At 42.8% G+C, this 72,089-nt stretch overlaps 2 protein-coding genes across 2 annotated transcripts in view; one reads left to right on the top strand and one right to left on the bottom strand.

The window, feature by feature from the left end:
• Window positions 1–3,116, top strand: part of LOC139583179 (uncharacterized) — an 11,395-nt gene extending 8,279 nt beyond the window's left edge. Inside the window, exons 19-21 of the mRNA XM_071414007.1 lie at window positions 2,595–2,736; window positions 2,835–2,931; window positions 3,001–3,116. Of these exons, the coding sequence (XP_071270108.1) occupies window positions 2,595–2,736; window positions 2,835–2,915 (223 nt within the window). The 3' untranslated portion in view covers window positions 2,916–2,931; window positions 3,001–3,116. The remainder of the gene's footprint in view (window positions 1–2,594; window positions 2,737–2,834; window positions 2,932–3,000) is intronic.
• Window positions 3,117–29,270: 26,154 nt separating this feature from the next.
• LOC139583178 (lysosomal-associated transmembrane protein 4A-like) lies at window positions 29,271–61,533 on the bottom strand. Its single transcript, XM_071414005.1, has 7 exons — window positions 61,298–61,533; window positions 46,144–46,282; window positions 39,712–39,788; window positions 37,455–37,577; window positions 35,892–35,987; window positions 35,458–35,556; window positions 29,271–30,916 (listed from the first exon to the last, which is right to left on the bottom strand). The coding sequence occupies exons 1-7, from the start codon at window positions 61,424–61,426 to the stop codon at window positions 30,842–30,844; spliced, it is 738 nt and encodes a 245-aa protein (XP_071270106.1). The 5' UTR covers window positions 61,427–61,533; the 3' UTR covers window positions 29,271–30,841.
• Window positions 61,534–72,089: the final 10,556 nt, after the last annotated feature.

The following is a 72,089-nucleotide window of genomic DNA, read 5'->3' as shown; positions in this document are numbered from 1 at the left end:
GTTGTGTGCCTTGGTTTGAGGTCAGCGTGGGTTAACTGTCCACATTTTGGAACGGTGAGTGCATTCTGACATCCCGCGCATAAAATAAACTACCGCTGGGGCGACTGAAGATATTTGGAAGTCGCGTGTGGAAAGGTTAAGACACTATGTTGGCGTTACCTACACCTTTTTACTCAATGTTATCATTTTGGTTTGCTACAGTTCAGTGTTGTGCCGAACTGCTGGTCAGTCGAATGGAAATTGAGAGCGGCTGGCAAGCTTGGCTTGCCTTTCCGATTGGTTTCATACAACTGCTCTTAACACTGACTGAATACTTGTTGCATTCAGGCACAAGTGACCTCTTGTGTTTAAAACGGTTATGCGCTTAACATAATGGATGGTTCACACGCCTGTGCAGCATGGAAGTTGATGTTTGAAACTGAATAGGATCAGTTGACAGGATCCCTAGAAGTTGATGCCACTTTCAATGGAATTTCCTGTCCTAGAGGAATGCGCTAATTGGGAGTTGCTAAACATGAACAAATACCACGGTCAAGTGTAGCAGCATCTTGCTAACCTTATTTAGCTAGCTAATGTGAATATTTAAAAAAATGTCAGACACAGCTGGGTTTGTCATAAGCATTGATTTGGGTGAGGACTTTGACACAGATGGACACCGCTGGCCTAATTTTTATCTTATCTCAAGAATTTAAATTGGGTAACCTATTGAAAGATTACTTATTTTTCCTACATTGTAATGGACACTGCAAACTTTGGTAGATGGGCTACAATGACTTTGCCTGTGATTATGCACGCTGCAAATGACACTTTAATTTGCGGGTGCCTTTTCAGTGTCTGGATACATGTTACACCAAGCAGTGTAGTGAAGCAACTTGATTGGTCAAAACCATTTATTTGGGGGATCGGGTTTGCCAAATGCTATCAAATCACGCAATTTTACAATTTTTATGAAATGGTCGCAAAACCCCAAATTCGGCACCCCCTATTTTAATTTGCTCCATGTGGACACAAGGCTCATCTGTCACGGGAGTAACTTTGCAGCGGTTTATTAAATCAAATGTCATCCTGGTGGGGGTGGTAGCAGTTTGAAAAAACAGGCTGAAAATGTTTTGTAGGTCATAGGAAAAGACACCACATTCACATGGCTGTGCACGAAATGGGCAGTTCAGATTTGTCACTTCAGCTGCAACTATATCATACTTGGCTTAAATCGTTGTGCTAAATCCTGAGAAAGCTCTGGCCGTCTGTCAGCTCTAGTGGATTTGTACCGGTGTGGGCGTTTGTCTCTTAATGTAACGTCTTCAGATTTCACAAATCCCTTTTTGCTAATATCTGTCAGTTAAACAGTAAATGATAAACCTCCCAAAGATGCAAATGACAAAAGTAGGCCTAAACTGTCAATGCGTAGGTTACTTTGTATAGTAGAGCTGCTCCCTTCACAGAAGTCCTCCACGTGTCAATCTGATGCCATGGGTGTAGAATTTATTTTGTGTGACCAATTTTTCCGACAGCGGAAGAATTGCTCTGGCGCATTGCATGAAATTCTTAATTAAAATGAAGTACTAATTTTGAAAATATGATACCGACTGTCTATTCGGCAACTTTGGTTAAACCACGGTCAATTGATCAATATTCAGGTCGCCTGTAGTCTGACCATTCTGGATCATTTAGAATTTGAAGAACCACCGTCTCACCACATGAGAATGCATTCATGTCAATGCAATTGAATATACCTGTTGGACATACGACGTAGACATTTGACATCCGTCATTTAACTAGCTATAAAAGCCATTGCAGTAGACAAAGTAATATTGTTGATGAGAAATGCTATGGCATTGCTAGTATGACCCTCCCTTGACGGTTTTTAAAAAATGTACTAAATCAGATTTTTCCAGGTCTGATGGGCCAAAAGATCAGAAATTAAAACCAACAAACCACTGTAGTGACGTGACCTTGAATTATCTGAGGACTGTTTAATTGTTACCCGACTCTAAATGAATCGTGTTAGGATTTGGGGTGGTTTTAAAGATGCCGTCTCCCGACTTAAACTCTAGACGGTAGAAATCTATTACATTGCATCCTTTTATGCACTCTGGCCGCCGGGGACAGTTCTGTCAGTCTGACACGCTCTCTGATGTCACTCGTGGCATGGCTACTTACTATGCACATTTTCTAGGGGACGTACTCTAACACGTTCAAAAGTGAATACTGGAACAATATTTCTAACCTAAGACTGGTCAGAGATAGAAAATGAATGTCATATTGCTTTTTAAAAAGGAAATACTGGAACTATATAAAAGTGCTCACACTACAGGTAGGAAGTCTCGAGCCTTTACATTGTATATTAAATGTTGGGGGTTTTCAAGACCGAGGTATAAGAGTTTTGGTGGGAAAAGCCTGTTAACAAAGACATTCCTTTAGTTCATACTGGAGGGGGAGAAGGAACCCACTTCTCCTGTCATTTACAACATGGTGTGAATTGATCTGATCCTCACAGGACAGTCATGACACCACCATAAGACTTCGTACACAAGGCGGTTGGGGTTTACAGTGTTTTCTTGTTCCTAACTTAGTCCCTCTCTCTACACTGGCAGTTGTGAGAACCCGGAGGATCCCTACCGTGTAGTCTTCCACCCGGTGGTAGCTGACGCCAGGGTCCACTTCCCCCCTCACGTCAAACGCTTTGAGGTCTATATGTTTTCCTTCGTCGAGGATGCGGTTGAGCCGAGTGGCCAGGTAACAAAGTTCACCCAACAATCTTTATAGGTTAATTTTGTGAGTGGCAATCCTCCCTTTTATAAATGTATCTGACACATCAAATCTTTGATTCCTAGGTCTTTGTCCATTGTGATGTGATCATCTGTGATGCTAGTAGTCCCTCTGGCGGCCCCTGTAGTGGACAATGTGTGGATTAGGACAACTCGAAAAGAGGTAGGTCTTGTTTTATGCTTTTCAGACCCTGTCAGACCATAACTGAACTAATAGGTTCTCTCTCAACAGGTCAACGACATGTCAAAGACCTCTTTGAGGAGCGTCATTTGTCTGTTTCTTCTGGATACATTCTTTGGGTGTAATGTCTTATTCTAACATGTCAAATAAAGTGTTCTATATAACAATTACGTTTGCTTTACTTGCGTGGCAACAATCCTAACCGTTGGAGCTACCTTAATTGTATCTGATTTGCGCATGTACTTTAGTGGATGTAGTAGGCTTGTCATCTGACGTGTGTCAATCAATCCTTTTGTAAGCATGGAACTCTGAACCATCCACCGGAGATGAGTTGCGCACCAATTTCCCGTCTAGGACGAACAATGGGTGTCAAAACAAAAGCTTTCCAATGTCCAGTAGGAAGAACTGACTCAATATTATAGCAGGTGGTGGTTTGTGAGGCCAGCAGGGCTGTGGTTGGATGCAGGCCCCAGGGAGCGCAGCAGTGTTGGTAATTTTCAACAAATTACAACTTTCCTTGATACCTCTCACTAGCTTGGTTTCCATCCAAATATAGACCTTTCTTTAATGATATGCATGTACATCTCAAATGTGGAGAGCTTGACTTCATCACTACTTGTTTTTTGTAAGAAGTGTTGACAAGCTGAATGTATTTAAAACTACTAGCGCACAGCTCGGACACCCATGCATACCCCACAAGACATGCCACCAGAGGTCTCTTCACAATCGCCAAGTCCGGACTACGGAAGGTACAGAGCCATGAATACGTTGCAATCTATTCCGCATCAGGATCAGATTTAACCTTTCTAGCCAAGGGATTCCGCTAGCAGAACACCCACAACATTCCGCTGAAAAGGCAGCGCGCAAAATTCAAATTTTTTAGAAATATGTGACTTTCACAAATTAACAAATCCAATACAGCAAATGAAAAACATCTTGTTAATCTACACATCGTGTCTGATTTTAAATGTTTTACAGTAAACACAACATATTTGTTAGATCACCACCAAATCCAAGAAATACACAGCCATTTTTCCCAGCCAAAGATGGTCACAAAAGCAGAAATAGAGATCAAATTAATCACTAACCTTTGATAATCTTAATCAGATGACACTCATAGGACATCATGTTACACCATACATTTATGTTTTGTTCGATAATGTGCGTATTTATATCCACAAATCTCGGTTTACATTGGCGCAATGTTCAGAAATGCCTCCAAAATATCCGGAGTAATTAGAGCCACGTCAAATAACAGAAATACTCAACTTTGATGAAAGATACATGTTTTACATATAATTAAAGATACACTTGTTCTTAATGCAACTGCTGTGTCAGATATTTTTTTACTTTACGGAAAAAACCATACCATGCAATAATCTGAGACTGCGCTCAGAAATACACAACATTTCTCCGCCATGGAGCCAACAGATACGAAATTACATCAATATTCCCTTTGATCAGAATGCAGTGCCAGGAATCCTAGTTCCACAATAAATCGTTTTGTTCGATAATGTCCAATGAGCTACTTTTGCTAGCACGTTTAGTTCACATGTCCAAACGCTGGCGCCGGTCCAGGGGAACTCGGACAAACTTCATTAAGTTATATTCCAGGTCGAATAAACTGGTCAAATTAAGTAGAGAATAAATCTTCATGATATCATATATCCAATAACTTTCCAACCGGAGCATTCGTTTTTGTCTACGGCGTAATGGAACACATGGCCATATCATGACTAGCGCGCGTGACCATGAACTAGCATTGCCAGACCACTGACTCAAATAGCTGCCATCCGGCCCCACATCACACTAGAGGCTTCATTCCACGTTCTACTGACTGTTGACATATAGTGGAAGGCGTAGGAAGTGCGAACAGATCCATATCTTACTGGGATGTGAATAGAAAAATCAACCAGCCCCAGAATTTCCACTTCCTGTTTGGAAGTTTGCCTGCCATATGAGTTCTGTTATACTCACAGACATAATTCAAACCGTTTTAGAAACTTCAGAGTGTTTCTATCCAATAGTAATAATAATATGCATATATTAGCATCTGGGACAGAGTAGGAGGCAGTTCACTATGGGCACGCAATTCATCCAAAGTGAAAATGCTGCCCCCTATCCCTAAAAAGTTAAAGAAACACCTTACGGAACAGCGGGGACTGAAGTGGTTCCTCCTTTAAAAGTTGGGAGCTTGCACCGCGGGACGACTTCATTGCTCCAGACCACCACAAGGGGGAGTTGGCGCACTGTGGTGGATGAATCAGAATTAGTTGGTCATTTATGAACATCTTGGCCATGTTCTGTTATAATCTCCACCCGGCACAGCCAGAAGAGGACTGGCCACCCCTCATAGCCTGGTTCCTCTCGGTTTCTTCCTAGGTTTTTGGCCTTTCTAGGGAGTTTGTCCTAGCCACCGTGCTTCTACACCTGCATTTCTTGCTGTTTGGGGTTTTAGGCTGGGTTTCTGTACAGCACTTTGAGATATCAGCTGATGTACGAAGGGCTATATAAATAAATGTGATTTGAACATAGATAAATAAGATGTTTTATTTACATAAAATGCTTATGTGAGATAGTTGTCATTAGAATGTGTCCCTTTGGACTATACTGTTGGCAGTTGCACTTTTCCCTTCTCAGCTAAGGCTCAGTCACTTGGGGCCCAGAGAGGGGAGGGGTCAGAATGGAACATTGTCTTCATATGTGAAGCAAGCAATGCAAGTGTAGAAGCACGGTGGCTAGGAATAACTCCCTAGGAAGAAACCTAGAGAGGAACCAGGCTATGAGGGGTGGCCAGTCCTCTTCTGGCTGTGCCGGGTGGAGATTATAACAGAACATGGGCAAAATGTTCATAAATGACCAGCATGGTCAAATAATAATAATCACAGTAGTTGTCGAGGGTGCAGCAAGTCAGCACCTCAGGAGTAAATGTCATTTGGCTTTTCATAGCCCATCATTAAGAATATCTCTACCGCTCCTGCAGTCTCTAGAGAGTTGAAAACAGCAGGTCTGGGACAGGTAGCACGTCCGGTGAACAGGTCAGGGTTCCATAGCCGCAGGCAGAACAGTTGAAACTGGAGCAGCAGCACGGCCAGGTGGACTGTCATCATGCCAGGTAGTCCTGAGGCATGGTCCTAGGGCTCAGGTCCTCCGAGAAAGAGAGCATACTTAAATTCACACAGGACACCGGATAAGACAGGAGAAGTACTTCAGATATAACAAACTGACCCTAGCCCCACGACACAAATTACTGCAGCATAAATACTGGAGACTGAGACAGGAGGGGTCAGGAGACACTGTGGCCCCATCCGATGATACCCCCGGACAGGGCCAAACAGGAAGGATATAACCCAATCCACTTTGCCAAAGCACAGCCCCCACACCACTAGAGGGATATCTTCAACCACCAACTTACCATCCTGAGACAAGGCCGAGTATAGCCCACAAAGATTTCCGCCACGGCACAACCCAAGGGGGGGCGCCAACCCAGACAGGAAGATCACGTCAGTGACTCAACCCACTCAAGTGACGCACCTCTCCTAGGGACGGCATGAAAGAGCACCAGTAAGCCAGTGACTCAGCCCCTGTAATAGGGTTAGAGGCAGAGAATCCCAGTGGAGAGAGGGGAACCGGCCAGGCAGAGACAGCAAGTGCGGTTCGTTGCTCCAGAGCCTTTCCGTTCACCTTCACACTCCTGGGCCAGACTACACTCAATCATATGACCCACTGAAGAGATGAGTCTTCAGTAAAGACTTAAAGGTTGAGACCGAGTCTGCGTCTCTCACATGGGTAGGCAGACCATTCCATAAAAATGGAGCTCTATAGGAGAAAGCCCTGCCTCCAGCTGTTTGCTTAGAAATTCTAGGGACAATTAGGAGGCCTGCGTCTTGTGACCGTAGGAAGGTATGTACAGCAGGACCAAATCGCAAAGATAGGTAGGAGCAAGCCCATGTAATGCTTTGTAGGTTAGCAGTAAAACCTTGAAATCAGCCCTTGCCTTAACAGGAAGCCAGTGTAGGGAGCCTAGCACTGGAGTAATATGATCAAATTTTTTGGTTCTAGTCAGGATTCTAGCAGCCGTATTGAGCACTAACTGAAGTTTATTTAGTGCTTAATCCGGAAAGTAGAGCATTGCAGTAGTCTAACCTAGAAGTAACAAAAGCATGGATTAATTTTTCTGCATCATTTTTGGACAGACAGTTTCTGATTTTTGCAATGTTACGTAGATGGAAAAAAGCTGTCCTTGAAACAGTCTTGATATGTTCGTCAAAAGAGAGATCAGGGTCCAGAGTAACGCCGAGGTCCTTCACAGTTTTATTTGAGACGACTTTACAACCATCAAGATTAATTGTCAGATTCAACAGAAGCTCTTTGTTTCTTGGGACCTAGAACAAGCATCTCTGTTTTGTCCGAGTTTAAAAGTAGAACGTTTGCAGCCATCCACTTCCTTATGTCTGAAACACAGGCTTCTAGCGAGGGCAATTTTGGGGCTTCACCATGTTTCATTGAAATGTACAGCTGTGTGTCATCCGCAGAGCAGTGAAAGTTAACATTATGTTTTCGAATGACATCCCCAAGAGGTAAAATATATAGTGAAAACAATAGTGGTCCCAAAACGGAACCGTGAGGAACACCGAAATGTACAGTTGATTTGTCAGAGGACAAACCATTCACAGAGACAAACTGATATCTTTTCGACAGATAAGATCTAAACCAGGCCAGAACTTGTCCGTGTAGACCAATTTGGGTTTCCAATATCTCCAAAAGAATGTGGTGATCGATGGTATCAAAGGCAGCACTAAGGTCTAGGAGCATGCAGAGCCTCGGTCTGACGTCATTAAAAGGTCATTTACCACCTTCACAAGTGCAGTCACAGTGCTATGATGGGGTCTAAAACCAGACTGAAGCATTTCGTATACATTGTTTGTCTTCAGAAAGGCAGTGAATTGCTGCGCAACAGCTTTTTCGAACATTTTTGAGAGGAATGCAAGATTGGATATAGGCTGATAGTTTTTTACATTTTCTGGGTCAAGGTTTGGCTTTTTCAAGAGAGGCTTTATTACTGCCACTTTTAGTGAGTTTGGTACGCATCCGGTGGATAGAGAGCCGTTTATTATGTTCAACATAGGAGGGCCGAGCAAAGGAAGCAGCTCTTTCAGTAGTTTAGTTGGAATAGGGTCCAGTATGCCATGATTATTTTCATCATTATGTCAAGAGATATAGTACTAAAACACTTAAGTGTCTCTTGATCCTAGGTCCTGGCAGAGTTGTGCAGACTCGGGACAGCTGAGCTTTGGAGGAATACGCAGATTTAAAGACGCGAGCCACCCTTGCCTTGTGGCGCTCAACGAAGATGGCTGACGTCTTAACGAGTCAAGCAAATGTACAATGAGAGAAATGTGTTAATGTAGAGACAAACGCATTGACTGCACAATTGTGTAAGCTTGCCTTGCAATGCAGCTGAAGTAACATAGCTAGCTAACTATTTACTTGCTTATTGTGTCGGGTTAAAAATAACTATGTAGCCGATCTGGGTATGGACCCAAAAACGTAAAGTTCTGAACTAATATTCATACCAATCTATGAACCTCAAGTCTGAATGGCATTAATGAAGCATAAGGTAGAATATAACTTTAATGTGCCAAGGATGCAAGTCCTATATACACATGTACTGTAGTTACCACCACATTGTAGCCTGTACATTGAATATATTCACCGATCATGTACTCTTCCTTGGCAAATAAAGGTGCGGTTCAGGTATGACTGTATTTTTCAGTCATATCAAACGCCATTATTTAAATGATGCGGTGTCTGCATGTATTACAAGTATACACTTCAACAGTGTTTACTGCTCCTGGGATATCAATGATTACACATTGTAACTATACAATAGACTAAACATGATTGATCTGTAATTCATAGAGAGAAAAACCTATGCACATTTAACTCCATTAATCTGAGGACGGACACAGGATAGTAGTATTTCAACCAGTGGAGAATGTGAAACGCTTTATTGAAAGAAGTGCATTTTAATTGTAAAATTATAAATACAAGTTCAATCTTGGGCGGGCAGGTGGACTAGTAACCGGAAGGTTGCAAGATCGAATCCCCGAGCCGACAAGGTAAAAAATATGTCCTTCTGCCCCTGAACAAGGCAGTTCCTAGGCCGTCATTCTTATCTGACTTGCCTAGTTAAAAAAAAAAAAAAAAAAAGTAGGCAAATCTGTACGTCAATGCACATATGGTGTGCATTAGAAGACGAGGTGGGGAGAGAGGTAAGAACAGCGGCAGATAGCATATGATTCATGAATGACAGTGCTACCCTAATATTCTCTCAGTTCATCACAATTGCGCTGTCGGGACTGGATTCCTCTCACATCAAAACATACCTGCAGACGAGAGAGCTTGATTAATAACCTCTACTTAATCACCCTCCCGGATCCGGGATCATCCTCATCAGAAAAGCTGACTAGCATAGCCTAGCCTAGCGCCACAGGGATATTCATATAATATAATTTCATGAAATCACAAGTCCAATACAGCAAATGAAAGATAAACATCTTGTGAATCCAGCCAACATTTCCGATCTTTAAAATGTTTTACAGCGAAAACACAATATATATTTATGTTAGCTCACCACAATAGCCAAACACACAACGCCATTTTTTCACCGCAAACATAGCTTTCACAAAACCCACAAATAGAGATAAAATTAATCACTAACCTTTGAACAACTTCATCAGATGACAGTCTTATAACATCATGTTATACAATACATTTATGTTTTGTTCGAAAATGTGCATATTTATAGGTATAAATCGTAGTTTTACATTGCAGCCATCTTCACAAATAGCACCAAAACAGCCAGAATAATTACAGAGAGCAACGTGAAATACATAAATACTCATCATAAAACATTTATGAAAAATACATGTTGTACAGCAAATGAAACCCAATTTACCTACCTCATCCCCATACTGTTTTCATTTATTTACTTTTCTGCTCTTTTGCACACCAGTATCTCTATTTGCACATGATCATCTGATGATTTATCACCCCAGTGTTAATCTGCTAAATTGTAATTATTTGCTCCTATGGCCTATTTATTGCCTACCTCCTCATGCCTTTTGCACACATTGTATATAGATTCTCTTTTTTTTCTTTTTTTTGTCCTACTATGTTATTGACTTGTTTATTGTTTACTCCATGTGTAACTCTGTGTTGTTGTCTGTTCACACTGCTATGCTTTATCTTGGCCAGGTCGCAGTTGCAAATGAGAACTTGTTCCTGGTTTTACATTGTGAATACCGCGCCAAAATGCACCAAATTGTCCGGAGAAATTTTGGACAGTCACGTAATCTAACCAAAAAACTCATAAACTTTGCTAAAAAATACATGTTGTACAGCAAATGAAAGATACACTGGTTCTTAATGCAACCGCTGTGTTAGATTTTAAAAATAACTTTAGTACAAAGTACAGTATGCAATAATCTGAGACAGCGCCCAGCCATTCTCCGCCATGTTGGAGCCAACATATTCCACAAAAATACGAAATAACATCATAAATATTCTCTTACCTTTGATGATCTTCCATCAGAATGTAGTGCAAGGAGTCCTAGTTCCACAATAAATCGTTGTTTTGTTTTAGAATGTCCATTTCTTCTGTCGAATTAGCAACTTTGGCTAGCATTGTGGAGCGCACATGTCCATCAACTCTTGGCGCATGGAACGAAAAATTCCAAAAGTCACAATAAACGTTGAATAAACTGGTCAAACTCAGTTGAAAATCCATCTTTATGTTTTTCTCATATGTATCCAATAACGTCCAAGACGGAGCATTTCGTTGTGTCTATCTAAGGCATTGCAGAAAACAATACAGTGCTCTCTGGTGCGCAGGAAAAAACTGCCAAAATGGTGGACCTGTCACTCCAAAAGCTCTCATTCGGTCTCACATCAAGCTAGACACCCCATTCAACATTCTACTGCCTGTTGACATCTAGTGGAAGGCGTATGAAGTGCATACAGATCCATAAATAAAAGGCAATTGAATAGGCAAGGCCTTACACAGAGACCCATTTTCAGAATATTCACTTCCTGTTTGGAAGTTTGCTGCCAAATGAGTTCTGTTTTACTCACAGATATAATTCAAACAGTTTTAGAAATTTCAGAGTGTTTGCTATCCAAATCTACTAATACTATGCATATTCTAGCTTTTATGGCTTTGTAGCAGGCAGTTTACTCTGGGCATGTTTATCATTGGGACGTGAAAATACTGCCCCCTACCCCAAAGAAGTTAACAGAATTTGACTGGCAGAGCGGGTGTTGTATGTGGAAGATGAAGGCTGCAGTAGATATCTCAGATAGGGGGGAGGGAGGCCTAAGAGGGTTTTATAAATGAGCATCCACCAGTGGGTCTTGTGACGTGTATACAGAGATGACCAGTTTACAGGGGAGTATAGAGTGCAGTGATGTGTCCTATAAGGAGCATTGGTGGCACATTTGATGGCCACATGGTAAAGAACATCTAGCCGCTCAAGAGCACCCTTACCTGCCGATCTATAAATGATGTCTCCGTAATCGAGCATGGGTAGGATGGTCATCTGAATCAGGGTTAGTTTGGCAGCTGAGGTGAAAGAGGAGCAATTACAATAGAGGAAACCAAGTCTAGATTTAACTTTAGCCTGCAGCTTTGATATGTGCTGAGAGAAGGACCATGTACCGTCTAGCCATACTCCCAAGTACTTGTAAGAGGTGACTACCTCAAGCTCTAAACCCTCAGAGGTAGTAATCACACCTGTGGGGACAGGGGCATTCTTCTTACCAAACCATGTGACCTTTGTTTTGGAGGTGTTCAGAACAAGGTTAAAGGTAGAGAAAGCTTGTTGGACACTGAGAAAGCTTTGTTGTAGAGTGTTTAACTTTTTAGGGATAGGGGGCAGCATTTTCACTTTGGATGAATAGCATGCCCAGAGTGAACTGCCTCCTACTCTGTCCCAGATGCTGATATATGCATATTATTATTACTATTGGATATAAAACACTCTGAAGTTTGTAAAACTGTTTGAATGATGTCTGTGAGTATAACAGAAGGCGAAAACCTGAGAAAAATCCAACCAGGAAGTGGTTGGTCGTTTGGTCTGAGGTTGGTCGATTTTCAACTCATCGCCTATTGAATTCCCAGTGGGATATGGATCTGTTTGCACTTCCTACGGCTTCCACTAGATGTCAACAATCTGTAGAACCTTGAATGAAGCTTCTACTGTGATGTGGAGCTGAATAAGAGGGGAATGAGTCAGTGGTCTGGCAGAGAGCCAGATCCTGGTCATGCGCATTCCACATGATATCGACTTGCGTTCCATTACTTCTATAGACACAAAGGAATTCTCCGGTTGGAACGTTATTGAATATTTATGATAACAACATCCTAAAGATTGATTCTATACTTAGTTTGACAAGTTTATTCGACCTGTAATATAACCTTTTGAAGTTTTCGTCTGACGTTCGCCTGGACCTGCATGAGCGTTTGGATATGTGTACTAAACGTGCTAACAAAAGTAGCTACTTGGACATAAATAATGGACATTGTCAAACAAAACAACAATTTATTGTGGAACTAGGATTCCTGGGAGTGCATTCTGTTGAAGATCATCAAAGGTAAGGGAATATTTATAATGTAATTTCGTATTTCTGTTGACTCCAACATGGCGGAGAAATTTTGTTTCTATCTGAGCGCCGTCTCAGATTATTGCATGGTTTGCTTTTTCCGTAAAGTTTTTTGAAATCTGACACAGTGGTTTTTGGAGGCATTTCTGAACATGGCGCCAATGTAAACTGATAGTTTTGGATATAAATATGCACATTATCGAACAAAACATACATGTATTGTGTAACATGATGTCGTGTCTTTGACTATGCCAGATTAATTGCTATGACATGCTATTCTATAAAATAATTTCTCCGTAATTAATATTACCTGATTGAACTAATCATGTAAATGTTAATTAACTAGAGAGGGACACCACAAAATAATATTTATAGAGCTGTTATCTTTCGAATAAACTCTTAAAGATTTAGTAAGATTTTACATCCATAACAGTCACATTAATCGTCATTTTATTCAGTCTCATCTGAAAGTTGTAAATCCTTGATTATCTGCAAGAATCCTGGCTAACAAGTTGAATCAGCAATACAAAATTGGGTTTAATTATTTATTTACTAAATACCTAACTAATCACACAGAATCACACATATACAATTAAATCATAACTTGATCACAAATTACGTCATACAGAAAAATGTCCCTAGCGGGCGGAATAGATATGACAGCTTGTTACACAAAGGGAAGGGGCTGAGTCTTAGTGAAAGAGCGGGAGACTGGAACATAGGCGAGCTGTGCTATCGTAAATACAGTATCTTATGCATTCTAAATTACCGCCCATTTGAAAAGGAAAATGCAATAAATATTTACTCTGAGCTGCGCTTCAGTAGGTTGGTGGTAGATGGAAGACCGTATTGCCAACCCGAGTCCTCTGTCCTTTGGAGAATGTCTCTGGTAGTCACGGGATACGTTGGAGTAACGTTGTGTGTAGTAGACGGGATACTCGGACTGTCCTTCCTAACCTGCGTTTAGCTGTTGCTAACTCAACGGCTAGGAGATATCACTTCTGTAGTGAATACGAGTTCAAAGTTCATACCATTCACAATCAAAGTCCATGCTGATGTTGGCTTAGTTCTGTAGTTATTATCTGAACCATTCTGACACCGGATCGTCATCCTGGTGTCCCCGGAACAGAAAGTTATATTCTTGTCAATGGCTTTTATAGTGGAGGGAGAGGGGTGTGTCTGAAAAGTTTACAACCCATGCCTCTTCACAGGGGCGGGCCACTGTGAGCAGAGGAAAACTTATGAAAGCCCAGATCTCTTATTTGGAAGCTAAAATTACATTTCACCTCTTCACAAACAATGTCATATTCAAACATTTGAATTAAACAACAATTCCATGTGAATCCGATACCTCTGACGTTTAGACTTTTCACAGTAGAGTTTATGTCATTCTATCATTGATGAGAATGTGTCAGAGGGCAACCGAACTGACATAATATACCTTAAGTACCACCGCATATGTTCAGTTGGTCGGATTACCAGAATATAGTTCATTTCCCCCCACTTTCTGATGTCCCCAGAATCTCTATGTTAACCAAGGGATTTTCTTATGTCACATCAGTAGGGGAGAGAAAAAGGGGGAAAGAGGTATTTATGACTGTCATAAACCTACCCCCACTGCCAACGTCATGACAGTCCCCTCATGTTGGGTTCAATCTTGCGATTAACCTGCATGTTGCAAACCAACATAAAAATGACCGTGAGTTGTCCTGGTTGTGGACCATCGTTGTGGTCCCCATCTGGTGGTCGACCCGGGTAGGATTTCTGCGAATGAAGAAGTCTGCTCCATGGCTGGACAGCAGATGTCCAGTTGGTGATCGCTGTTGCAGTCCTCCCTCTGGTGTGGTCGACCCGGGTAGGGTGTCTGCAAATGAAGAAGTCTGCTCCATGGCTGGACAGCAGATGTCCAGTTGGTGATCGCTGTTGCAGTCCCCCCTCTGGTGTGGTCGACCCGGGTAGGGTGTCTGCAAATGAAGAAGTCTGCTCCATGGCTGGGCAGCGGAGGTCCGGATTGGGATCGCCGTTCCGGACACGTAGTCTGGTCGTCCAGACTGGAAGATCTGGGCAGTAACTTAGGCAGATGTTAACAACGCACACACACTCATGAAATATATCATTACATTTCCTCCCAAATGAGCGGCGTTGTGGCACTACTGATGGTTGTATGGGGAAGTTGTTTATGGCTCTATCACTTTCTACATGCCGAAGAAAATGAAACAAAATGAAATGAAAGCATAAACAAAACAAGATATAGTTATGCCACCTTAACCATCTAATTGGACTGTATTCTATCTACGTCCATGGTCTTGGCAAAATGACCCTATCATGGCATTGTCTAATGTCATATCTAGGGCTCTTCTAATTTGCGGGGTGTTGGTTAGGGTACTATCCTAAGTTGATAACTATATGATACGTCTACAGCTGTAAGGCACTAGTTTTGGGCAGTCTACAGGGATGACCTATGGACTTCTGAGAAGAAAACTGGTGAGTGCTGTAGCTGTAGAGTTAAAGGCCTCAAAATAAATGTTTAACTTTACTAAGGCTGGTATTTTGCTCGGACCCTTAAGTGATCCTAGCATAAATCCTAATTGGATGTTCCGTTGTACATGTGCGTTTATGCTTACGCAAGCACACATGTCAAGGGAAGGAAACCAAGTATCCTGGCAGATTACAACTTGTTCAGAATGAGTCTGACGTAGTCAGGTAATTTTCAGGTCAATGCCTGGAGGTCAGTCAGAATTGGTGTCGAGGGAGTCTGTAGTGGTTTTACTACCAGTCACTGTCTTCCACTATTGTAGTGGCAGTAGGTATGAAGAAATATTCTTCATAGCTATGTTATCCACGGAGGAGCTAACCTCATGACGGAAGTACTGTAAGTATTAGACCAGTCGTACATGGTGTGATCGTGGTTCCTGACTTCTAATAACTTTTCTCCTGAACGGAGGGTTCTATTTATTAGTGGCGTGTGTAACCATTGGAAGAGTGCAATGGAGATTCCCTTCCCCGCGTTGCACCTTGAGTGACTCCTATGTTGCTATTATCAATAGCAATTTAACTTGTGAGGTTACTAATCCTCCTACTGAGTGTTGTTCGGCTGACTGTGGTATTGGTACTGGTACTCAAGGGGTCCAGTCGTCCTACCGATTTATTCTGAAATGTTATCCTACAGGAATACATGATTAGAGCATTTTACTAGTTGTCTTGTAGTGACTACTACACATGGCAAGGAATGATTATTGTTGCCATTTGTTTTGGAGGTGGACAAGACCACTGGACTTCCTTTACGACCAGTGTGGTACACCTCAGTAATATCTTAGATGTGTTCTAAGATAATCCCCGTCTAGGGGCCTGTCTGCTCCTCACTGTTCTCAAAGGGGAGTTTACAACTAGATTTGGTTTATGCTCTGGCGGCCTCGTACGGTGTTGTCCGTAGTCTCGACCCCCCCACCGGCCTCGATAAGGCTCATCATGGGTCTGGGCTACTATTCCCCCCCTTTGTGTCTCGGGACCCCCCCACCAGCATGTGGTGTTGGTATCCGAGGCGCAAACGAAAGGTTCGGACCCTATGTACGAGTTGTCAGTGGCCGCGTTATTATGAGAATGGCTGCAACCTTTCAACCAAATCTCCTGGTGTTTGTGCTTCAACACCCTCAGTGGCTGTCGAGGTCTGTCAGTCACCACCACGACCGCGTGTGGCAACCTCTTCAGTACCTGCGAACTGAGACGAGGATATCGGTCTGTGATATCGCAAAGTGTTTCACCAGTGGGAGTCATCGGGTCAGTTGCTGGACTGACACCATTAGTGTCATTGTAAGGGTTGACAGTCCCCCACAAAGCGGAAGGTGTGTCATCGGAATCAGAGTATACTCTGCGCATCAATGTTTTTCTTGCTGAGACGGCCGCAGTGCTTGCGGAAGTGTCCGAAGGGCAAGAGAAGTTCATCTCAACTACCGTATTGCATGACTGCAAGGAGGAGGGAAGTAGCTCATTCACAGAGACAGCTGGCTCAAACATGAAAAGAATTGTCAATCAGATTGGCTGATGGAATGTGTTGAGATATCGTAATATCTCCTTGGATCGGATTCTGCACCAAGTGTTTTTTAAATGTCTTTTTCCCAAGGGGTGCTTTCGACAGATACCCCTCGTGACTGACTGCGTTGCAGCTAGCGTTAGGGAAAGACAGTGTGGTCGGTGGAGAAGGCACGGTAGCCTGTGACCATACCTGGTTGGTTTTCCAATCCATTAATGGAAGTAACCGATCCATCAAGTCTGCTCCAAGTAGCAGGGGTACAGTTTCGAGGCTAGTGACATACACAGGGTGGACGAGCGATATGTCCTTGAAGTGTAGTTTCAGCATGACTCTCAATGTGAGAGGCGAGGTAGTCAGAGTGACCCCTCGAAGTGTAGTGTCGCATCGTTCCACTTTTAACCAACGTTTAGTTGGCTTCAAAGCCCTTTTTAGATCATCAAACAATGTTTGAGAGATGAGTGATATTGTCGCACCCGAATCAATTAGCGCATGATAAGTTAAGCAGTCCTCCAGGACTGTTTCCAGGTATGGTCGTTTCGATTCGTGTTTAGTGGACATATTCCCCACAAAGTGGAGTGGTCTTTCGCAACAACGTGATGTGTCAATTCTGTTCAAGGTGGAAGCAGATTGACTTTTACGATTTTGAGTGGGCTTGGCTTTAACGAAGCGTTTGACCTTTTTCTTCGCAACCTTTGTATCAGAGTTTATAGACAAAGCCCGTGGGCTTGTTTCTTGGTCAATCGGGCCCTGGATAGGGTCTCGAGTGAAAGCAGGAGGGATTTGAATTTTAACGTTCTTGCTATGGGTGTTAATTCCTGCGGACCTGGAGTCCGGTAATTCCCTGTCTAGTCCTTGTGACTTATCTTTTACCCTTTTCTCAAATGTTTCTCGCTTTAGTTCTTCCCGTAGTGGAACTTCTGGAGAACATTGGTCTACGTTTTGATCATCCTTCAACCCTTTGTTACCCTTGTGCTCTGACACTTTGCGTGGGTTGGGTGCAGGAACGTAGTGAACAGGTCGATTGTAGCGGTAGTCGTTTTGATGGCGACGTGCTTTACAGTTATTTTGACCGCGGAGGTTATTGGAATCATGGTTTCGTGGTAGAAACTGTTGTTGTGCGTCATCTCTTAACGCTCCAATACCTGATAATGCACCCTCTGACTGGAGTGAGTGCTCCTGGTCAAACTTCAAAACCGAGTGGTCAGGGCTCTTGGCATTGCGAGCTTTTGATGCCTCAAAAGCTGTGCTTGCAAGCTCTCTGAGTTGTAAGATAGGCAAGCCAATGTGGGCTGCAGGGCCCAAGTAGGTAATGAAGGTGGGATACATGTTCGACAGGAACATTTGTTTAAATGGTAACATTTGTGGCTCGTGTGGCTCAGTTGGTAGAGCATGGCGCTTGCAACGCCAGGGTTGTGGGTTCATTCCCCACGGGGGGACCAGGATGAATATGTATGAACTTTCCAATTTGTAAGTCGCTCTGGATAAGAGCGTCTGCTAAAATGACTTAAATGTAAATGTAAAATGTAACAGGTCTTCCATACCTGTTTCAGTGAGTAGGCCAAAGTAAGCTGAACGAAGCCTATGATAGTAAGCTTGTGGGTGTTCATTCCGAGCTTGTTTGACCGTGTTAGCCAGTGAGCTATCGTGTTTGCGAGTTGCAGAACCACTGAATTCTAATTTCAAAGCTGTGGCAAGTTTAGCGTAGTCATTTAGCACGTGTTGCTCTTGTAGGCGAATGAACCTTGTCACGTGTCTATTCGACGTTCGCTTCAACAGGTAAACCCTGTCAGAACCCGTAGCGTTCGGATAGCCATCCAACGCGTCCTCTATGTCAGCTAGGAACGTCTCAGTATCGTTTGGCTGACCTGGAACGGGGTCAAAGGTGGGGAAATACTTGACGAGTTTGTCAAGGTATTCCGCGTCAAGCGGGCGGAGAGGGTGGGCTTTATCCTGTGGGGAAAGTGGGGCCAAAAGGCCAAGAGGAGAAGCCAAGCTTTGGCTTTGTTGGCCAAGAGGCGCCATATTACTCAGTGCCGAATGGCCAAGCGGAGAAGACTGGGGGACACCTGACGGAGGCAATGTCTGAAACCTATTGTCTTCACACCTTTGAGTACCGGGCTCCGGTTGCTTGGATGGATAGTCACGCTGTAGAGCGTGACCCTTCTGGACTTCCTCCAGATGGTACCTAAGGGTGGTATTCTGCTGCATTGCAGAGTCCACTTGAGCGCTTAGAGTACTGATTTTGGACACGTGAGTGTCGCACTTGCTCCTTTCGGTCTCAAACTTATCTGTCATGGTTTGCAAATAGAGGTCTTGAGTACGGAGCGAGAGATTCAGTGATGAGATTTCTTCCGCTTGCTTAGAAATCAAGATTTCCATCTTCATCACCCGAGTTCTCTCATCATTCATTTGGTCAGCGACTTCAATGAGTTCTGCTGATTTGTCATCCAACTTCGTCATTGTGTTCATCAACTGATCGTCTTTGGTCTGCAGAATTTTGAGTAGAGCCGTGTTACTCTGAGTAACGTTCAACAAAACTGCCTGCAGGTTATCAAATTGCGCGCTCCTATTTGTAGACAACTCAACAGATTTATCTAGTTTGGAGTGGACTACCTCGTATTTAGTTTTGGCTAAATCGAGTTGTTCCTGGAGACGACGATTTTGTTGAAGAGTTTGTGCTCGTTCATCGTCATAAGTATTTGCAATTACTTTCAATTGTTCAGATTTCAAACGCAGTTCCTCGACTAGCAGAATGTTTTCATTTCCTGCTTTTGTCAATAGTTGCTCAGTTCTCTCCACCTGTACCCTAATGCTAGCCATGACTGGCACGTGCTTCAGCTGTGCACGGTGGTATTGGACCGATGCCACATTTTTATGGCGATACATCAGTGCAAAAGTGGGGAGAACCGTCACAAAGCCTGTGTTTGATGGTTGATTTTGGAGAGCGTTCGCAATTTCGGCTGTTTTTTCGCTAATGGCATAATTAGGGTTGGTATCGCTGCTGAGGTCAGAGATCAATCCTTTTATGGGTGGAGGTTCACTACTTAGCAGAGGAGTGGTGACCACCTCCTTTGATAGCTTGCACATTATTAGAAAAGTTTAGAGGAAAAATTGTCCCTAAATTTATTCAAAGTTTGGGTTTGGAATTAATTGGAAGCTGCAAAGACAAGTTTAATCTATTTATAGATGTTGACGAACTACCAGTACTGTACCAGTAATGTGGAAGTTGGACGTGAATGAATTTTCAAAAGCAAATTGAATTAATGAATCAATGCCAATGATTAATCCTACCTGTGTAGGCTATCTGGGTATTAAACTTTAATTAACATGAGATGTGGCTTCATCTAGGTTAATATGATAAGTTTAAAAGTGTCTCATTTGATTGGAAGAACATTAAATTATGTTCAACAATTTAACTTATTAAATTGAATGAGACGATAATCCATAAAATCTCTGTTGATTGGATATCATAAGTGTAAACAGTAGACCAAATGTTGGGCACATTCAACACTGTGGCACTTCTCCCTAAGGCCGAAACCACATGGGATTCCCGCTGGGGCGGGGCTTCTGTCAATACTGGATTACTGAATGGGTTTTAAAAAACCCAAATTTTACTGATTGATCAATTTAATGATAAATCAAACCTGTATAGGCAAATTGTGAATTAAACTTTAATTTACCTGAGAAGTGCTTAATCTAGGTTAGTTTGGAAAAAGTTTGCAATGTCTTATTTAGAGAACTCAACAATTTGGATATTATTTAAAATATCTATTTCAGAATGTAAATGGCCAGATTTACACTTATTAGTTCAATTGGATAAGACATTGATATTCGTCTGGATATCATAAGTAATGACTTGAGTGTGACCTGAATAATTCTTCATGAACGAATATACTGGGCACACTTCAGCGGCCAATGATTTAACACGCTGAAATCAAACGGAACTACCCGGTGCGGGACTTCCGTTCCGCGAGGCGGAGGAATTTCAGCGTGGCACCAGAAAAAAAAAAATGCTATTTTCCCTTGTTAGCTTTAGCACCTCGTGCCAGCTAACCCTCCTTTGTGCCTGAAAATGTAGCACGTAGGATTCCCTTGGCAGGGAAATGGTTTTACTTATAACGTATTATGTTCAAACCCTTTTCGGCGTTTTTTGACGATGTTTTAACCGGAACACGCGGTAAACACGACATGCACCGTGGTCTCCTCGCGTTGAATCACGAGAGAGAGAGAGAGATAATATTATCGCTGGTCGAGCTATATCTCCTGAATTTCAATCGGCTGGCTCTTTGTCCTCGCTCGAGAAATTAATAATGACCTGCCCTACCAGCGTATGAAACGCGCCAGGCAGAAATAGCCCTGCGTTTGGCCAAACGCACTATTTCTCAGATTTCTATAATTAGCTTTCTCAGCCTCATACAATAAATGTATTCGCTTACGTTATCCACTGACTACGTCAGAGAACAGCGCGGGGTGGGGAATCTCCGCGCACACACACCCAACAATGCTTGTCTATCACTCAAAAAATGTGTATAATAAACTGTAATCTGCTTTTCAATTTTATACAGGCTGAATCAAAATGAAAGCCTCATTCTATCTTAGATTCCACACAACGGGGCATCAATATGTTTAATTAACCCAAACGTGCGGCCTAGTTCCATAATCGTTCAAATCCTTTCCGGATCATCGAACAATGGTAAATTCTTAGATTACGGAGTATACTCTTGGTTAACAAGTTGAATCAGCAATACAAAATTGGGTTTAATTATTTATTTACTAAATACCTAACTAATCACACAGAATCACACATATACAATTAAATCATAACTTGATCACAAATTACGTCATACAGAAAAACGTCCCTAGCGGGCGGAATAGATATGACAGCTTGTTACACAAAGGGAAGGGGCTGAGTCTTAGTGAAAGATCGGGAGACTGGAACATAGGCGAGCTGTGCTATCGTAAATACAGTATCTTATGCATTCTAAATTACCGCCCATTTGAAAAGGAAAATGCAATAAATATTTACTCTGAGCTGCGCTTCAGTAGGTTGGTGGTAGATGGAAGACCGTATCGCCAACCCGAGTCCTCTGTCCTTTGGAGAATGTCTCTGGTAGTCACGGGATACGTTGGAGTAACGTTGTGTGTAGTAGACGGGATACTCGGACTGTCCTTCCTAACCTGCGTTTAGCTGTTGCTAACTCAACGGCTAGGAGATATCACTTCTGTAGTGAATACGAGTTCAAAGTTCATACCATTCACAATCAAAGTCCATGCTGATGTTGGCTTAGTTCTGTAGTTATTATCTGAACCATTCTGACACCGGATCGTCATCCTGGTGTCCCCGGAACAGAAAGTTATATTCTTGTCAATGGCTTTTATAGTGGAGGGAGAGGGGTGTGTCTGAAAAGTTTACAACCCATGCCTCTTCACAGGGGCGGGCCACTGTGAGCAGAGGAAAACTTATGAAAGCCCAGATCTCTTATTTGGAAGCTAAAGTTACATTTCACCTCTTCACAAACAATGTCATATTCAAACATTTGAATTAACACAAAATCCGGGGAGGGGCCAGCTGAGTATAAGACTATCATCTGCATATAAATGGATGAGAAAGCTTCCTACTGCCTGAGCTATGTAATCAAATCAAACCAAATCAAATTTTATTTGTCACATACACATGGTTAGCAGATGTTAATGCGAGTGTAGCGAAATGCTTGTGCTTCTAGTTCCGACAATGCAGTAATAACCAACAAGTAATCTAACCTAACAATTCCACAACTACTACCTTATACACACAAGTGTAAAGGGATAAAGAATATGTACATAAAGATATATGAATGAGTGATGGTACAGAACGGCATAGGCAAGATGCAGTAGATGGTATAGAGTACAGTATATACATATGAGATGAGTAATGTAGGGTATGTAAACATAAAGTGGCATAGTTTAAAGTGGCTAGTGATACATGTATTACATAAAGATGGCAAGATGCAGTAGATGATATAGAGTACAGTATATACATATACATATGAGATATGAGAGTAATGTATGGTATGTAAACATTATATTAAGTGGCATTGTTTAAAGTGGCTAGTGGTACATTTTTACATAATTTCCATCAATTCCCATTATTAAAGTGGCTGGAGTTGAGTCAGTATGTTGGCAGCGGCCGCTAAATGTTAGTGGTGGCTGTTTAACAGTCTGATGGCCTTGAGATAGAAGCTGTTTTTCAGTCTCTCGGTCCCTGCTTTGATGCACCTGTACTGACCTCGCCTTCTGGATGATAGCGGGGTGAACAGGCAGTGGCTTGGGTGGTTGTTGTCCTTGATGATCTTTATGGCCTTCCTGTGACATCGGGTGGTGTAGGTGTCCTGGAGTGCAGGTAGTTTGCCCCCGGTGATGCGTTGTGCAGACCTCACTACCCTCTGGAGAGCCTTACGGTTGTGGGCGGAGCAGTTGCCGTACCAGGCGGTGATACAGCCCGACAGGATGCTCTCGATTGTGCATCTGTAGAAGTTTGTGAGTGCTTTTGGTGACAAGCCGAATTTCTTCAGCCTCCTGAGGTTGAAGAGGCGCTGCTGCGCCTTCTTCACAACGCTGTCTGTGTGGGTGGACCAATTCAGTTTGTCCGTGATGTGTACACCGAGGAACTTAAAACTTTCCACCTTCTCCACTACTGACCCGTCGATGTGGATAGGGGGGTGCTCCCTCTGCTGTTTCCTGAAGTCCACAATCATCTCCTTTGTTTTGTTGACGTTGAGTGTGAGGTTATTTTCCTGACACCACACTCCGAGGGCCCTCACCTCCTCCCTGTAGGCCGTCTCGTCGTTGTTGGTAATCAAGCCTACCACTGTAGTGTCATCCGCAAACTTGATGATTGAGTTGGAGACGTGCATGGCCACGCAGTCGTGGGTGAACAGGGAGTACAGGAGAGGGCTCAGAACGCACCCTTGTGGGGCCCCAGTGTTGAGGATCAGTGGGGTGGAGATGTTGTTACCTACCCTCACCACCTGGGGGCGGCCCGTCAGGAAGTCCAGGACCCAGTTGCACAGAGCTGGGTCGAGACCCAGGGTCTCGAGCTTGATGACGAGTTTGGAGGGTACTATGGTGTTAAATGCTGAGCTGTAGTCGATGAACAGCATTCTCACATAGGTATTCCTCTTGTCCAGATGGGTTAGGGCAGTGTGCAGTGTGGTTGCGATTGCGTCATCTGTGGACCTATTGGGTCGGTAAGCAAATTGGAATGGGTCTAGGGTGTCCGGTAGGGTGGAGGTGATGTGGTCCTTGACTAGTCTCTCAAAGCACTTCATGATGACGGAAGTGAGTGCTACGGGGCGGTAGTCGTTTAGCTCAGTTACCTTAGCTTTCTTGGGAACAGGAACAATGGTGGCCCTCTTGAAGCATGTGGGAACAGCAGACTGGGATAAGGATTGATTGAATATGTCCGTAAACACACCAGCCAGCTGGTCTGCGCATGCTCTGAGGACGCGGCTGGGAATGCCGTCTGGGCCTGCAGCCTTGCGAGGGTTAACACGTTTAAATGTTTTACTCACCTCGGCTGCAGTGAAGGAGAGCCCGCAGGTTTTGGTAGCGGGCCATGTCAGTGGCACTGTATTGTCCTCAAAGCGAGCAAAAAAGTTATTTAGCCTGTCTGGGAGCAAGACATCCTGGTCCGCGACGGGGCTGGTTTTCTTTTTGTAATCCGTGATTGACTGTAGACCCTGCCACATACCTCTTGTGTCTGAGCTGTTGAATTGCGACTCTATTTTGTCTCTGTACTGGGACTTAGCTTGTTTGATTGCCTTGCGGAGAGAATAGCTTCACTGTTTGTATTCGGTCATGTTTCCGGTCACCTTGCTCTGGTTAAAAGCAGTGGTTCGCGCTTTCAGTTTCACGCGAATGCTGCCGTCAATCCACGGTTTCTGGTTTGGGAATGTTTTAATCGTTGCTGTGGGTACGACATCGTCAATGCACTTTCTAATGAACTCGCTCACCGAATCAGCATATTCGTCAATGTTGTTGTTGGACGCAATGCGGAACATATTCCAATCCGCGTGATCGAAGCAGTCTTGAAGCGTGGAATCAGATTGGTCGGACCAGCGTTGAACAGACCTGAGCGCGGGAGCTTGTTGTTTTAGTTTCTGTTTGTAGGCTGGAAGCAACAAAATGGAGTCGTGGTCAGCTTTTCCGAAAGGAGGGCGGGGGAGGGCCTTATATGCGTCGCGGAAGTTAGTATAACAATGATCCAAGGTTTTACCAGCCCTGGTAGCACAATCGATATGCTGATAGAATTTAGGGAGTTTTGTTTTCAGATTAGCCTTGTTAAAATCCCCAGCTACGATGAATGCAGCCTCAGGGTGTGTGGTTTCCAGTTTACAAAGAGTCAGATAAAGTTCGTTCATGGCCATCGATGTGTCTGCTTGGGGGGGAATATATACGGCTGTGATTATAATCGAAGAGAATTCCCTTGGTAGATAATGCGGTCGACATTTGATTGTGAGGAGTTCTAGATCAGGTGAACAGAATGACTTGAGTTCCTGTATGTTGTTATGATCACACCACGTCTCGTTAATCATAAGGCATACACCCCCGTCCCTCTTCTTACCAGAAAGATGTATGTTTCTGTCGGCGCGATGCGTGAAGAAACCAGCTGGCTGCACCGACTCCGTTAGCGTCTCTTGAGTTAGCCATGTTTCCGTGAAGCAGAGAACGTTACAATCTCTGATGTCTCTCTGGAATGTTACCCGTGCTCGGATTTCATCAACCTTATTGTCAAGAGACTGGACATTGGCGAGTAGTATGCTAGGGAGTGGAGCGCGATGTGCCCGTCTCCGAAGCCTGACCAGGAGACCGCTACGTTTGCCCCTTTTACGGCGTCGCATAGGGTCGCCGGCTGGGATCAGATCCATTGTATTGGGTGGAAGGCAAAACACTGGATCCGTTTCGGGAAAGTAATATTCCTGGTTGGAACGATGGGGAGTTGACGTTAATCTTATATTCAGTAGTTCCTCCCGACTGTATGTAATGAAACCTAAGATTATCTGGGGTACCAGGGAGATTGGGGTAAATTGAAAAGAGCGTGGGGCCTAAGCGTGGGCCTAAGATCGAGCCTTGGGGTTCTCCCTTGGTGAGAGGCAGTGGAGACAGCAGATGTTCTGACTTTTTACACTGCACTATTTGAGGTAGTTAGCAAACCAGGTCAAAGACCCCTCAGAAACCCCAATACTCCATAGCTGGCCCACAAGAATGGAATGGTCTACCGTATCAAAAGCTTTGGCCAAGTCAATAAAAATAGCAGCACAACATTGCTTAGAATCAAGGGCAATGGTGACATCATTGAGGACCTTTAAGATTCCAGTGACACAACCATAACCTGAGCGGAAACCAGATTGCATACCAGAGAGAATACTATAGACATCAAGAAAGCTAGTCAGTTGATAAATGACAAGTTTTTCCAACACTTTTGATAAACAAGGCAAAATAGGCCTATAACAGTTAGGATCAGCTTGATCTCTCCCTTTAAATAAAGGATGAACCATGGCTGCCTTCCAAGCAATGGGAACCTCCCCAGAAAAGAGAGACAGGTTAAAAAGGTCGGAGATAGGCTTGGCGAAAGAAGAAAAGGTCTAAACCATCAGGTTTCAGGAACTCCTTTAGCACCTCAGACTCAGTGACTCCCTCTAGGGAGAAACTTTGTAGCGGGGAAGGGGAAAAAATGGAGGATTATCGGGAATAGTCACATTAGAAGGGGTGGGAGATGAGGAAACGTTGGACGGGCAATGCTGAGTCAAAGAGGAATCCTGACTTAATGAAGTGGTGATTAAAGAGCTCAGCCATGTGCTTTTTGTCAGTAACAACCACATCATCAACATTAAGGGACATGGGTAGCTGTGAGGAGGAGGGTTAATTCTCCAGGTCTTTAACCATTTTCCAGAACTTCTTGGAGTTTGACCCACAGAGAGAGAACTGCTCATTAAAGTAACTAACTTTGGCCTCCCGGGTGGCCCAGTGGTCTAGGGCACTGCATCGAAGTGCTAGCTGTGCCACCAGAGACTCTGGGTCTGAGCCCAGGCTCTGTCGCAGCTGGCCGCGACCGGGAGGTCCATGGGGCGACGCACAATTGGCCTAGCGTGGTTAGGGAGGGTTTGGCCAGTAGGGATATCCTTGTCTCATTGCGCACTAGCAACTCCTGTGGCGGGCTGGGCGCAGTGCACGCTAACCAGGTCGCCAGGTGCACGGTGTTTCCTCCGACACATTGGTGCGGCTGGCTTCCGGGTTGTGTGTTAAGAAGCAGTGCGGCTTGGTTGGGTTGTGTTTCGGAGGACGCATGGCTTTTGACCTTTGTCTCTCCCGAGCCCGTACGGGAGTTGTAGCAATGAGACAAGATAGTAACTACTAACAATTGGATGCTATGAAATTGGGGAGAAAAGGGGGTAAAATATAAAAAATAAAATAACTAACTTTGGCTTTCCGGATAGCCCGAGTACACTTTTTCTCATTTGCTTGAATGAGAGCCATTCAGCCTGTGCACTATGCGTATGCCGAGCCTTTGCCAAATGCAATTCTTGAGGTGGAGCAACTCTGTAAGATCACGGTCGAACCAGGGGCTGAACCCGTTTTTAATTCTCTTTTTCTTTATGTTAACAATACCACTGAAAATATCAAAAAAGAAGGTCCAAGCGTCTTCGACAGAGGGGATCAAGCTGATTCTATACCATTTTACAGAATAACTCAAACTGCAGTTATACTGCAAAATTACTGCAGTAAAAAAAAAGTTATTTTGGACACAGTATTTGCAGCATACTGCAGTTATACTACACTCTGACTATAATCTTTTTTCAGAAGGGATGTGGTAGCTAACTATCTTGTTAATTGTTTACAAATTCTTGAATGTGCTAAAAAGCTAAACAGCTACCTAGCTAAACTCAGCAAAAAAAGAAACGTCCCTTTTTCAGGACCCTGTCTTTCAAAGATAATTCGTAAAAATCCAAATAACTTCACAGATCTTCATTGTAAAGGGTTTAAACACTGTTTTCCATGCTTGTTCAATGAACCATAAACAATTAATGAACTAACAGCTTACAGACGGTAGGCAATTAAGGTCAAAGTTATGAAAACTTAGAACACTAAAAAGGCTTTTCTACCGACTCTGAAATACACCAAAAGAAAGATGCCCAGGGTCCCTGCTCATCTGTGTGAATGTGCCTTAGGTATGTTGCAAGGAGGCATGAGGACTGCAGATGTGGCCAGGGCAAAAAATTGCAATGTCTGTACTGTGAAACGCCTAAGACAGCGCTACAGGGAGACAGGACGGACAGCTGATCGTCCTCGCAGTGGCAGACCACGTGTAACACCTGCACAGGATCGGTACATCTGAACATCACACCTGAGGGACAGGTACAGGATGGCAACAACAACTGCCCGAGTTACACCAGGAATGCACAATCCCTCCATCAGTGCTCAGATTGTCCACAATAGGCTGAGAGAGGCTGGACTGAGGGCTTGTAGGCCTGTTGTAAGGTAGGTCCTCACCAGGGTTTTGTCTCACCAGGGGTGGTGGTTGGAATCGATGATTCCGTCGTTTATCATCGACGGAATGAGCGTTACACCAAGGTCTGTACTCTGGAGCGGGATCAATTTGCGTTACAGGGAAGACATCCTCCTCCCTCATGTGGTACCCTTCCTGCAGGCTCATCCTGACATGACCCTCCAGCATGACAACACCACCAGTCATACCTCTCATTCTGTGCGTGATTTCCTGCAAGACAGGAATGTCAATGTTCTGCCATGGCCAGTGAAGAGCCCGGATCTCAATCCCATTGTGTCTTGGTGGAAGATGTGTCCCTTCATTCAGGGACTCATTCAATTTCTGTTAGTCACATGTCTGTGGAACTTGTTCAGTTTATGTCTCAGTGGTTGAATCTTATGTTCAAACAAATATTTACACGTTAAGTTTGCTGAAAATAAGCGCAGTTGACAGTGAGAGGACGTTTCTTTTTTTGCTGAGTTTAGTTAGTTGACTGCTGTTGCTAGCCAAAAAGGACTTGTTTTGAAAGTTGGATCATCTTATCCTTTAAGGCTTTAAATGTGTTCTTAAACTATGATTTTGAACATTCAAAGCAACTGCGAAACATCCATGCAGGCATTGTCACCTTACCTTGCCAAATTACTTCTAAGTGATAGAACGAAGAGCGCGACAACCAATCAGCATACACCATTGCACCCACACCTGTCGTTACTATGACAACTAGTGTAGCCATGTCAGCAAATAACTGTCTGAACACACACAAAACGGATTTGGAAAACAAAACAGTTTTGAGCATTAATGCCTGCAGTGTAAGCTTTAGAGCACTGAGCTTGCAATTCAATTAGCATTATAATTTTCATAATTTACTGACATGAGATGGCGCCAGATCTATTATTCAGGACAGAGAAGCTGCCTCCAAATAGATTTTAATAATGAATGTAATACTGTAGGCCGGTCTCACAAAACACTCCCGCGGCATCCACTACTACCGTATGCTTCTTAGAAATCCACTTCAGATTGAGTACAGAACCAAATAAATCCAACAAAAAGTAAAGTTTCTTTGCTCATATCAGGTAAAAATAATAGACACACTGCTCAGTCAGGTGATGAATACAAATGTTTTAAAATTTTTATTGAATGTGTTTTTCACAAGGATCAAAACACAATGTAAAGAAAAAGGCAGAAAGAGTAGCATGCATCCACCACTGGCCATTTATTCCCTCCACTTTCCTGATAAGGCATCGCTCTCAAACAAGACAATCCATTCCAAAACCAACATTTATCAGATGTTTCCAGACCTCCAAAGTGGACTTTTGTTGAGATAAAATAAGACTTATCTTCACAGACAACTTTTGAGGTCTGAAATCATCTGATAAACTTTGGTTTTGGAGTGTACTTTCCCTTTAACCAGCAGCATCAGGTCATTTAACTGCAACACAATTCACTAGCTTTTCTAAGCTAACAACGCAGGGTCACACAGAAGGCGGCGGATAATGGACATGGCACACACAGGTGGCGGATTAACAAATGGACATCCAAGGCTAAATAAATAAAGGGATGAAGAGCTACAGATGTCCCCCGTCAAACTCTTTGGACGAAATAATCTAGATTTTAAGCAACAAAAAAAACAGATTCAACAATAAGAGATCATGAGTGGATTGTCTTAAGAATGTTTATTTTTTTTAGAGTCACACAATATCAAATCTATAAGGAAAGGATGGTGTTTAAAGATGAACTGAACTGGTGATAGGCATTCAAGCGATGGTAATTTCACAATAACTTTTTTTTTTACTAAGACATCAAAAAGACGGGAGGGAGGAAAGAAAAGATCGGAAAGCTTTCATCGCTTTATACATTTCACGTCATCCGATGGCAGACTACTTGATCTGCCCCTCCACTCTCCTTTCACTTATCTACAATATTATGGGGTCTGGTTTTGAATGTTACAGGGCCTTTAGAAGTTCCAATGCAGCTGTTTTTATCTAAATATGAAATCATTTCTGGGTAACAATTAAGCACCTTACAGTGATTGTTTTTGACAATTTTAATTGAAAACAAATTGCTTCTTAGCAAAGAGCAATTTTGCTCGGACTGTTGGTGTGGTCTGAGTGGAGAACTGAAAATGTGCCTCTATTGGCAAAGTTTGGGACTCTTTCCTTAGTGGTCTACTAACTTATTTACTACATGGTGAAGTCACCATGGAAGGCCAAAACTCCATCCCACCAAAACAGGCAAACATTTTAGGCACGCTTTTCAAACAGCTCTTACACTAAAAGGGACAAATATTACACCATTTAACCACTTGCCCCCAAAACACACAAATATTAGACTATAATTTGTGCCTTCCTGTATTATAATCATGCTAAAAATGTTATTCTACTGAGCCTTTTATACTTTGTTAGTATTCTCATCTTTTATTGTTTCTTATTATTGTTGCATTGTCGAGAAGGAACCTGTAAGTAAGCATTCCGTGTATCGCATACATACAACCAATACAACTTGAAGGACATTATCATTTTCACAGTATTATTCCAACCTCAGTGTAGAAATGTATATAAAAACAGGGAAATCACGTTTTTGACTGCACTGGGCCTTTAAAGAGTATCCCTCGCTAGAAATGCACTGCTGGGTTAAAAATGGCGAGCTGTGGGAGGCCACACACACGAGGGGGGTCTTCAGGCAGGCATGTAGGGGGGAGGGGGCTCTTTCACTGGCATCTTCATTGCCATCTCGTAGGTGGGCAGGATGTACTGAGGAGAGAGAGAACGTTAATCATTACATTCATCTCATTAAACAATAAAGCAATGTATAAATATAGCCAACTTCGCAGTGTGAAAGGACCAGAGATGGATATTAATCATATTTGCGACATTAATAATAACATTGATAATGCTATAATCTGTCTCTTAAACAATCTGGGAAGGAGACTGGGTGTACTGTATCAGTAACGCGTATATATTATGACGTTTTAAGTGTTTTCCACTAGCGCCAGCTGTTGAGAATACAGACTAATTTACAGTCAGCTACTTTTTCCACTTAAATTAACTAGGCTACTTTTCAACTCTAGAAAGACTGCAGAGCCCTCTTCCGCTAGAATGAACAAAATGCACTTTCTAGCGATCTATTGATATAGTACAGGCGCCTGGTCAGTCACAAAGTGAGCGATGACAGAGAAACACGGTTGGTTTGGCAGTCATCTGTCCTGCCTCTTGGTAACTTTGGGTGTGTGATGTGTACGCTGTGGTTCCAGTCAAATTTCTTTACACGGAGGGAGAGAATGAATTCGCACATCCCATATAATGTGGTAAAGATAAATCCCATGAATTTATTTTATTTTGCATGCAGGTTCCGACATTGATGGACCACTGACCCGGGGCCAGTAAAAATGTGTGTGTGGCCAGAGGAGCTCGTCAGTCACTGGCCTGACAGAGACAGTAACTTTTCGCATTCCAGTTCAACATTAACCTGCTCGGTCGCAGTCTACCATTGAAGACTACACATGTAAATGTCATGCTATTTGTATTTGAGAAATATGATTGGCCATTCATTCAAGCACCACCACGCTCCCACGAGTCACAACATCTCAAGCAGTAGCATTTGTCTTGGCAAGCCTACTGTAGCCATGTCGATTGCTCTTTTGGAACATTTGTCTTACAGGGACAGTGGCCTATTTTAAAATCTTCACAAAATGACAATTTAGAAACAAAAATGAATGCAATTAATAGAATGCAGTTCTAAAGAATGGACTTGCATTGCTAAATTACATTTCACAGATGTTTAATACATATCATAATAACCAAATGTAGCCTATTAATAGCTGAATATAGAGAGAAAGCATGCCAACCTATAGGCCTATAGGCATGTCCACAATGCATTTAAGAACTACACCATGTTCGGGCCAGTAGATCACCACTCCGGGCCAGTGAGAAGTGAATGTTGCACCCCGGCTAGTTTCATATGCAGCCACGGAGTGGTGGCGCATAGGCCAATTACTGTGCTTAGATTGACAAACAGCAAGCTTGACTAGTCTTTAAAAGGTGTCGAACTGACTCAATAAAGTTAATCTCATACAGTACCAGTCAAAAGTTGACACCTACTCATTCAAGGGTTTTTCTTTTCTACATTGTAGAATAAGTGATGAAATAACACATATGGAATCATGCACTAACCCAAAAAAGTGTTATACAAATCAAAATATATTTTATATTCTTCAAAGTAGCCACCCATTACCTTGATGACAGCTTTGCATTCTCTCGACCAGCTTCATGAGGTAGTCACCTGGAATGCATTTCAATTAACAGGTGTGCCTTGTTAAAAATAATTTTGTGGAATTTCTTTCCATCTTAATGCGTTTGAGCCAACAAGGTAGCGGTGGTATACAGAAGATAGCCCTATTTGGTAAAATACCAAGTCCATATTATGGCAAGAACAGCTCAAATAAGCAAAGAGAAACGACAGTCCATCATTACTTTAAGACGTGAAGGTAAGTCAATCAGGAAAATGTCAAGAACTTTGAAAGTTTGAAAGTGCAGTCGCAAAAACGATAAAGCGCTATGATCAAACTGGCTCTCATGAGGACTGCCACAGGAAAGGAAGACCCAGATTTACCGCTGCTGCAGAGCATAAATTCATTAGTTACAAGCCTCAGAAAATGCAGCCCAAATAAATGCTTTAGAGTTCAAGTAACAGACACATCAACTGTGAAATCAGGCCTTCATGGTCAAATTACTGCAAAGAAACCACTTAAGGTCACCAATAAGAAGAAGAGGCTTGCTTGGGCAAGAAACACAAGCAATGGACATGGAAATCTGTCCTTTGGTCTCATGAGTCAAAGTTGAGAATTTTGGTTCCAACTGCCGTGTCTTTGTGAGACGCAGAGTAGGTGAACGGATGATCTCTGCAAGTGTGGTTCCCACCACGAAGCATGGAGGAAGTGTGATGGTGCTTTTCAGGTGACACTGTCTGTGATTAGAATTCAAGGCACACTTAACCAGCAATACGCCATCCCATCTGGTTTGCACTTAGTGGGACTATCATTTGTTTTTCAACAGGACAATGACCCTTAGGCTTTGTAAGGGCTATTTGACCAAGAAGTAGATTGATGAGTGCTGCATCAGATGACCTGGCCTCCACAATCACCCGACCTCAACCCAATTGAGATGGTTTGGAATGAGTTGGACCACAGTGAAGGAAAAGCAGCCAACAAGTGCTCAGCATATGTGGGAAATCCTTCAAGACTGTTGGAAAAGTATTCCAGGTGAAGCTGGTTGAGAGAATGCCAAAGCTGCCAAAGAGAATGTGCAAAGCTGTCATCAAGGCAAAGTATGGCAACTTTGAAGATTTAAAAAAATATATATATATATATATTATTAACACTTTAGTTACTGTGTTATTTCATAATTTTTATGTCTTCATTATTCTTCTACAATGTAGAAAAAGGTTAAAAAAAACTTGAATGAGTAGGCGTGTCCAAACTTTTGACTGGTACTGTATATCCTTAATAAATCATACAATGTAGTTATACACTGAGTCCACAAACATTAAGAAGACCTTCCTAATATTGAGTTGCACCCCCTTTTGTTCTCAGAACCGCCTCAATTCGTTAGGCATTGACTCTACAAGGTGCTGAATGGCCCATGTTGACTCCAATGTTTCCCACAGCTGTGCCAAGTTGGCCAAATGTCCTTTGGGTGGTGGACCATTCTTGATACACACAGGAAACTGTTAAGTTTTTAAAAACCCAGCAGCGTTGCAGTTCTTGACAAACTGGTGCGACCGGCACCTAACATACCCCGTTCAAAAGGCAATTAAAACTTATGTCTGCCCCTTTCACCCTCTGAATGGCGCACACACACAATCCATATCAAAATTGTCTCAAGGCTTAAAAATCCTTCTGTAACCTGTCTCCTCCCCTTCATCTACACTAATTGAAGTGGAATTAACAGGTGACATCAATAAGGGATCATAGCTTTCACCTGGTCAGTCGATGTCATGGAAAGATTGCCTAATGTTTCGTACACAGTGTACGTCCATAGTATCACATCGGGACAAGTAAAGATCTTGTCGGTATTTTTGATATGAAGTCCATTAGGACTTGCCAGACCGTGACGTTAAAGTGAGTGACTCGTCAGTAGCCTACCAAATTCCATCGGTAAGAGAGCTGTTCATTTGGCTCCCTAATTTGCATACCGGTAGGCCTTTTTGCGATTACGATGGTGAATCCTCTTCACTGCAGAAACAATAGGTAGGCTCTCTCCACTAGCCTAACTCTGGTCCAAAATATGATCAAATAAAACAGATTGAAGAAAAATAATGATACTTATGATATTTCAAAGATATTGATTTAATCAAAGTATTGACAATGGAGTAGTCAGCTGCTGCTGCTTTCTGTGTAGCAAAGCCAATGTTTGACACCTGCTTCATTCTTCAATCATACCTGTATGGCAGATGTATTTTCTCATCTCTCTTAAAAAAGGAAGCTTGAAGCGTGTGGAAGTCAGCAGACTCTTATAGGATTCTTTAAAGGTCCAGTGCAGTCAAAATTAAAATGTTTCCCGTGTTTTATATCATATTGTACACCAGCTGATAAAACTAACACTAATTAGTGTGAAAATACAACATAGCATTAGAATGTACCAGAGGCCAGCAAAATAGAGTTTGTTCTGCAAAAATGTCTTAAACCGGGGGAGCCTGGCTTGCTACTTTTTGAATTATTGGGCTGGCAACTTGTGCTTGTGGAAAACAGTTATTTTTATTTGGCAGTTTTTCCATTCGGTTGATCGAGCACATATTTTTTCTCGAGGCAAGTCGAAGTTCGGTAGACAAAGTCCACGCCCCTTCGTCTGTGAATGGTCAACAGTACTACTCCTAGTGGAAGATGGAACGGGATTCTTCAATTAAGTGTTTGTTGTCATTCAATGAGAGACTGCTAGTTTTCATGCAAATCTTGTCACTTGAAATACTGCTCCAAACATCTTAGTTAGACCTCCTCTGAAAAATCGTCAACAGATTTCTTGATTTATCTTAGATTAATTCAGACTATTTTGATGAAGTATTTCAGGCTGTTGTTGTTGATCAAGAGGGATAACCAACAGTAATACTGGCATAATATTTTACAATTTTTAAAGTGAAGGTCTTTAGGGAGTATTCGAGCACAGACGTTTGCTTCACCTAGTCAAAGTTCTGCTAGGAGCAAACCGAACCTGTTTGCAGACTGCTTAAAGATGTGAAATGTATGCTTCAGATGTGATTACCGGTAATCCGAGTAGGGGCTTTTCAGGCACAAACATACCTGGGGAGGCGCCGTAAAGGCAGGGTAGACGGCGATCTCCAGGACGTTCCTGTTGTTGATGTACTTGTAGCAATTCCACACGCAGTTGATCAGGTAAGCCTGAGGGGAAAGTGGTCAAAATGTTTAGTCCTTCTACCTAATCCAGGGATGCTCAATCCTGGTCCTAGAGAGCCACAATGTGTGCAGGCTTTTGTTATAGCCCAGCTCAAAACACCCCTGATTCAGCATCTGAAGGCCTATAACCCATCTACTAAAGACCTGTCAGTCAAGGTCTATCATCAGTCTACTAAAGTACTTTCATGGATTGGTAAATCAGATCAAATCTCACATGAACACTAATAAGTGCAGTAAACCAAATAAATGGCATATTCTTGGGAATCTGGTTGGGGGGGGGGGTGGAGTGCAGCATTCAATCACAGCTATTTCCCAGAGACCTTCATGATGATGAGAAAGGTGAAGAAGACGAGGACGAAGAGCAGCAGGCAGCTGGAGTCCATGGAGAGCAGGTTGTCCTTGTAGGGGAAGTCTGGCTGAGAGGCGAGGGGAGAGACATTCAGCACATACAGAAGCTAAACAAAACCCCATAAAGACAGACAGGCCAGGTGACAACGATAGTGAGAACACATTTAAACCCTCTAGGGCAGTATATTACAGAGCGAGGTCAATGAGTTAGCCAGCTAACTTTCCCAAGTACTCAGAAATTACTTTAGTTCTCTCTGAATATAAACTCTAACTTTGAACCAGCAACCCATATTAATGTTTTTCTTTAATTAACTGCTTTCATAGAGTGGTGAGGAGCAGTCTACAATGCCAGGAAGCTCACTCAACATAAATTTTTGGTATATTTAGGGTTCACGCAAACAGTTCTTAAGCTTTGTTTTACTACTGACAGTTAGAGCTGATTTCGGGATTGTATATAGATTCTGTCCTTAAATATAAGTAATCTGATTTATTAGTTTGTCTCAATTGTTTAATAAAAAATGTACCCTTAACCTTTTTTCAACTGACCATCGTATTTGTTGATTAAATCGGGCTTTAATAATATAATGAGTAATCCTGGAATGTCACAAGTTTATTGACACGAGAAAACTTGAGAAAATAGCAATGCTAGATATCGCAATGACTACAATGCATGGCGAAATTACTTCTGGACACTAACAGCCATCGGGCGTCCGAAGTTGCCGTCAGACATTAGCCATTGAGGGAATGCTTCCTTTGAAATCAATAAAAGCTGCTATGCTGCTCGCGTTGAGTCACATCCAACGGCAGCGTCCAAGCTCCAGAATCGCTGAGGTTCCATTTTGGATGGATGACACACACACACGTTCATTCCATCTTGTGAATTGAAATAATGAGAAATAAAATTGGTTGCATAATGGCCCCCACTAGACACCACTGGCTATTTTACTAAGATTTACGAAGTCAAGAAGTTACTAGTTAACAGAAACTCGAGCTAGCTACATTGACTATGTTCACAATGTAAACAAAAGCAACGTGTAATTAGAATATTCAGTACAACCACTAGAAACAATGAGTACTTGCGAAAAACTGGACCAAAGCCATGGTACTTACGCATAATAGATCAATATGTTACAGTACGGAACATTTTTATAAAAATGCTCCTTCGCCCTCAAAACAACGCGCTCTGTGTGGCAGGTAGAACGGCACATTGACACAACGCTGAAGGTAACGCAACGCTTATAGTGGAGCTGAAGGGCCCGCGGAGCGCCTCCTCACCACTTGATTGTGCTTTAACCAGAAAACGAAGCGCATTAACTGGATGTTTATTTAAGTTAACTGTTTTATAGCAGATTTTTTTTTCCCCTGTATCATAAGAAAGTCAGCTGGTTATCATAATAAAATTGTTCCTGTTAATTGTTAGAATAAAACAATTATAAAAATGTTTAAAAAAACATTCACAAGACTTCTGGTTAGCTTCATAATTGTGATTTGAGAGACTAGCTGACAGGCAGTGGTGAAGGACTAGACTGACTCACCAGCTCCTTCATGTAGTCCTTTATCCTGGGCAGGTAGGTGAGCGAGCTGATGGCCACCAGGCAACTCAGAGCAAAGTCAAAGAGCTGGTAGCAAAAGAACGGGATAAGCCAGCCGTCACGATGCTACGGGGGAGAGGAAGGGAAAACCACACACACACATTACTAAACAAAAATGTGAAAGGATGGCCATTTCACTAGAGTTCGTCAGGGGGTTTGTCAAGCAAGGGCCATATATAGCCATAGCAAAAGCTTCATCTAAATGTTGGGTACTAAACTATGTTGGAGGATGTCACAAAATCAAAAGAATTTCTATGTACAGTGCCTTCAAAAACTATTCATACCCCTTCGACTTATTCCACGTGTTACAGCCTGAATTCAAAATAGGTTAAATATACTTTTTTGTATTGTTATAGGTTTTGGTTTTTCCATTTATGTTTTAAGGTTGGACTTTTAGCACATAGGGCGCACCGATTGGTGTCACCTCGCTAGACGGAAGGTGTTTCCCCTGTGCTGGCCCAGTGCACCAGTTGTCTTGAGAGATGTGGAGGGTCAACACCTTTAGTTGACTCTCCCTATTTGATAAAAAAAATAAAAAATCCTTTGTCTGATCTTACCTGTTTTCATTTTGGTTTGCTTCCTGTCTAAGTTTGGTAGTGGGTGCTCATGGTGGATCTTTTTAAGGTCCCAGTTGTTGCTATGCAACTTTCAGTGGACACCCTCCTAAAACCCACCGGTTTCATTTTGGTTGTTGTCAGTGACTCTTTGTTAGTTCCCCCCTTCTGTTTGAGCAACACTTTTGGTTTTCTTGGTGGGGCACGTAACAGTATACAGGCTTCCTTCTTTTCACTATGTCACTTAGGTTAGTAATGTGGAGTAACTACAAGGTTGTTGATCGATCCAAAGTGTAACTAATAACTTCACCACGCTCAAAGGGATATACAAATTATTTACCCATCTACCAATAGGTGTTTCTTTACGAGGCATTGGAAAACATCCCTGATCTGTGGTTGAATCTGTTTGAAATTAACTGCTCGACTTAGGGACCTTACAGATAATTGTATGAGCGGGATACAGAGATGAAGTAATCATTTAGAAATCATGTTAAACACTATTATTGCACACAGTGTGAGTCCATGCATCTTATTATGTGACTTGTTAAAAAAGTTATTAAAACATAATACCACCTTGACATTATGGGGTACTGTGTGTAGGCCAGTGATACACAATCTCAATTTAATCCATTTTAAATTCAGGCTCTAGCACAAACAAATGTAAAGAAAAAAGTGGGGGTGTGAATGATGTGGGGGCGTGTGTGAATGATTTCTGAAGGCACTGTACACGTCTTTGCTTAGGTCATCATGACTGGTATTTAGCAGGGGAGGCTACAGCCAGCAATGGACCTACTGTGTGAACACTGAATACAGGGCATCAACAAGGGTAACCTCAGAGCCTGTAGTCACAGCTAAGGCATAACGCTCGAGGCTTACGCAGAACCTCTACGAGACGCATGCGTTAGCTGTGCGTCGCCATTTAAAACTAGCAGATCTAGTCGGGTCCACGTCACAGACGACAAACCTGTCAGTGTGGATGCCCATCAGGCAGGCCTGGTGAGGTAAACATGATATCGTTAGAGCAACGTTGTGTAGCAAACATTGTTTGCCCTGGTGTGGCCAGTAGAATGCACACGTAAGGAGTTTGCATGCAGTGAGTCAAAGTCCATTGCTGAAAAAGCATTAAATACATTAGAAATGGTCCTTTCAGACACCAGGATGTGACAAAGGGCTGCCACCTGAGTTGTATTCATTAGGGCACATACCGTTTTAAAACATTTTGCAATGCAAAACTCAAAATGAGCTTATTTGACAACTCCAGGTAGTTCCTCCCCGTTTCAGTCCGCTTTCTTTCGTAATGGTTGAGGTTCAATAACATCATTTCAACCTCCTATTTTACCCACTCCTCCAGGGGTATTTGTCGTAGGCCCGCTTTAGACGTTCATTTAATTTGTATTCAGGGTTTAGAATAGACCAAAAGGTCTATTATCAGAAAGTAGGAAAACGAGGCTTTCATGCGTGTGTATTTAGGAGCAGACATTTGCCTAACAAACCAAGAGAGTAGTCAGGATGAAAGATAATGCAGGGGGTTATTTTCCCACCCCTGAGCAAATATGTTGAGGAGTGACTCGAGAATTTGTAATTGTCGTGAATTCCATTATGGACATGATGTGGATGAAAACACAAATCAGAAGGAAAGAACTTACAGTAATGGCTCCATAGACCATCATGGCGCTGATAGTGAGCATCAGCAGAGAGATGGCGAATCCCACACAGGCATTCTCTATACACACACAGATAGAGAGAGACATTCATTAGGGTAAAATACTTTATTGAAGGACAAATAGGGTTGTAAAGGGTGGGAAACTTCCCGGTAAATTTCCTGAAATTTTCCTGAAATTTTCCATGGGAAGTTAAGCCCTGGAATTTGGGGAATGTTGCTTAAATTCATCAAAAAAGTTAGCTTAACGGTGAACCTTTTTTTGGGATACACATAAGGCAATTCTAGGTCCTGTGGTATATTTTGGTTAAACTATCCCCAATTCTATTGAATTGCAACCCTCTGCATGCACAGTGCATTCTTCCATCACATGTACAGCTGATTCTCAAGATCTTGCACACTAATGAGATGCTATTGAGCCCACACTACTACACGGTCTGAGCTAAGGACTACATGCTTTCTGGTAAGTTTTGATTACAATACTGGGTGGGGGGAATATATTTTATGACATGCATGATTTTTTGTTAACTAGTAAATAGTAGCCTACAGAAAAGTGTGTTTAAATCATTTCGAACTTGTTAACAATTTCCGCTAGTTAGTTTTTGCTATCATGTGGGTTTTAGCTTGCTTGAGCATGCTAACAGTGTTCATTCACCTGTTTCCATGCACGTTTCATTTTAAAACATTTCTCTCACAAAGGAGTTGTTTAATTTAACTGCTTATCTATTTATTTGTACTTGTTGGTTTTTTACTATTTTTTTCTAATCTTTACAGGAAAATGCCACAGGTACTATCTGATGTGTGGAGACATTTCACTGCAGCTAATGTAGAAGAAAAAGCTGTGTACATTTGCAAATACTGCGCCAAATCATGTGAAGAATGCAACAAAGATGCAGAATCATCTGGCCAAGTGCATAAAGTTCCCTCATCACTCACAACCTCTGACAAAAGTCCCTCTACTTCTATTCGAGGGGAAAATTATGAATCAGACACCTTATCGTTAGCAACATCTCATTGTCCTCCTGGAAATCAGAAGTTTTTTTTGACTCAATGGAGGAACGTAGTCAGAGAAATGCTGATGAATGTCTTGCTCGAGCTGTGTATGGAACTGGTTCACCTTTGATGCTCACAGGCAATGTGTATTGGAAGAGATTTGTGAATGTTCTTCACCCAGCATACACCCCTCCAGCCAGAAATGCTTTATTTACTCATTCACCGGATGCAGAGTTCAACAGAGTTCAAGTGAAGGTCAAGCAAATCATAGAGAAAGCAGACTGTATTGCAATCATCTCTGATGGGTGGTCGAATGTTCGTGGGCAATGAATAATTAACTAACTAAAATAATGGATACACTCTACAAGAGAGCCAAGGAAATGGTTAGGTATGTGAAGGGTCATCAAGTTATAGCAGCAATCTACCTCACCAAGCAAAGTGAGAAGAATAAGAGCACCACATTGAAGCTGCCCAGCAACATCCTTTGGGGTGGTGTTATCATGTTCGACAGTCTCCTGGAGGAGAAGGAGTCGCTCCAAGAGATGGCCATATCACAGTCTGCCGATATGGACAGCCCCATCAAGAGGATCCTCCTGGATGATGTATTTTGGGAGAGAGTGGTAAGCAGCCTGACACACCCGAAACCTATAGCAGTAGCCATTGCACGGATTGAGGGAGACAATGCCATCCTGTCTGATGTTCAGACTCGGCTTGCAGATGTAAGAGAATAAATTCGTACTGCCCTGCCCACTTCACTGTTGCTCCAAGCAGAGGGCGCAGTTCTGAAATACATCAAAAAGCGTGAAGACCTCTGCCTGAAGACCATACACGCCGCAGCGTACTTGTTGGATCCCAAGTATGCTGGCAAGAGCATCCTGTCTGGTGCAGAGATCAACAAGGCTTATGGTGTCATCACTACCGGTGTCTCGCCACCTTGGCCTGGATGAGGGCAAGGTTCTTGGCAGTCTGGCGAAGTACACTTACATGCATGGGCTTTGGGATGGAGATGCAATATGGCAGTTGTGCCAACATATCTCATCAGCTACCTTGTGGAAGGGACTTCGTGGATCTGAGGCTCTTTCCCCTGTTGCCTCCATCAGCCGCCTCAGAGCGCAACTGGTCCTTGTTTGGGAACACACACACACCAAAGCACGCAACAGGCTGACCAATACAAGGTTTGAAAAATTGGTGGCAATCCGGGCAAATTTGAGGCTTTTTGAGCCTGACAACGAGCCATCCTCAACAAGGTTGGAAAGTGACAGTGAAGATGAGGCCTCAGAGTCTGATGTTCAAGAGGTGGATATTGAGGAGGTCCAGGGAGAAGACATGGAAGCTTGAGAAGAAGACAACCAAAGCTTTAGTTTCTAGACTATCATTTTACGTATGTTGAAAACGTTTTTGAGAGATGCGATGGATCATTGGGGATCATTCAATATTCCTTTTTTGTTTTTCAGTGAAATCAGCCAATGTGAAGAGTCAACTAAATTAAAAGTTAAAATTTACATTGGAAGGATTTAATAATTTGCAATTATGTCTACTTATGATAAGGTAAAAGGTTTGTGTTTCGGTCTCCATATGATATGGTAAATATATCCAATGCAAAAAACATCTACATTAAAAAGGTATTCATATTAATTTGCATATATTTCCGTTAATTCCCACGGAAAGTTTCCACCTTTGAATATTCCCCAAAATATGCAACCCTAATTACAAACCCAAAAACGCGTTGGTCTAAGTCTTGGAAAATAATGTCAGTCAAAGGCTTTTGGGAGAAAATGTTTACCTCATAAACATGAGCCCAAGCATTGAATTACCTTTAAAAAACATTTGAACTATTATTGTGCATCAATTGTTTGGGGCCAACATGACCGCCTGGTCTGAGCCATTTGCATCCCACGGTAGGGCCACACAGAGTGCATTCATATAACTGTCAGAGTGAGCGCACTACTACTGAGGCCTAATTGATTCGTCTGTAACTGGAGCATCTCTGGGCTGCGTGCTTGCTCTCTTTTAGCGTTAGCTTGCTCTAGGGAGCCCTTACATTCTCCCGCTCAGGCACTCAGTAATACCAGTTAAAATGACAAGGCACAACAGCACAGGCTACGCTAGGCTAATGAATTGGCCTGCCGTCTGCTTCTGACCACGCATGGCCTCCTGCTAAGCTCGGGAACGATTAAGTAATTGAGGAGAGGTACAAGTGGTTCAGTCCCAAGGCTCTCAAGGTCTATTATTCACACAGTCACTCTTAAGCTGTGCAGGAAGCCATTGATTTCTCAGGTATTTGAAGAGGGCCCTCTTCTTCCGCACTTTGTACTCTGATATCACTAACATATCAGACTATAGGTTACAGCGGTTTAGACCCTCATCTTTTGTCTGTAAACACAACACTTTTATTTTGTGGACTTTATTTAGACAGTAGGTGGGGGACACAGAAAGGGATGGACAGCGTTGAAAAAGTGTCGGACCAGTGATTTTGAACCATTACTGCAGGGTGAAATCGGATGTGTAGATGCCAAACTCTGGCTCGCGATCTCCTTCTTAAACATAGTAACTAAGTGGGAAGAGACCGACTAGAAATGGCACTGATGAAGCCACAGCAGTGCCAGGCTTTGATAATAGCCCAGTCAATCCACTGAATGCTGACATTGTATCAAAGCTAGGATTTATGTAGCGCACCCACCACCCACCCTGTGATCGAGCCAACTAAACAGCAAGCCAACCACAGAGTGCATAGCACTGGGCCCAGTTTCATGATAGCGATAGAATTTAGGCTTAGAGTTTTTTAAACAATGCATCTTTTCTACAACGGCCAAAGACTCGTTTCCCAAAACATAATGCAGAGAGAACGGTCGACAAGTGCGTCATTGAGGTATGTGTCGATACTGATAGGATCGAAAGAAAGGGCGCACTGCTCTCGGATTAGCTTTGTCCATTAAAATTGTACCTTAAAATTATAATTATTTCACAATACTGACAACGGATCGGCTCCTATTACCACCTACGGCTGCAAATATGAGGCGCCTTATTCTAATGGTTACCCAATACAAATGCAATGCAAGGCTAAATTACTTCCACACACTAACAGCCCAGCTACACTACAGCCATCGGGCGTCCGGAGTTTCCATCATACATTAGCCATTGAGGGAATGCTTCCTTTGAAATCAATAAAAGCTGCTATACTGCTCGCGTTGAGTCACATCCAACTGCAGCGTCCAAGCTCCAGAATCGCAGAGGTTCCATTTTTGACAGATGATGCACACATTCATTACATCTTGTGAATTGAAATGAGAAATAAAGTTGATTTTGGTTGCATAATGGCCCCCACTAGACACCACTGGCTATTTTACTAATATTTATGAAGTCAAGAAGCTACTCGTTAGTCAATGTAGCCTGCTCGAGTTTCTGCTATGTTCACAACGTAAACAAAAGCAACGTGTAATTAGAAGATATTTAGTACAACCACTAAAAACAACTTAAGAGTACTTGTGAAAATGAATACTTTAAGAATTATTTCACAATACTGACAGCGGATCAGCTCCTATTACCACCTACGGCTGAAAATATTGAGTCGGCTTATTCTAATGCTAACCCAATACAACGGCACTAAATCACCGATTTGGCACATCATTGTGCACATGTGTTACACATCATGAAATATATTGAGACAAATTACAAACAGAAGCCTGAAGGTATCAAAATAGAACTTCATTGATTAGTATTAAATGTATTTCAATGATTGAAATAGGCCTATAGCCTACTGTTTATAATGCCATCATTTTATGTTTTCATTTAAATCATCTACAGTGGCTTGCGAAAGTATTCACTCCCTTGGCATTTTTCCTATTTTGAAGCCTTTACAATGTGGAATTAAAATACATTTTTGGGGGGTTTGTATCATTTGATTTTCACAAAATGCCTACCACTTTGAAGATGCCAAATATTTCTTGTTTGTTTCGCAATAAATAAGACAAACACTGAAAACTTCAGAGCCACCTTTTGCAGCAATTACAGCTGCAAGTCTCTTGGGGTGGGTCTCGATAAGCTTGGCACATCTGGGATTTTTGCCCATTCTTCAAGGCAAAACTGCTTCAGCTCCTTCAAGTTGGATGGGTTCCGCTGGTGTACAGCAATCTTTAAGTTATACCACAGATTCTCAATTGGATTGAGGTCTGGGCTTTGACTAGGCCATTCCAAGACATTTAAATGTTTCCCCTTAAACCACTCAAGTGTTGCTTTAGCAGTATGCATAGGGTCATTGTCCTGCTGGAAGGTAAACCTCCGTCCCAGTCTCAAATCTCTGGAAGACTGAAACAGGTTTCCCTCAAGAATTTCCCTGTATTTAGCGCCATCCATCATTCCTTCAATTCTGACCAGTTTCCAGTCCTTGCCAATGAAAAACATCCCCACAGCATGATGCTGCCACCACCATGCTCTAACTGTGGGGATGGTGTTCTCAGGTTGATGAGAGGTGTTGGGTTCGCGCCAGACATAGCGTTTTCCTTCATGGCCAAAAAAAGCTAAATTGTAGTCCGCTGTGGAGCTTTGCAGCTCCTTCAGGGTTATCTTTGGTCTCTTTGTTGCCTCTGATTAATGCCCTCCTTTCCTGGTCCGTGGGTTTTGGTGGGTGGCCCTCTCTTGGCAGGTTTGTTTTTGGTGCCATATTCTTTCCATTTTTTAATAATGGATTTAATGGTGCTCTGTGGGATGTTCAAAGTTCCTGATATTTTTTATAACCCAACCCTGATCTGTACTTCTCCACAACTTTATCCCTGACCTATTTGGAGAGCTCCTTGGTCTTCATGGTGCCGCTTGCTTGGTGGTGCCCCTTGCTTTGCAGACCCTGGGGCTTTTCAGAACAGGTGTATATATACACTGAAACCATGTGACAAATCTTGTGACACTTAAAGTCCACCTGTGTGCAATCTAACTAATTATGTGACTTCTGAAGGTAATTCGTTGCACCAGATCTTATTTAGGGGCTTCATAGCAAAGGGGGTGAATACATATGCATGCACCACCTATCAGTTTGAAATTTTTGTCATTTCACCTCACCAATTTGGACTATTTTGTGTATGTCCACTACATGAGTCCGTATTGGGCTAAAAAGGTTAAAGAAGCAGGCATTTGGTGATAGTTATCCATGATGATGTTATCAAAGGGATTTGTCTGTGTCTCTGTGTGTGTATCTCTCTGTGTGTGTGTGTGTGTGTGTGTGTGTGTGGGTCAGCCATGAGGTACCAGTATATAAAAAGCTAGTGCAGCTTTGCTAATATCGTGGAAATGTTAACAAATATTATATAAAATCGGGGGACGATGCTAAATCATGCTAGCTACTGCCTGCAGCAATTGTGGACGATGTCACTAATGGCGAACATAGACAACTCAAGTTGAACATGAGCCACACATGAAGATTAGATAAACTAACCCTTTAGGACATTCCCCTCTCCTTGGAAGGTGTGGCTAAAGTAGTGCTCGATGACCTCATACTGCAAGTCGACAGTGGGCACATTCTCTGGGTGGGTCACGGCCACAGTCAGCAGGATGCCCATCAACAGGTTCACCACCTGGCAAGAGAGAGAAAGGTATTGTTAGACTGTTCTTGAATACTGTCGCAGCAATTTCCTGTATTACCAAATGAGGAGAGTTATAAACCACACACCAGTCAGTTATACTTAAATTTCATCTTTAATTATATGAGCTTCAAAATCGCCCTATGACTCTCAGATCATGTCAGTGTCTATAATGAATTCTGAGAGTGCCTACAAAATAATACCAAGATCTTTTATAGCCAAGATACACCCCTCTCAACTTACATGACGAACCACAGATCTTAGGAACAGTTCACAAAGAAAGACTTTTACTTGAGAGAGGAGTATACCATAGCCAGATAGCATTAGCTATAAATTATCGTTCAGTTTGGTCTCTAAGACGAGGTTCTAAACTCGTTCCTGGTACTTCATAGTACCAAAACATTACCTCATCCATCTGGAATGCTCTGTAGGCTTTATTGGCCAAAGACATCGTAAATCTCCTCTGTCAGTGCTATCTCATAGAGGCCCATCCTCAGTGGAACACACACAATAGTCGACAGATTCTATTCTGTTGAATAAAACAACCATTCTAATGCAATACAAAGATTATAATATAATCTTACAAGCACTAAAACATAATCTTGCAATTTTCCACGACAATACATAGCCTGCTCCTAGATCCGTTTGTGTTGGTTTGCCAACGCCTATAATTTGGCGTGAGTGACAATGACCATAGGAGTTGTCAAGACATTACAAATAGATCTGACTGGGCACCAGGCTAGGATACAGTCTGTTGTAGATTAGACCATCTATATTGTATTACACCGGGTTCTGTTTCAACTTACGTTTCCTTTCCGCAGACATGAATGATACAGACTAAGGAATGTCAGTAAAAGCGGTAAAAAAAAGGAGTAGAAAGGGCAGAGATGTAGCCAAGATGGATAGCTGTGCCGGGTAGTAAGACAAAACGAGTATCGTAACGGATATGGGCATTTTGTTGTTGTTGATACGATTATGATCATAGTATTTTTGTATTTATCTGTGATTGGGGGGAAAAAGTACTTTTCGGGTGCCAGCACACTTTCTCATTTCAGTCAGTCATGTGCAAGGTTCAACGTGGTCTAAATAACTCAACTGGCTTGTTTGGCCAGCTGTAAAGAGAAGGGCGGACTGTACGTTGATCCTGCTGTTCTGATTGGATAGAGTGAAGCTGTATTTCTCCGTCCACTCACTTCATAATTTCACCCGATCAGTTTCTCGCCCACTGCAAATTGAGGACAAACACACCACTCCGAACACTGCTCATAATCTGCATCTTTTTTTTGCATCGAGAATGCGTAGGGAGGTATTTTGCCAACATATATTTAGGCATATTAAAACACTTCTGTTTTTTCCAATGAAGAATATCATTCGATCTAATTATCAACTGTCAATTTACAGATCCAATTGTGAGTATGGTCATGTTGGCACACCTCTAGTGTCAATACTGATAATATCGAAGGGAGCACTGCTCTCGGATTAGCTTTCTCCATTACAATCTTAGTTTAAAATTACAATTATTTCACAATACTGACGACGGATCAGCTCCTATTACCACCTACCACTGCAACTTTTGAGGCGGCTTATTTGAATGCCTACTCAATACAAATTCACTAAATCACAGATTTGGCACATGAAATATATTGAGAAATTACAGACAGTAGCCTACAAGTAGCTAGTATCTTGTTTGTACAAGTAGCTTGTTTGTATCCATTGCAAAGACATTGGCAACTTTGTATTTGTAGTCAACTTTGTCCTGAAGTTATCAGGGGTCACAGAGACACCATGTGATTCTTTGTTTAGCTGAGATCTTGTGTATAAAGTGACGCGCAAGGGCAAAAAAATATCTAAGGACACACTTACAGTGGGGCAAAAAAGTATTTAGTCAGCCACCAATTGTGCAAGTTCTCCCACTTAAAAAGATGAGAGAGGCCTGTAATTTTCATCATAGGTACACTTCAACTATGACAGACAAAATGAGAAAAAAAATCCAGAAAATCACATTGTAGGATTTTTAATGAATTTATTTGCAAATTATGGTGGAAAACTTGCACAATTGGTGGCTGACTAAATACTTTTTTGCCCCACTAGCTGTTCTACGAGTGGTCTGAGGCAGGCGTTAAGATTGCGGACATTTTCAAGTACAAATAACGATGGTTTCAGGAAACAGCTCAGATATTTAACGATGCTCCTAAGAAGGTTCTAATGATGAACTTAGCCTTAATATGATTTTTGGGAAACCGGGCCCAGGACACTTGTGCGTTGTAGAATGTTTTGAATATTGATCAACTGAAAATAATGACGTCTCTTGATGTTCACACGAAGAAAGCAAACAGTGGAGTCCAAAATTGACCCCCTTGATAAAGAGCCGCAAAAACTACTGTCTCAAATAATTCTAATACTGAGCAATATTGTATACTAAAAAAAATATTACTTTATACTAATATTTGTCTCAGATAAAGATTGTTTAGCAAGTAATACTTTATTTCATCAAAAAAGGTAGGTGTCCAAATTATTGACACCCCTGCATTCAATACCTCACCTTGCAAGGATAACAGCACTGAGCTTTATTCTAAACTGTTTTAGGAGTTGGAGAACACATTAGGAGAGATCATAGTTCTAATCTAAGTGCAGTGATTTCCACTAGTGCCGGCTGTGGCTATACACTCATTTTGAGCAGGTTACTTTTTGTAATTAAATTAACTGGGCTACTTTCTTTTTTTTTTCTTTTTTTTTTTACAATTCAGAGGTTTGTAAAACCTTTTCTGCAGTCATAGTGCAGCATAAATGCAGTATGCTGCAAACACCTCATCCAAAATACTTTTTCCCCCCCTGCAGTAATTTTGCAGTGTAACTGCAGTTGGAGTGCAGTATAGCTGCAGTACAGTGTAGTTATTCTGCATTTACTGCATCCAAAATACTACAGTCAACTGCAGTTACTGCACTTTTAAATCTGCAATCTTTTTTTGCAAGGGGAACGATATTAATTAAATAACTGGGCCTCTTTTTACAGTCATTTAGGGGGGGAAAGTATTCAGAGCCATTTCCCGCTAGAATGAACGATATGCATCTTCTAGCAATCTATTGATAGGAAAGGCGACAGTCAGTCACAAAGTGAGCGATGACTGGGAAACGGTGCTGGTTTGACAGTCTGCCATCTGTCCTGCCTCCTGGTACCTGAGTGTGTGTGTGTTGTGTACGCTTGGTTGCAGTTACATTTATTTACATGGAGGGAGAGAACATGATGCTCCTTAATCGTCCAAGCGAGTCAATTTGCACGTCCTATATAATGTGGTAACGATGAGTAGAAATTCAATTAGCCTTTTGTTTTAAGGCACATTTATTTGATGCCGCGCTTCTCATATGCAGGCACGAAGTGCTGGGGCATAGGCTTACTGTGATTTTATTGACGAAAAGCAAGCTTGACTAGTTTAGAGGAAGGAAGGAAAAAGAGGACGGCTCCACACTACTCTCACCTGTGTACAGTGCATTCGGAAAGTATTCAGACCACATTACTTTTCCCACTTTGTTAAGTTACAGCATGAGGCTAAAAAGGATTAAATAAAACATTTTCATAAATCTACACACAATACCATGATGACAAAGCGAACACAGGTTTAGAAGTGTGCAAATTAATAAAAAACATAAGTATTCAGACCCTTTGCTATGAGACTTGAAATTGTGCTCAGGTGCATCCCGTTTCCATTTATCATCCTTGAGATGTTTCTACAACTTGATTGGAGTCCACCTGTGGTAAATTAAATTGATTGGACATAATTTGGAAAGGCACAGACCTGTATAGATAAGGTCCCACAGTTGACAGTGCATGTCAGAGCAAAAACTAAGCCATGAGGTCGAAGGAATTGTCCGTAGAGCTCCGAGACAGGATTGTGTCGAGGCACAGACTTGAAGAGTGGTACCAAAAAATTTCTGCAGCATTGAAGTTCCAAGAACACAGTGGCCTCCATCATTCTTAAACGGAAGATGTTTGGAACCACCAAGGCTCTTCCTAGAGCTGGCCGCCCAGTCAAACTGAGCAATCGGGGAGAAGGGCCTTGGTCAGGGAGGTGACTTAGAACCCGGTGGTCACTCTGACTGAGCTCAAGAGTTCCTCTGCAGCGAAGAGAGAACCTTCCAGAAGGACAACCATCTCTGCAGCACTCCACCAATCATGCCTTTATGCTAGTTGCCAAACGGAAGCCACTCCTCAGTAAAAAAGGCACAAAAGCCTACTTGGACTTTGCCTAAAGACACCTAGACTCTCAGACCATGAGAAACAAGATTCTCTGGTCTGATGAAACCAAAATTGAACTCTTTGGCCTGAATGCCAAGCATCACGTCTGGAGGAAATCTGGCACCATCCCTTAGGTGAAGCATGGTGGTGGCAGTAACATGCTGTGGGGATGTTTTTCAGCAGCAGGGTGACTAGTCAAGATTGAGGGAAAGATGAACAGAGCCAAGTACAAAGAGGTCATTGATAAACTTGTTCCAGAACGCTCAGGACCGCATACAGGGGCGAAGGTTCACCTTCCAACAGGACAACGACCCTAAGCACACAGCAAAGACAACGCAGGAGTGGCTTCAGGACAAATCTGAATGTCCTTCAGTGGCACAGCCAGAGCCCGGACTTGAACCCAATCGAACATCTCTGGAGAGTCCTGAAAAAAGCTGTGCAGTGACGCTCCCCATCCAACCTGACAGAACTTGAGAGAATCTGCAGAAAAGTATGGAAGAAACTCCCCAAATACAGGTGTGCCAAGCTTGTAGTGTCATACCCAAAAAGAATTGAGGCTGTAATCGCTGCCAAAAGGTGCTTCAACAAAACACTGACTAAAGGGTCTGAATACTTATGTAAAATGTGATATCAGTTTTGTATTTTTAATACATGTGCAAAAATTACTAAAAACCTGTTTTTGCTTTGTCATTATGGGGTATTGTGTGTAGATTGATTAAACATTCTTTTTAAATAAATTTTAGAATAAGGCTGTAACGTAACAAAATGTGGGAAAAGAGGTCTGAATATTTTATGAATGCACTGTATATAGTGAATCGGCCATAAGTTTGTAAAAAATTAGATACGTTTTACGGCATATCAACCAGTCCTAATTACTTCTTTAAAAAAAAAGGAGCACTGTAAACTGCACACGCACCAAAAACCCTGTTGTTTTTTTGACAAGTGCCAATAAATCACTCTTCAAGATATGCGCTGTTGAAATTACCATAACTCAAAAACCACATGGAAACTGTAGATATTTTTACATTACAGGTTAGAGGACAACCTGCAGAACAGTCTGCTACATTTCGGTATGTTGCATTTTGATAAAATGCAACACTTTTGTCTTGCACTCATATCGATTATTACATCGAAATCAATTGATTTAGCATCCTGTTAAAACTGACACAGCTCAAAAACAACACAGAATCTGGGAATAACGTGTACATCCCTGGTTAGAGGACAATTTGTAGGAGTCAGCTAGTTAAATTGTTTCATTTTGATTCAAGTGGATCGCCAACGCAGAAGTTTAACAAAACACTTTTTTGGTTAATCACTTCAATCGATATCACACTGAAATCAATAGAACTATTTAAGTGATCAATTTAATTGGTCGCATACACATGGTTAGGAGATGTTATTGGTCGCATAAACATGGTTAGGAGATGTTATTGCAAGTGTAGCGAAATGCTTGTACTTATAGTTCTGACTGTACAGTAATATCTAACAATTACACAACTACCTAATACACACAAATATAAGTAAAACTGCGTGGCAGGCCGACTACCTGTTACACGAGTGCAGCAAGGCGCCAAGGTAAGTTGATAGCTAACATTAAACTTATCTTATAAAAAAACAATCAATCTTAACAATCGCTAGTTAACTACACATGGTTGATGATATTACTAGTTTATCTAGCTTGTCCTGTGTTGCATATAATCGATGCGGTGCCTGTTAATTTATCATCGAATCACAGCTTACTTCACCAAACGGGTGATGATTTAACAAGCGCATTCACAAAAAAAAGCACTGTCGTTGCACCAATGTGTACCTAACCATAAACATCAATGCCCTTAAAAACAATACACAAGTATATATTTTTAAACTTGCATATTTAGTTAATATTGCCTGCTAACATGAATTTCTTTTAACTAGGGAAATTGTGTCACTTCTCTTGCGTTCTGTGCAAGCAGAGTCAGGGTATATGCAGCAGTTTGGGCTGCCTGGCTCGTTGCGAACTGTGTGAAGACCATTTCTTCCTAACAAAGACCGTAATTAATTTGCCAGAATTGTACATAATTATGACATAACATTGAAGGTTGTGCAATGTAACATCAATATTTAGACTTAGGGATGCCACCCGTTAAGATAAAATACGGAACGGTTCCGTATTTCATTGAAAGAATAAACGTTTTGTTTTCGAAATGATAGTTTCCGGATTTGACCATATTAATGACCAAAGGCTCGTATTTGATAGAGCGTTTGCCAACAGCTCTTCGCTGTGCTTCAACCATTGCGCTGTTTATGACTTCAAGCCTATCAACTCCCGAGATTAGGCTGGCAATACTATAGTGCCTATAAGAACATCCAATAGTCAAAGGTATATGAAATACAAATGGTAGAGAGAGAAATAGTCCTATGATTCCTATAATAACGACAACCTAAAACTTCTTACCTGGGAATATTGAAGACTCATGTTAAAAGGAAACACCAGCTTTCATATGTTCTCATGTTCTGAGCAAGGAACATAAGCTTTTTTACATGGCAAATATTGCACTTTCACTTTCTTCTCCAACACTTAGTTTTTGCATTATTTAAACATGTTTCATTATTTATTCGAGGCTAAATTGATTTTATTGATGTATTACATTAAGTTAAAGTGTTCATTCAGTATTGTTGTAATTGTCATTATTACAAATAAATAAATACATTTTTTTTTTAATTGGCCGATTAATCGGTATCGGCTTTTTTTGGCCCTCCAATAATCGGTATCGGCGTTGAAAAATCATAATCGGTCGACCTCTAGTACAAACCGGTCCACGGTGTATACGAGTGTATTTCTGTCTGCATACAATGCCTTTGGATGGTAAAATTGAAACGACTCAATATCGCCATCTGCAAGCCTTTGGGCTTGCAGCCAACGTGGTCTCAGAGCATTTTGTATTATTATGTACATAAATACAAGACACTCCATTTAGTATGATCTGCTACGTTTCGGTTGGCATGTTAATTTGTGGATGTGCATCATCCGTTTCATACGATATGTTAAGAATCGCAATTAGTACAATGTTACGAATTTTAAAAAACGGATGTGTTACGAATTCCAATTTGTTGTGGTTAATGTTAGCTAAGTGGCTAACAAAATGTTTGCAAACACTAGGAGTTATGGTTAGGGGTTCAGGTTAAGAGTTAGATTAAGGGGTGTAGGTTAGGGTTAGCTAAAAGGGTTGGCTAAAAGGATTAGGGTTAGGGGAAGGGTTAGCAAACATTCTAAGTAATGTTAGTTGCAAGGTAGCTAAAAAAAATAAAAAAGAATCGCAAAGTTGCTAATTAGCAAATATTGTCCGTGATGACATTTGAACACGCGTTATACACCCACCCATTCACCCCGCCTAACCACCTGCCTTTTGTTTTAAGTAACCATACCAAACCAAACCTAACATATCATACTTATTTGAGTGTCTCTGATTTACAATGTTACGTGATCCAAATGCACCAATAGAGATGCCAGCTTCGCTTCGAGTCCTTAGGAAACTGTGCAGTATTTAGTTGATGTATTATTTCTTACATTGTTTGCCCAGAAAACCTTAAGTCTTATTACAAACAGCCGGGAAGAACTATTGGATATCAGAGAGACGTCAACTTACCAGCATTACTTCCAGGAATACGACTTCCCCAAAGTGGATCCTTTGTCTGACCCAGGGCATTTGAACTGATTCCAGAGGCCGACCCAAAACAACGCCACCGGAGAGGGTGACGTAGCGGTCTTCTAGTGAAGCTTCGGAAGCGCGCACAGACCCACTGCTTCTGAGTATATTACTCGCTAATGTCCAGTCCCTAGTTAACAAAGTTGACGAAATCAGGGCAAGAGTTGCTTTCCAAAGAGATATCCGGGATTGTAACATACTCCGTTTCACAGAAACATGGCTAGCTTGGGACATGCTGTCTGAGTCAGTACAGCCAATGGGATTTTCAGTGCATCGCGCCGACAGGAATAAACATCTCTCCGGGAAGAAGAAGGGCGGGGGTGAATGTTTCATGATTAACGACTCATGGTGTAATTGTAACCACATACAGGAACTCAAGTCCTTTTGTTCAACTAACCTAGAATTCCTCAATCAAATGTATTATCTCCCAAGAGAGATATCTCCTCCTCCTCCTTATCTCCTCCTCGGTTATTGTCACAGCCGTGTATATCCCCCCGCAAGCGGATACCAAGACAGCCATCATGGACATTCACTGGACTTTATGCAAACTGGAAACCATATATCCTGAGGCTGCATTTATTGTAGCAAAGCTAATTTGAGAACAAGGCTACCTAAATTCTATCAGCATATTGATTGCAGTACACAAGCGAGTAACACGCTCGACCATTGCTACTCTAACTTCCGCGATGCATACAAGGCCCTCCCCCGCCCTCCTTTTGGCAAATCTGACCATCCCTCCCATAGGCAGAAATGAAAACAAGAAGCGCCCATGCTTAGGTCTATCCAACGCTGGTCTGACCAATCGGATTCCACACTTGAAGATTGCTTCAATCACATGGACTGGGATATATTCCAGGTAGCCTCAGAACAACATTGACGTCATGGACATCGACGTCTTGCTTCCAGAAAAATTGAACAACTTCTTTGCTCGCTTTGAGGACAATACAGTGCCATCGACGCGACCCACTACCAAAGACTGTGGGCTCTCCTTCTCCGTGGCTGATGTGAGTAAAACCATTAAATGTGTTAACCCTCGCAAGGCTGCCGGCCCAGACGGCATCCCTTGCTGCGTCCTCAGAGCATGCGCAGACCAGCTAGCTGGTGTGTTTACGGACATATTCAATCAATACCTATCCCAGTCTGCTATCCACACACGCTTCAAGATGGCCACCATTTTTCCTGTTCCCAAGAAAGCCAAGGCATCTCAACTAAAAGACTACTACTTCTTCACCACAGTGAAGCCTCTTCAACCTCAGAAGGCTGAAAAAAATGTGGCTTGTCACCAAAAACCCTTCACCCTTAACTATTTTACCTTTATTTAACCAGGTAGGCTAGTTGAGAACAAGTTCTCATTTGCAACTGCGACCTGGCCAAGATAAAGCATAGCAGTGTGAACAGACAACAACACAGAGTTACACATGGAGTAAACAATAAACAAGTCAGTAACATGGTAGAAAAAAGGAGAATCTATATACAATGTGTGCAAAAGGCATGAGGAGGTAGGCAATAAATCTAATATTACAATTTAGCAGATTAACACTGGAGTGATAAATCATCAGATGATCATGTGCAAGTAGAGATACTGGTGTGCAAAAGAGCAGAAAAGTAAATAAATAAAAGCAGTATGGGGGGTGAGGTAGGTAAATTGGGTGGGCTATATACCGATGGACTATGTACAGCTGCAGCGATCGGTTAGCTGCTCGGATAGCAGATGTTTAAAGTTGTTGAGGGAGATAAAAGTCTCCAACTTCAGAGATTTTTGCAATTCGTTCCAGTCGCAGGCAGCAGAGAACTGGAAGGAAAGGCGTCCAAATGAGGTTTTGGCTTTAGGGATGATCAGTGAGATACACCTGCTGGAGCGCGTGCTACGGGTGGGTGTAGCCATCGTGACCAGTGAACTGAGATAAGGCGGCACTTTACCTAGCATAGCCTTGTAGATGACCTGGAGCCAGTGGGTCTGACGACGAACATGTAGCGAGGGCCAGCCGACTAGGGCATACAGGTCGCAGTGGTGGGTCGTATAAGGTGCTTTAGTAACAAAACGGATGGCACTGTGATAAACTGCATCCAGTTTGCTGAGTAGAGTATTGGAAGCTATTTTGTAGATGACGTCGCCGAAGTCGAGGATCGGTAGGATAGTCAGTTTTACTAGGGTAAGTTTGGCGGCGTGAGTGAAGGAGGCTTTGTTGCGAAATAGAAAGCCGACTCTAGATTTGATTTTGGATTGGAGATGTTTGATATGAGTCTGGAAGGAGAGTTTGCAGTCTAGCCAGACACCTAGGTACTTATAGACGTCCACATATTCTAGGTCGGAACCGTCCAGGGTGGTGATGCTAGTCGGGCGTGCGGGTGCAGGCAGCGAACGGTTGAAAAGCATGCATTTGGTTTTACTAGCGTTTAAGAGCAGTTGGAGGCCACGGAAGGAGTGTTGTATGGCATTGAAGCTCGTTTGGAGGTTAGATAGCACAGTGTCCAAGGAAGTGCCAGAAGTATACAGAATGGTGTCGTCTGCGTAGAGGTGGATCAGGGAATCGCCCGCAGCAAGAGCAACATCATTGATATATACAGAGAAAAGAGTCGGCCCGAGAATTGAACCCTGTGGTACCCCCATAGAGACTGCCAGAGGACCGGACAACATGCCCTCCGATTTGACACACTGAACTCTGTCTGCAAAGTAGTTGGTGAACCAGGCAAGGCAGTCATTAGAAAAACCGAGGCTACTGAGTCTGCCGATAAGAATATGGTGATTGACAGAGTCGAAAGCCTTGGCCAGGTCGATGAAGACGGCTGCACAGTACTGTCTTTTATCGATGGCGGTTATGATATCGTTTAGTACCTTGAGCGTGGCTGAGGTGCACCCGTGACCGGCTCGGAAACCGGATTGCACAGCGGAGAAGGTACGGTGGGATTCGAGATGGTCAGTGATCTGTTTGTTGACTTGGCTTTCGAAGACCTTAGATAGGCAGGGCAGGATGGATATAGGTCTGTAACAGTTTGGGTCCAGGGTGTCTCCCCCTTTGAAGAGGGGGATGACCACGGCAGCTTTCCAAACCTTGGGGATCTCAGATGATACGAAGGAGAGGTTGAACAGGCTGGTAATAGGGGGTGCGACAATGGCGGCGGACAGTTTCAGAAATAGGGGGTCCAGATTGTCAAGCCCAGCTGATTTGTATGGGTCCAGGTTTTCCAGCTCTTTCAGAACATCTGCTATCTGGATTTGGGTAAAGGAGAAGCTGGGGAGGCTTGGGCGAGTAGCAGCGGGGGGGGCGGGGCTGTTGGCCAAGGTTGGAGTCGCCAGGAAGAAGGCATGGCCAGCCATTGAGAAATGCTTGTTGAAGTTTTCGATTATCACGGATTTATCGGTGGTGACCGTGTTACCTAGCCTCAGTGCAGTGGGCAGCTGGGAGGAGGTGCTCTTGTTCTCCATGGACTTTACAGTATCCCAGAACTTTTTGGAGTTAGAGCTACAGGATGCAAATTTCTGCTTGAAAAAGCTGGCCTTTGCTTTCCTGACTGACTGCGTGTATTGGTTCCTGACTTCCCTGAACAGTTGCATATCGCGGGGGCTCTTCGATGCTATTGCAGTTCGCCACAGGATGTTTTTGTGCTGGTCGAGGGCAGTCAGGTCTGGAGTGAACCAAGGGCTATATCTGTTCTTAGTTCTGCATTTTTTGAACGGAGCATGCTTGTCTAATATGGTGAGGAAGTAACTTTTAAAGAATGACCAGGCATCCTCAACTGACGAGATGAGGTCAATATCCTTCCAGGGTACCCGGGCCAGGTCGATTAGAAAGGCCTGCTCGCAGAAGTGTTTTAGGGAGCGTTTGACAGTGATGAGGGGTGGTCGTTTGACCGCGGACCCGTAGCGGATACAGGCAATGAGGCAGTGATCGCTGAGATCTTGATTGAAGACAGCAGAGGTGTATTTGGAGGGCAAGTTGGTCAGGATAATGTCTATTAGGGTGCCCATGTTTACGGATTTAGGGTTGTACCTGGTGGGTTCCTTGATGATTTGTGTGAGATTGAGGGCATCTAGCTTAGATTGTAGGACTGCCGGGGTGTTAAGCATATCCCAGTTTAGGTCACCTAACAGAACAAACTCTGAAGCTAGATGGGGAGCGATCAATTCACAGATGGTGTCCAGGGCACAGCTGGGAGCTGAGGGGGGTCGGTAGCAGGCGGCAACAGTGAGAGACTTATTTCTGGAGAGATTCATTTTTAAAATTCGAAGTTCGAACTGTTTGGGCATAGACCTGGAAAGTATGACAGAACTTTGCAGGCTATCTCTGCAGTAGATTGCAACTCCTCCCCCTTTGGCAGTTCTATCTTGACGGAAAGTGTTATAGTTGGGTATGGAAATCTCAGAATTTTTGGTGGCCTTCCTAAGCCAGGAGTCAGACACGGCAAGGACATCAGGGTTGGCAGAGTGTGCTAAAGCGGTGAGTAAGACAAACTTAGGGAGGAGGCTTCTGATGTTGACATGCATGAGGCCAAGGCTTTTTCTATCACAGAAGTCAACAAATGAGGGTGCCTGGGGACATGCAGGGCCTGGGTTTACCTCCACATCACCCGAGGAACAGAGGAGTAGTAGGATGAGGGTGCGGCTAAAGGCTATCAAAACTGGTCGCCTAGAGCGTTGGGGACAAGGAATAAAAGGAGCAGATTTATGGGCGTGGTAGAATAGATTCTGGGCATAATGTGCAGACAGGGGTATGGTGGGGCACGGGTAAGGCGGAGGCAAGCCCAGGCACTGGGTGATGATAAGAGAGGTTGTATCTCTGGACATGCTGGTCTCAATGGGTGAGGTCACCGCATGTGTGGGAGGTGGGACAAAGGAGGTATCAGAGGTACGGAGAGTGGAACTACGGGGTCCATTGCAAACCAAAACAATGATAACTAGCCTGAACAACAGTATACAAGGCATATTGATATTTGAGAGAGACATACAGTAAGGCATAAAGTGATTGCAGGTCTTGATTGGGAGAGCTAGCTAAAACAACAGGTGAGATAACAGCAGCTAGTCAGCTAACACAGCAACAGCAGGTAAAAATGGCGACAACTAGGCAGAGAGGGTCGGATTAACTACACAGAGAGCCTGAGTTAAAACAGAGCCGACAGATAAAACACAAATAAACAGAATGGAGTACCGTGAATTAATGGACAGTCCGGCAGGCATCAGCTATGTAGCCAAGTGATCATAGTGTCCAGGGGGCAGCCGTAGATGGAGCAGGGAAGCCGCCACTAAGCTAGCACGCGGCGTTTAAAGTTAGTAGCCCGGGGGGTGGTCTGCTCAGACGGAGGGGGTCTGCTCAGACGGAGGCCGGTTGAGGGGACAGCGGATGGGGTATTCGTCTGCAGACCAGACGTGGTCGTGTCGACAGAGAATCCAAGCCGGATGGCGATGGCGAAAGAGAGGTTGTAATTGTAGAATTGTGTTTGCTAACTGGTGCTAGCTTCGTGGCAGTGGCGCTAGCTGCGCTAGCTGCGCTAGCTGCAAGCTAGCTGTGAGGATCAGAAGTAGTGGCTCAGGGATTACGGCAGGAATCCGGCGTTGTTGTCGAGAGACAGTCCGATGCTGGTAAATTGGTGAGTAATATCCAGGCTAATAACAGGGCTGGTGTCTGTGCAGAAGGTAAAAGCTGCTAGCAGCGGCTAAAAATTACTAAATAGCTTGTAGCTGATTAGCTGGTTAGCTACTGGGGGTTCTTGAATGTGTTCCAAAGTTAAAAAATAATAGCGATTCCGTATCACATTGGGTGAGGTAGGTTACCGGAAGGTATAATCGAATTAAAAATCGAAAAGAGAAAAAATTTAAATATATACAAGAAATACAAACGTACACGAGAGGACTAAACAAACACGTCTACACTGCTACGCCATCTTGGACACATGATATCACCGCCTGGTACGACAACTGCACCGCCCACAACCGCAGGGCTCTCCAGAGGGTGGTGCAGTCTGCACAAAGCATCACCGGGGGCTGCCCTCCAGGACACCTACAACACCCGAAGTAACAGGAAGGCAAAAAAGATCATCAAGGACAATAACCACCCAAGCCACTGCCTGTTCACCCCTCTACCATCCAGGAGGTGAGGTCAGTACAGGTGCATGAAAGCTGGGACAGAGAGATGAGATTGGAAAAACAGCTTAAGGCCATCAGACTGTTAAACAGCCATCCCTAGCATAGAGGCAGCTGTCTACCTACAATCTTGATATCATTGGCCATTTTAAATGGAACACTTGTCACTTTAATAATGCCACTTTAAAAATGTTTACATATCTCGCATGACTTATTTCATATGTATATACTGTATACTATTATATACTATCTATTGCATCTTAGCTGCTCGGTCACCCCTCATCCATATATTTTATATATTCTTATCCCATTCCATTACTAGATTGTGTATTAGGTGTTGTGGAATTGTTAGATATTACCCGTTAGATACTGCTGACCTGTCGGGTCTAGAAGCGTAAGCATTTCGCTACACTCGCAATAACATCTGCTAACCAATAACATTTGATTTGATGTCTATCTTGTCTATGAGAACGGTCTGGTGCAGAAGCATGAATGTTTGACTTCCCTACCTGTATCTCCTGAATGGTCCCTTTCTGACCACTTCTTCCATGTGTAAACATGTATGGAAAGTTGTGTTTAAATCAAAAGGGATGCGGTCAAAAAGTGATTGAATTCAAATGGATTTATCCTAACATTACTGTTACCTGACACGTTGGTAAGAGTTAGCCTACGTTAGAACAACATCCGATGTGCACCGGGGGGAGCTGAAAGTCCATACGGGTAACGTTAACCGCTAGTTAGTTAGTTAGCTATCCGATAACATTAGCGCCAATATATCAAATTCCATATATATAATGTTACAAAAGTATGGCACGAATCGGATATCAAACTGACTTTCTTGACAAATATTGTCTTCGGTTTAGCTTTTTGGTAGTTAGCACAATGGCCTACTCTCGACAGTACAGTGGCAACCAGAGGGTACTGCAATATAACCGCAAATAGCTAACACTAGCTAGGTAACGTTAGCTAGCACATTCTAAAAAGCCAGAAACATTGGCATTTGTACGTACCATGTACCAAGTGCCGAGAATGATGGTTCCCGTCCTGACATGGCAACACCCACAGCATCGCGTTGTGTAGAACCTGTGTCGATTCGGTTTAAAATGGTGCATGTCTTCCTCAAGAGTAGGGATAAACATCGCTGAAAAAGCTGGGCGACTAAGAAAGCCTCCACCATCAACAACCGACAATGCTATGAAACGCCCACTTATGTGACAGGCGTGTTGAAAGAAAACACAAACGAGTAGCTGTTTTGATTGACAACACTTTTTGGCCATTGTAGAGCTAGGATGATGAACGTCAACCAATCAGCTGCCTCACCACACTGACAATCCACAAAACTGTCTCTGTGGCGCAATCAGGTTGATGATGTGGAAATTCCTTTCCTACATATCTATCGTCAGTTTCCCTTCTCTTACATCAGTTTCCCTTCTATAAAAGCATGCTCTCAAAAGAAGAAAAAAACTGTTATTCAGATTTTTTTTTTTTTCTACCCTTATACTAAACATGGGCCTGCATCTTTCACTTCTGCTTTATGGGGTTTATGCAGTGCTTGACCTGGGCAGGAGTTCACCGGAGCTGAGTAAGGGCAACTCAAATGTTTTACTGCTTGAGCTCCTGTTCCTCTTATAGCATATTAGCTCAAAAGTATTGTGGAGCTCCTGCACCCAAATGTAAACAGTACCGGCACCCAAAATGAGTACCGGCACTTATTTCAATCCAAGTAAAGCACTGGGTTTACGAGTTACAAATAAAGATAATCTGTTAACATGAATAGAATACATATCTCAAGTGGATGCATCAAGTGGATGCATACTGTATTGTTGTTGTTTTAATACCCTGGCTAATGTTGGAATGATGGATACAAAACAGCAAATAACTATGTGTAGACCAAAGACCATGTATGGAATTAGGGTATTACGTGTGACAAATTCAACTGAGATCTAGTCAAAGTACTCATCCTTTGAGCTCTAGATGGCAGGAGAGTACTAGTGATACAGTAGGTTTGACTAACTCTGAAGTTAGACGTGGCAATGTGTTATGCAGGTTGATGTTTATTGTCATTAGTCTTTTCCTGGAGGCAGAACTGAGTGGTTTCCCCTGAGGCTAGCTGCAAAGTCAGAATTGGCTATATTGTAAAAATGTATGAAAACTAAAATGAGATTTTTAGTCTTCATTTTAGGGTTAGCAGTGTGGTTAAAGTTATTATTATATATATATTTTAAATGTAACCTTTATTTAACTAGGCATGTCATTTAATAAGAACACATTCTTATTTACAATGACGGCCTACCCCGGACGACGCTGGGCCAATTGTGTGCCGCCCTATGGGACTCCCAAATACGTCCAGATGTGATACAGCCTGGATACGAACCAGGAACTACAGTGACGCCTCTTGCACTGACATGCAGTGCCTTAAACCACTGCGCCACTTTGGAGACCTAAAGTTAGGGTTAAGGTTTGGTTTACAATTAGATGTTAGGACTTTGTGTCTTTGCCTGCTAGCGACCATTCTGCAGAGCTGCTTCCAGAACAAGATTCATGATGAAAAACGCTAACCTGCATGTGTTATCCAAACTATTCAAATCTGGATGTAGTAATTTAACACTTGTGTGTGAGTGCATGAAGGTATAAGCTAAACAACGGTTACGATTCACATGCCAATATCCCCACTCACATACAGAGCATTCAAAAAGTATTCAGACCCCTTGACTTTTCCACATTTTGTTACGTTACAGCCTTATTCTAAAATTGTTTTCCCTTATCAATATAAACACAATACCCCATAATAACAAAGTGAAAACAGGTTTTTAGACATTAATCCACCTGTGGTAAATTCAATTGATTGGACATGATTTGGAAAGGCACACAACTGTCTATATAAGGTCCCACAGTTGACAGTGCATGTCACAGCAAAAACCAAGCCATGAGGTCAAAGGAATTGTCCGTAGAGCTCTGAGACGAGTGTGTCGAGGCACATATCTGAGGAAGGGTACCAAAACATTTCTGCAGCATTGAAGGTCCCCAAGAACACAGCGGCCTCCATCATTCTTTTTTTTTTATTTTTATTTTTTATTTTTTTAAATTTTTTATCCCATTTTCTCCCCAATTTTCGTGGTATCCAATCGCTAGTAATTACTATCTTGTCTCATCGCTACAACTCCCGTACGGGCTCGGGAGAGACGAAGGTCGAAAGCCATGCGTCCTCCGAAGCACAACCCAACCAAGCCGCACTGCTTCTTAACACAGCGCGCCTCCAACCCGGAAGCCAGCCGCACCAATGTGTCGGAGGAAACACCGTGTACCTGGCCCCCTTGGTTAGCGCGCACTGCGCCCGGCCCGCCACAGGAGTCGCTGGAGCGCGATGAGACAAGGATATCCCTACCGGCCAAACCCTCCCTAACCCAGACGACGCTATGCCAATTGTGCGTCGCCCCACGGACCTCCCGGTCGCGGCCGGCTGCGACAGAGCCTGGGCGCGAACCCAGAGACTCTGGTGGCGCAGTTAGCACTGCGATGCAGTGCCCTAGACCACCCTCCATCATTCTTAAATGGAAAAAGTTTGGAACCACCAAGACTCTTCCTAGAGCTGGTCGCCCGGCCAAACTGAGCAATTAGGGGAGAAGGGCGTTGGTCAGGGAGGTGACCAAGAACCCGATGGTCACTCTGACAGAGCTCTAGAGTTCCTTAGTGGAGATGGGAGAACCTTCCAGAAGGACAACCATCTCTGCAGCACTCCACAAATCAGGCCTTTATGGTAGAGCGACAAAACGGAAGCCACTCCTTAGTAAATTGCACATGACAGCCTGCTTGGAGTTTGCCAAAAGGCACTTAAAGACTCTCAGACCATGAGGAACAAGATTCTCTGGTCTGATGAAACCAAGATTGAACTCTTTGGCCTGAATGCCAAGCGTCACATCTGGAGGAAACCTGGCACCATCCGTTTTTCAGCGGCAGGGACGGGAGACTAGTCAGGATCGAGGGAAAGATGAATGGAGCAAAGTACATAGAGATCCTTGATGAAAACCTGCTCCAGAGTGCTCAGGACTTCAGACTGGGCGAAGGTTCATCTTCCAACAGGACAACGACCCTAAGCACACAGCCAAGACAACGCCAGGAGTCGCTTCGGGACAAGTCTGAATGTCCTTGAGTGGCTCATCCAGAGCCCGCACTTGAACCCGATCTAATACCTCTGGAGAGACCTGAAAATAACTGTGCAGCGACCCTCCCCATCTAACCTGACAGAGCTTGAGAGGATCTGCAGAGAAGAATGGTGGAAACTCCCCAAATTCAGGTGTGCCAAGCTTGTAGCGTCATACCCAAGAAGACTCAGTTTCTCTATAAGCATTTGAAAATATTTATTAAATGTGTATTTGCAAGATAAACATAATATAATCAATCAAATTTATTCATGAAGCCCTTCTTACATCAGCTGATGTCACAAAGTGCTGTACAGAAACCCAGCCTAAAACCCCAAACAGCAAGCAATGCAGGTGAAGAAGCACGTAATATACATAATATAATCTGGTTCAGAAATGTAGTAATACAGTTCTTCATGACCTCAGTGATTCAACACTGTGTATTGACATTGATCAGAGTCAGAGATATATTGTTTTTGGCTCTGCTTCGTAATAAGTTGTGTCTCACGGTTGCAACACAAGCAGTGTATTGTGTGAGGGATGTCACTGTTCATTTCCACTCATTAAGCAATAATAATGAGTGATGGGACATAAGACATCAAATGATTATGACCCTGTCCGGGGGTATCATCGGATGGGGCCACAGTGTCTCCTGACCCCTCCTGTCTCAGCCTCTAGTATTTATGCTGCATTAGTTTATGTGTCGGGGGGCTTGGGTCAGTTTGTTATATCTGGAGTACTTCTCCTGTCTTATCTGGTGTCCTGTGTGAATTTAAGTATGCTCTCTCTAATTCTCTCTTTCTCTCGGAGGACCTGAGCCCTAGGACCATGCCTCAGGACGACCTGACATGACTCCTTGCTGTCCCCAGTCCACCTGGCCGTGCTGCTGCTCCAGTTTCAACTGTTCTGCCTGTGGCTATGGAACCCTGACCTGTTCACCGGATGTGCTACCTGTCCCAGACCTGCTGTTTTCAACTCTCTAGAGACCGCAGGAGCGGTAGAGACACTCTTAATGATCGGCTATGAAAAGCCAACTGACATTTACTCCTGAGGTGCTGCACCCTCGACAACTACTGTGATTATTATTATTTGACCATGCTGGTCATTTATGAACATTTGAACATCTTGGCCATGTTCTGTTATAATCTCCACCCGGCACAGCCAGAAGAGGACTGGCCACCCCTCATAGCCTGGTTCCTCTCTAGGTTTTGGCCTTTCTAGGGAGTTTTTCCTAGCCACCGTGCTTCTACACCTGCATTGCTTGCTGTTTGGGGTTTTAGGTTGGGTTTCTGTACAGCACTTTGAGATATTAGCTGATGTACGAAGGGCTATATAAATACATTTGATTTGATTTGATTACAAGGTACACTTTAGACTCACTACATTAATTACATTCAAGACAGTTGTATGTACAGTGTCCATTTCATCAAGGTGTGTGTAACATCCTAAATTAACACATTTTACAGATCATAATAAAAATATGGAAATGTTTTAGTTAAAATTACATATAAAGTACATTATGGTTACAAAAGAGCGTGAGTCGGTCAAAAAGTTCTAATAAATATAAACATTTCTGTTAGGAAACTACACATGACAAAACTAAATCAAAGGATATAGTATTTTCACACCAATAACAATCACTACATGTATTGTATTTTTTGGAGACAAAAAGCATGCTAGCCCTTTCACTTCATCATGTACCTAAGCTACATACACACACCTTGATTGAGTTTCTGGAGAAATAGAAACCCAAATTTCATGATACTTGTTTTGATTAATCTTGTTGTATTGATTTTATTATCTTACATTATGTGCATTAAATTGTGTGTGTTCATGTTCACAGGGCTCCCTTGATCTAGGTGGTGACCAACCCTTTATAAATTAAAAGTTTTTAAAAAGTCTCTTAATTTACTGTAAGTGGATATCTGCAGGTTTGAATCATTTTTTATTTTACCTTTATTTAACCAGGTAGGCTAGTTGAGAACAAGTTCTCATTTACAACTGTGACCTGGCCAAGATAAAGCAAAGCAGTGCGACACAAACACAGAGTTACACATGGCATAAACAAACATACAGTCAATAATACAATAGAAAAAAAAGTATTTGTAGTATGTGCAAATGAGGTAAGATAAGGAAGTTAAGGCAATAAATAGGCTATAGTGGCGAAATAATTACAATTTAGCAATTTAAACACTGGAGTGATAGATGTGCAGAAGATGAATGGCAAGTAGAGATACTGGGTGCAAAGGAGCAAAAAAAAAATAACAGTATGGGGATGAGGTAGTTGGATGGGCTATTTACAAACGGGCTATGTACAGGTGCAGTGATCTGTGAGCTGCTCTGACAGCTGATGCTTAAAGTTAGTGAGGGAGATATGAGTCTCGAGCTTCAGTGATTTTTGCAATTCGTTCCCGTCATTGGCATCAGAGAACTGTAAGGAAAGGCGGCCAAAGGAAGAATTGGCTTTGGGGGTGACCAGTGAAATATACCCGCTGGAGCGCGTGCTACGGGTGGGTGCTGCTATGGAGACCAGTGAGCTGAGATAAGGCGGAGCTTTACCTAGCAAAAACTTATAGATGACCTGGAGCCAGTGGGTGTGGCGACAAATATGAAGCGAGGGCCAGCCAACGAGAGCATACAGGTCGCAGTGGTGGGTAGTATATGGGGCTTTGGTGACAAAGCAGATGGCACTGTGATAGATTTGCTGAGTAGAGTGTCGGGGGCTATTTTGTAAATGACATCGCCGAAGTCAAGGATTGGTAGGATAGTCAGTTTTACAAGGGTATGTTTGGCAACATGAGTGAAGGATGCTTTGTTGCGAAACAGGAAGCCGATTCTAGATTTAATTTTGGATTGGAGATGCTTAATATGGGTCTGGAAGGAGAGTTTACAGTCTAACCAGACACCTAGGTATTTGTAGTTGTCCACATATTCTAAGTCAGAACCGTCCAGAGTAGTGATGCTGGACGGGCGGGCAGGTGCAGGCAGCGATCGGTTGAAGAGCATGCATTTAGTTTTACTTGTATTTAAGAGCAGTTGGAGGCCACGGAAGGAGAGTTGTATGGCATTGAAGCTCGTCTGGAGGGTTGTTAACACAGTGTCCAAAGAAGGGCCAGAAGTATACAGAAAGGTGTCGCCTGCGTAGAGGTGGATCAGAGAATCACCAGCAGCAAGAACGACATCATTGATGTATACATTCTTCTTTATATAATAATAATAAATGCTATTTAGTAGACGCTTTTATTCAAAGCGACGTAGTCATGCATGCATAAGGAAGTTACGCAACAAACTCCTTTGTCTTAGGTTTCTGGTATCCTCCGTTCAAAGTGTTCTGCTGGTTGACAGTGTAGTCTTTCTTCTTCATGTTATAGATCATGAGTGTTAATTAACAGAGCGGCAGCCAATACCAATCTCCCCACCACTCCAGCAATAATATCTGCAAAGAGGAAGAATAATAAGGTTGGACTAAGTACCACAGAGCAAACAGAGGATGCTGGTGGGAGGAGCTATAGGAGGACGGGCTCATTGTAATGGCTGGAATAGAACAAATGGAATGATATAAAACACAAACATATGGAAACCACATGTTTGACTCCGTTCCACGGATTCCATTTCAGCCATTACAATGAGCCCATCCTCTTAGAGCTCCTCCCACCAGCCTCCTCTAAGTGCATCTGTTAGTAAATATGGAGGAAGTAATATACTGAATAATACACTAGATAAGTTATAGTAAATAAGTCAGACGTTACCTGCAAGAGTTTTTGTTTGCTAGATTTACCTCGCTCTTTGCCACGTTGCCAATGGCGGATCCTATCAGGAATCAAGGTAAGACCCAGATGCAGACATGTCAAATTGACAGTGGTTTAATATTCCAACAGGGGCAGGCAATAGACAGGTCAAGGCAGGCAGGGGTCAACAATCCAGAGGTGGGGCAAAGGTACATGTCGGCAGGCAAGCTCAGGGGCAGGCAGAGTGGTCAGCCAGGCGGGCTCAGAGTCAGGACAGGCAAGGGTCAAAACCAAGAGGGTGAGAAAAAGGAGATACTGGGAAAAGCAGGCGCTGAGAACAAAAATGCTGGTTGACTTGACGAACTGGCAACGGACAAACAGAGAACACAGGTATAAATACATAGGGGATAAGGGTGAAGATGGGCGACACCTGGAGGGGGGTGGAGACAATCACAAGGACAGGTGAAACAGATCAGGGCGTGACAGATCCAGAATCATCTCCTATCTTAGGCCTTATGTCAAAGGTCAGGTCGGAGTCACACTAAAGACTAAAAAGAGGGGATACTCACACTCCACAATTTTTTTCTTGAGAACATATTTAGCTCATAGTAAATCTTAAAAAAACATTACTTATGGTGTTGTCTCTCCTTATAATTGGAACACTTTTATCCTCTTCGTCGATGGCATTGAACAAGGAGTCATCTTGACTCATTGTCAATGTAAATGTTGAGATTGTGGTAAACCTCACTTTGCCATGGTCATTTGAACTGCTGCTGCCTTTGGACACTGAAAGGAGTGGAAGCATGTTTGGTCAGAGATGTTTGGTACTGAGAAATGTAAAAAACTCAGACAGACAGACGCACATACACACCCAGACATAAAATGAACAGGATTACCTTCCGCCCACTCTCCAGAGCCTGAGCCAGGCCCCGAGCCAGAGCCAGAACCAGAAACATCTAGATGATTTCCAGATCCATCCAGGACTTTGAGGTATATAATACTACTTACAGGACACACAGACACAAGGACAACTTCAGTGTAGAAATGACCCAAGAAGTCATTAGGCCATTGCCCATACAAGCCAATAACTGTCTGCACCTCTGTACTAATACCTCTCTCAATACAAACAGAAATTGTAACCGATTGTAACAGCAACAGAAAACAACAGAGTATTTCTAAAATGTTAATTGTAGTTTTAGTGATTTAGTGAATTAATTCGAGTATTGACAGGGTTAACTTTCATGTAACCCTTTAAACTACGTCATACTTGAGTAGCTTTAAGGACTACAAAAGAAAAGACTAGAACAACATTATTCTCAACATTATTCTGTGAGTCAACCAGTGAATCATGTGGTCCAAAGTTAAGTGCTACACCAGCAGTATCGTCACCACACCAGCAACACAGGCCATTTCCTCCCTTCACAACACAACATGGCTGACACATAATGACTCAAGATGAGGCACTGCCGGCAAGATGTCATTGTCCTGTAAAAAACCCTGAGGGGACAATACATAAACTGTAGGGACAATAGCATTGGCTGGATTCTACAAAGTGAGTGAGTGTCAATACACGTACAGACTAACCCAGTAAGAGAAAACAAACCGAACACTGGATATTTTGTCTGCCATAAGGAAATGGTTGGTAGAAGTGTGATTCACAACAGAAGTGCTCATGAGGTGTCGGACAGAATCTAGTGAGGGGCTAGAGCCTAGAATTTAAGACCTCAACAACAATGTAAGACCACGTCAATTTTCCAAGATGGCATAGCAGTCAGACGTCCTTTGTCCTCGTCTTGTCGTGTCCCGTGTATATATATATGTACATATTTTCTTCGCATATCTTTTTATATCTTTTTTTTCTAAAAACTCAACTTCATAACACTCTCCTGTAACCCGTCTCACCAATTTAAACAAATAAAATAATATTATTCACCTCAAATCTGAAATCCACAACAGAAGCTAGCCAGAAGTTAGCCAGAAGTTAGCTGGCTAACGTTAGTATTCAGCTAACCACGGTTGGCGGTCAGCAGCTATCCTTTAGTTCGAAAAGCTATTGCCAGTTTTGTACAACGCGACTCAGACCAGAGCATACCGGACCTATTTTCTCTCCATATCCCCGGATTTCTACCGCAAGCTCTGGACATTTACACCTGGATCTCGCAGCTAGCTAGCTGCTATCCGAGTGACTATTGGCTAACGTCGGTCCCGGAGCAAACATCAATTATTCCGGTGTTAGCCAGCTGAAGAGTTCCATCAGCCACTCCTGGGCTACAATCACCTATCCGGATCCGTTTACTGCCAATGCGGAGCCCCACCGGGCCTTCACGACTGGACTACCGACGTTATCTGCCCTAGGGAGTTATCCAACTGGCCCCTCCGTCGCGCCGTAACCTGAACGCCCATCTGCGGCCCGCTAATCGTTAGCTGTCTTATCGGCTGCTATCTGAATAGGTCTATCGGACAATTTTCTTGGGCCACTAAAACTATAACTATTTTGTCAATTGGATTGGTCCCTTCTACCACACGGAACCCCACTAATCTACTGACGGAAACGCACGAGGTGGCTAAAAACAGACCTCCATCCTCTGCCAGCTTGCTACCCATGGCCCGGCTAGCTGTCTGAATCGCTGTGACCCCAACCAACCTCACTACTCACTGGACCCTTATGATCACTCGGCTAAGCATGCCACTCCTTAATGTCAATATGCCTTGTCCATTGCTGTTCTGGTTAGTGTTTATTGGCTTATTTCACTGTAGAGCCTCTAGCCCTGCTCATTATACCTTATCCAACCTTTCAGTTCCACCACCCACACATGCGATGACATCACCTGGTTTCAATCATGTTTCTAGAGACAATATCTCTCTCATCATCACTCAATGCCTAGGTTTACCTCCACTGTATCCTGCTCCTTTTACTCTCTGTTCCGGACGTCCTAGACGACCAATTCTCATAGCTTTTAGCCGTACCCTTATCCTACTCCTCCTCTGTTCCTCTGGTGATGTAGAGGTGAATCCAGGCTCTGCAGTGCCTAGCTCCACTCCTATTCCCCAGGCGCTCTCTTTTGATGACTTCTGTAACGGTAATAGCCTTGGTTTCATGCATGTTAACAGTAGAAGCCTCCTCCCTAAGTTTGTTTTATTCACTGCTTTAGCACACTCTGCCAACCCGGATGTCCTAGCCGTGTCTGAATCCTGGTTTAGGAAGACCACCAAAAACTCTCCATCCCTAACTACAACATTTTCAGACAAGATAGAACGGCCAAAGGGGGTGGTGTTGCAATCTACTGCAGAGATAGCCTGCAGAGTTCTGTCCTACTATCCAGGTCTGTACCCAAACAATTTGAAATTCTACTTTTAAAAACCCACCTCTCTAAAAACAATTCTCTCACCGTTGCCGCCTGCTATAGACCACCCTCTGCCCCCAGCTGTGCTCTGGACACCATATGTGAACTGATTGCCCCCCATCTATCTTCAGAGCTCGTGCTGCTAGGTGACCTAAACTAGGACATGCTTAACACCCCAGACATCCTACAATCTAAGCTTGATGCCCTCAATCTCACACAAATTATCAATGAACCTACCAGGTACCACCCCAAAGCCGTAAACACGGGCACCCTCATAGATATCATCCTAACCAACTTGCCCTCTAAATACACCTCTGCTGTTTTCAACCAAGATCTCAGCGATTACTGCCTCATTGCCTGCATCCGTAATGGGTCAGCGGTCAAACGACCTCCACTCATCACTGTCAAACGCTCCCTGAAACACTTCAGCGAGCAGGCCTTTCTAATCGACCTGGCCCGGGTATCCTGGAAGGATATTGACCTCATCCCATCAGTAGAGGATGCCTGGTTATTTTTTTAAATGCCTTCCTCACCATCTTAAATAAGCATGACCCATTCAAGAAATTTAGAACCAGGAACAGATATAGCCCT

The sequence above is a fragment of the Salvelinus alpinus genome, chromosome 8 (assembly GCF_045679555.1).
Source record: "Salvelinus alpinus chromosome 8, SLU_Salpinus.1, whole genome shotgun sequence".
Taxonomy (NCBI): Eukaryota; Metazoa; Chordata; class Actinopteri; order Salmoniformes; family Salmonidae; genus Salvelinus; species Salvelinus alpinus.
Note: the sequence above shows the minus strand (reverse complement) of the source record. Positions and strands in the feature narration are given on the sequence as shown.

What these genes read in the sequence shown, in the direction of transcription:
- LOC139583178 (XM_071414005.1), bottom strand. Translation starts at nt 61,426, where the DNA reads ATGTTTATCCCTACTCTTGAGGAAGACATGCACCATTTTAAACCGAAT. An exon ending in AGGACTACATGAAGGAGCTG is followed by an intron (nt 35,988 to 37,454) that starts GTGAGTCAGTCT and finishes CTCGCCTCTCAG; the next exon opens with CCAGACTTCCCCTACAAGGA. An exon ending in CCTTTCTCATCATCATGAAG is followed by an intron (nt 35,557 to 35,891) that starts GTCTCTGGGAAA and finishes CTTTCCCCTCAG; the next exon opens with GCTTACCTGATCAACTGCGT.